The sequence below is a fragment of the Cucumis melo genome, chromosome 9 (assembly GCF_025177605.1).
Source record: "Cucumis melo cultivar AY chromosome 9, USDA_Cmelo_AY_1.0, whole genome shotgun sequence".
NCBI classification, from domain to species: Eukaryota; Viridiplantae; Streptophyta; class Magnoliopsida; order Cucurbitales; family Cucurbitaceae; genus Cucumis; species Cucumis melo.
Window position 1 is genome coordinate 12173365 of NC_066865.1, and position 61095 is coordinate 12234459.

General features: G+C 32.4%; 3 protein-coding genes and 1 long non-coding RNA gene across 4 annotated transcripts; all 4 read left to right on the forward strand.

Moving 5' to 3' along the window:
• Positions 1-13050: 13050 nt before the first annotated feature.
• LOC127150963 (uncharacterized) lies at positions 13051-14615 on the forward strand. Its single transcript, XR_007823616.1, has 2 exons — positions 13051-13396; positions 14424-14615. It is a non-coding gene; the product is annotated as an uncharacterized LOC127150963 (long non-coding RNA).
• An 8966-nt stretch (positions 14616-23581) lies between these two features.
• Positions 23582-24482, forward strand: LOC103499283 (FCS-Like Zinc finger 6-like). Its single transcript, XM_008462257.2, has 2 exons — positions 23582-23959; positions 24098-24482. The coding sequence occupies exons 1-2, from the start codon at positions 23838-23840 to the stop codon at positions 24267-24269; spliced, it is 294 nt and encodes a 97-aa protein (XP_008460479.2). The 5' UTR covers positions 23582-23837; the 3' UTR covers positions 24270-24482.
• Positions 24483-36315: 11833 nt separating this feature from the next.
• LOC127150852 (secreted RxLR effector protein 161-like) lies at positions 36316-36843 on the forward strand. The gene has a single exon (XM_051089543.1). It carries the CDS (start codon positions 36316-36318, stop codon positions 36841-36843), a length of 528 nt encoding a protein of 175 aa, XP_050945500.1.
• Positions 36844-38922: 2079 nt separating this feature from the next.
• Positions 38923-40257, forward strand: LOC103499284 (non-specific lipid transfer protein GPI-anchored 4-like). Its single transcript, XM_008462258.3, has 3 exons — positions 38923-39390; positions 39466-39735; positions 39864-40257. The coding sequence occupies exons 1-3, from the start codon at positions 39048-39050 to the stop codon at positions 40046-40048; spliced, it is 798 nt and encodes a 265-aa protein (XP_008460480.2). The 5' UTR covers positions 38923-39047; the 3' UTR covers positions 40049-40257.
• Positions 40258-61095: the final 20838 nt, after the last annotated feature.

The window sequence follows — 61095 nt, forward strand, 5'->3', positions numbered from 1 at the left end:
AGGCACCAATTAGAATTTCCTGATTAGTTTAGAACACTTGTAAGTGTTGTTTTCAGCTTCAGAGTATATTGTTTTACTATTGAGCTATTACTAGCTATTCTAATCTACATCAAATTATGTAGATGTATTCATTACGTGAAAGAGGTGAAGCATCTGATGATATTTACTCCATAGCGTTAGAGCCTATTGATCAAGTTCGCACTTACAGTGGTTGCTTTGTAAATGGATTACGTTTTCATTCAATAGAGTGTGACAATCATCAGACCACTCAGAATAGTAGAATCATGGCATATGAAGAAACAAAAGTCGACGAAACGAATCATTATGGTGTATTGCAAAAGGTCTTGGACTTAGAATATCCTAAGTGTTGACGTGTATGTCTTTTTAAATGTAATTTGTTTTACACGGATGTCAAGAAAAACAAATTTCGTTGTGATTTAGGGTTTAAGATAAACAATGCTTCCCGTTTTTAGTACACTTATGACTCATATATATTAGCTACTCAAGTTGTGCAAGTTTTCTACATTGACGACCCAAAACTTCATAGTAATTGAAAAATTATGCAAACTATCCAAAATAAACAAGTATGGGATGTCCCAAAAGTTGAAATATTAGAAGATGATAAAATTGAGTTGTTAGAAGCATCTAATTCAATTGGGGTCGATGAATCCATACACGATATCCCATTTTGTAAAGGCAATGTTGAGCCTACTTTTGTTGATCATCAAGAGATAGATAATCAAGATCAATCCCCAATCAATGACTACTTTATAAATGACGAACCTGAACAACTAGAATCTTCGGTTTCAGATGGTAATGAATAAAGGGTATATATTATATACTTATGACATAATTATTTTAAAATCTAACCACTGATAGTTGATTTTGCAGTGCAATGGTACGTCCAAATCAAGCACAATTGGCATTGACTAAAGTTCAACAAACAAACACTTCATTAGTCGATCCCACTACAAAAAATCAAAGGTCAGCAGATGTCGAAAAAGGTGTCAGAAAAAGCGACATCGTAAGAAGAACATTTTCGTGACACCGTGAAGAAGGCATCGTAGTATTGAGGTCTGGCAACATTACACAAACAACGTCAGTAGAGGGGGCGGCTTTCACGATGTAAAATGAGGAGACATCGCAAAAACGTTTAATTTAAATAATAATATAGACTTTTCACGACCCATGCATGTAAGCGTCATCATTGCCTAAATAACTTTCGATGTCGCATGTAAGGTATCATGAGAGGTCGACTTTTGTTCGACGTAGCTTTGATCGCATTGGCAAAGCTTGATTATTTAAAATATTCTGACAATCATATCACAACGCCAAATTGCATGGCGTCATGAGAGGTCGCACCTCTGCCGACATGGGGTAGGTAACGTCATGAGAAATGTGACGTTCTGACTATTTTGACAAGTTTTTCACGATGCCATAAGTGACTGCGTCGATAGTTCTTGAAGAACCGAGGACGCCATAAGTGATGGCATCGTGAGTGGGGTGTTCTCCCGATCTTTTCGAGTTGCGTTAGGAGATCCCCTCTCATTTTAGTTTTATTCACATAACATAGAGGCATGCGAAGCGAAGAGAAAATAGAAAACGGAAAGAAAAAAAGAGAGGAGAGGTATCGTCATCAGCCACCATTCGCCACTTTCGTGTCCATTTTCGTCGCCGACCGTCACCGACCATCCTCATGCCATCGTTTATTTAGTTCGACGTCTCTACCAGTAAAAATAGTGTATTTTGTTTTGTTTTTTTTTTTTTTTTTTGCGTTTCTAAAAAATATATATTAGATTGTATGCATAAATTGTATATTGTATGTATAAATTAAATTGTATGTATATATTGTATATTGTATATTGTATATTGTATAAATATTTTGTGTACATTAGGGAATAATATATATTATATAAATATTGTATGTATATGTTAGAGAATAATGTATATTATAGAATGTATAAAATTTAGTAGATTGAGAAAGTAAATATCTTTGTATTGAAATTGTTAAAGTTTTTTTAGTTATAATGTATATTTAATTGTTTAAGAACCAAATTCTATGTGTGAATGAAATTTTAACAATTGTAATATACTAGGGAATGATTATTATTGAAATTGTGATAATAATGATTGCAATTGTGATATTGATGAAAGTTTTAAATGTATAATATTGATGAAATTGAAGAATTTGAAACTTTTTATTGATATGTTGTGACTATCATGCAGTTATGGTAGCCGGTAGTTTATTATTTTTAAACACGAGTTGTTTGTTAGAAGTATGAGTGTGTTTATTTAGTTAGAATTATGGTTGCCCTTAGTGTAAGATAATTTCACGTATTTATGTTCTAAGTGTTCAACGATGGACAAGAGTTGGATGAACATTAAGAATAAGTTATCGATTGAGTATAGAAAGGGAGTTTCAAATTTTTAGACGTTGCGAAGTATCACGTCGATGAGTACAGACGGATAAGGTGTCCGTGCAAGAGATGTATAAACTCGAATTGGGACTCATTAGAGGGTGTGGGGAGACATTTATTAATTATTGGAATGTGCTCCTTCTACACAGAATGAGTGTATCATGGAGAGTAAGTGAACTTGTATAGAGGCATAGAAACATTTGATGAAGGAACTAGTAATGACCATTTCCATGAAGGAACTAGCAGTGACTCCTTCCATATTGAAAGAACCAGTATTAATCTGTTTTTTGAAGATATGAAATGTTGGGAATGATACATGATTTACAAGATCCAATCAAACACGACAAAGAAAGAGCGAAGAACGCAGGTTTGGAGAATGACATGTCGTTCAATAGTGGTGTCGAAGAGGAGACGACGAATATATTTCAGGAGTTATTAAACCAAGCTCGTTGTGAGCTATACCCTGGCTGTTCGGAATTTTCATCCCTCAACTTTTTGGTTAATTAATGCACATCAAGGTTTTTAACGGATGGAGTAACAAGTCGTTCAACATGTTATTACTGTTGTTAAAATGTGCATTTCCATTGTGTAGTACTAATATCCTTAGTTCTTTCTATGAAGTGAAACGAAAGATGCGCGACTTGAACTTAGGATACAATACTATTCATGTATGTAAGTATGATTGTGTGTTGTATTTGAAGGAGTTTGACGATTTGGCACATTGTCTAACTTGAGGTGAGTCTCGATATAAGGTTAGTCCTATCAGAAGGAGAAAAATCTTGTACAAGGTATTGCGACACTTTTCATTGATACTAAAATTACAGAGATTGTTTGTATTGTAAGAGAGCTCATCTGAAATGAGATGGCATCAAGATAAACGAGTCGAAACGGATGACGTGTTGTGACGTCCAGTTGATGCAGAGGGATGGAAGCATATTGATTCTGAATTTCCTAAGTTCACTTCAGATCCACGAAATATTCGTTTAGAATTAGCTTCTGATGGGTTCAATCATTTTGAGCATATGAGCACTGCCTACAGTATGTAGTACGTGGTGTTAATTCCTTACAATTTGCAACCTTGCTAATACCCGATCCAAGATCTCCCAGTAGAAAAATTGTTATTTACCTCTAACCATTAATTGAAAAACTAAAACAATTATAAAGTCTTGGTGTTCATACGTATGATTCTCTTATCGATCACTTTTTTTAGTTGTACGTTACATTATTATGGACTATTAAGGACTTTCCAATGTGATGACTTATTCGGATGGAGTATGAAAGAGTTTCAGGCATGTCCTATCTACATGGGAGATAAATCATCATTCAAGATAAGAGGCAAAGTAACTTTCGTGGACACTGTGTTATCTTCTTGATAATCATGTTTAGCATAGAAGTAAGTTACATGATGGAAGTATAGAGCGTAAGCCTTCTGTGGAGTCTTGGAACAAGTAGATTCTCTTGAGTTTCCAGTGATGAGTAAACATCCATCACTGAAAGATAAAAAGAGAGAGAAACTCTCAATTGGACGAAAAGAAGTATCTTCTTCGATCTACCTTACTGGCCAAGTTTACTAATACGTCATAAATTGGATATAATGCATATTGAAAAGAACATTTGTGACAACTTGGTAAGTACACTGTTGAACATTGAAGGGAAAACAAAGGATATTGTAGATACTCGGTTGGACCTTCAGGATTTGAAAATAAGAAAAGATTTACACCTGATAGAAGTCGATAACAGATTGTTGAAGTCCCATGCAAGTTACATGTTGACTAGCAGCAACGAGTTGCTCTTTGTAACTTCCTGAAATCAGTTAAGTTTTCCTGATAGATTTTTTTCTAATATTTCATGATCTATGAATGAGAGATGGACAAATATCAGGTCTTACGACTTACGAAAAATATGTACACCGCTGTTACTTAGCTTTGTACTTTTTTCCATGACCTGTGCATGAGGACGATAAGAGTAAGTGATTTGGACCGATTGCAAGCAGATATCATTATCATACTTTGCAAACTAGAAAGAATATTTCTACCTTCTTTTTTCAGCATAATGGTACATCTTGCTGTTTGCTTACCCTATGAAGCAAAGGTCACGAGTTCAGTTAATTACAGTTGGATGTATCCCATTAAAAGAAGCCTACGTACGTTGAAGCAATATGTCCGAAACAAAGCACGCCATGAAGGGTCCATTGTCGAAGCATATGTCATGAATGAATCAAGTACCTTCTATTCGAGATATTTAAGTGGGACTGAAACTCAGTTTTCTTGGATGAAAAAAAAATGATGACAATATTCCCTAGGACGAGATAGTTGATAAGTTTGAAGTGTTTATGCAGAAGGTATGACCATTAGGCAAGACAAGTTCAAGATCTCTATCACAAGAAGTGAAGCGTCAGATCCATTGGTACATCTTGAATAATATAGATGAAATTGCGAATACCACAAGTACGTACTTCCAACTCTAAATACTTCACTCGCGCTTTATATTTTCTTAAGTTATAATCGTCACAAACTCACAACAATGAACTTTAGGAAACACTTGAGGTTGATACGCTAGCAGGCAAGCAACGTTGTCGACTTATTCAAAAAACATCAACGAGCATTTCCTGGTTGGTTTAAAGATCAAGTATGTATGTGGAGTACATAAATCCATATAGAATTTCCCTAGGCTTATTTCACAGACGTATAGTTGTTAACAAAACAATTTCAGGTCATTGAAACATGTAAGAGGGGCAACCTTTCAGATGATTTCTTCTCACTTGCTATGAAACCTTTACTTGACGTTCGATTCTATCTGGATGCATCATGGGTAGGGTACGATTTTACACGATACATCGTGATTTTTGATGCACAACAGAAAATAGTGGAGTCATGGTAGTCAGTGAAAGTAGTACAAGTGGAAGCGATGACAATAATGTTTATAGTGTATTAGAAGAAGTTCTTTCCGTGGCATATCCAATGGGTCGCCGTGTTTGGCTATTAAAGTGTAGATGCTTTGACACGAACAAGAACAAAAATCATAGAGCACACGTGGAATTATGGTACAAATCTATCAACACATCCCATTTTTTATTTCCTGAAGAACCAGTCATTCTCACAATCCAGACATATCAAGTTTTTTACATTCAAAGGTGCCAATTGGAAGGTCAATCAGGTGGTCCAAAATAAACGTATATGAGACGTACCCGAACTGGATGATATTGAGGATCAAAAACTAAATATACCTAAAATTGTTGCCAGTCATCGTGTCACTAATCATGTTAAGGATGACACCCTATTCAAAGTCGATGTTGATCCTACAGTGGTGGAAAGACCGATTGTGCGTCATGTCGTTGATGACTTTATAAACGATGATGATGAACAATTATCCATTCAGAGTGAATCAAGCGATGACGAAGAACAATAACTGATGAATCACATATTCATAGTTTTTTCATTTCTTTTTACATATTTAGTTTCACGTACTCTCATATGTTTAATTAATTTTCGTTTATATGTCCACAGGTATTATGCCTCAATTTCCCGCCAATTTCGATAAGAGCGATGATCTATTTGATTTTAATGCCAAGGAGTTCAATACCATTCCAGGCACGTCAACGGTTAGCGACACATCTGGTTTGTCACCATTACATAAACAATTATTTATGCATAAGTATTTTTGTTATCTTTATGAAATTATTCTGTTTTCCTAGATGCCTTTCAACCTGCTGCTCCCACTCCTAGAAGATGATGACACTTTAGGAATCTGGAGTTGGATAGATATGTTGCACAAAAGGGTAAAATCCTCATATCTGTCGCTCCAGGTCAGGACAAGTTTATCTCGCCACACGTCGTTTGCTTTAGCAATACCATCAACGTGTTAACGTGAAACACTTTTCTAGTCTGCTTTCTTAAGAGGGCCAATTGACATTAGAGTACAATGAGGTCGTTAAAGACAGTTTACAAGTAAGTTTTTACATTACCCATACATATATGTTATCTATACGAATATACATAGACTTAATCATAATCCGTGTGTACTTTTCTTTTACAGCAATGGCTCGTACTAGATTTCATTGATCCAGCACTTACTCAATTTATTAAGCATCAAATGTCCACTGTGTGGAAGGAGTTCAGAATACATAACCACCGCCATTTCAAGAAGTTAGATGATCTTGACAGCTCGTGCCAACCCACCCCCTAGATTGAGCAATCGGGTGCAAGATTGGCACTTCCTCTGCGACCACTACCTCACTCGACAATTTCAGGTGATCTAGTACTTTTAATGTTCTCAAATGGTACTTCATTTGTTTTTTTATATAACGTTTTAATTATTTGCATGTAAGAGTAGTTGTCGAAGAACAAGGCTGCTAGAACAAAGCAGCTCTACAACCACAGCAACGGCGTCAAGTCGTTTCATCAACGACAACGCAAGCTCGATAAACAGCAAGGTCATTCGATCGACCATGTGGAGTTATTCAGGAAAACACATGCTCGGGGTGGCCATTTCATTTTGCAGGCGACTGCGGATGTGCATGTAAGTTTATAAGCTGTCATTTGTCTTGTTTCACACAAAAGTTGACTTACACATTTTACTTAATTAACAAATATTTTATTTGCAAAATCAAATGTTGGAACTCTAATCCCAGTCTATCCCAGAGGGTTCTTAACCACTCTATGGAGATGAGATATGCAAGATCGTTTTGGGTAGACAACCGAGCTACTTAAAAGGTCTTGGTTGGGGCCCCAAGCCAAAGTCCCAACACGCTGCTGGCAGTTCTTCATCTACATCTATCGAGCGAGATTTGGCCCACACCAGGGACGTTAATAAACTAAAAACTCATCTTGAGGTAGTAGAAAAAGAGAGTAACAGGAAACACGAAGAAAGTATTCGCTTGATAGAAGCATAAGCTCGGTAGATGGAAGAAATGAGGAAAATGATTGAAGACCTCTCTCGGGCTTCAAAAAGACAATGATTTCCTTGAGCTACGTAATTTTTAACTTTTATGTTCTTTAATTTCATATTATTGGTGACATATATTTAAACTTAATTTCGTATCATTGTAGGTTCGAAGGCATGGGGAACTTTCATGGGACACCAACACTTAGATTATGTGTTTAGTTTTCTATTTTTAGTTTAAGTTTATTGTTTTCATTATGTATGCAATTTTTGAACTACAAACGTGTATTTTTTTAATTATTTTTAATATAAATTTTATTTGGTATTTTATTATACTTTCGTTTATTGTATTTAGTATTCAAATGAACTTAAATCGAATTTGATTTCAATTTTTCAAAAAATTAAATTAAATAAAAGAAAATTTAAAAAATATATTATAATAAGGATTTTACAACCTGCATTATGCGTCGCAAATGGTCGTTCTGATGATGCGATGTCATCGAAGGTCTGTCGTCGCCACATTAGTGGTTCATGTACGTTAACATACTTGACAACGTCAGCAGTAACCTATTTATGATGTCGCTACCAGACATCGCGAGATTCTCAATGTCGACGTGTTAACCATATCAACAAACACTGCATCAATAGTAACCCTTTATCGATGTCGTCTCATTCGCACATTGGGAGTGCCTTCCACGACATTCTTGCCAACTTCGTTTTTGCGTTACCGTAACCTCTCCCAACACATTCCTTACTTCTGCCGACGTATCTCTGCGTCGGCAGACCCCCTTCTTCTTATAGTGTCCTTTCACTCCATCAGATATTAATATGATATGTAAGTTTATTTCTTATACGTTACTGAAATTATCTAAAATTTGTTTTACTTTTAGGATCTCAATCACGAACTAAAAAGTAAAAAAAGGGGGTGTGAGAGGGTATGATCGAAACAAAAAACTGGATAAGTTTGTAGAAAAACATGGAAATATCAAAATAAAGATTAACAAAGAGGAAGGAAAACCAGCAACTGCTTTTACCCCTAAGATTGCATTATGCATTGGTACTGTAGTTCGAAACACTATTCTATTGAGTTGTGAGAACTGGAAGGCGATACCTATGGGCGTAAAGGAGCTCATGATTGATCGATAGGAGGTATATTTATGTTTCTTTTATGCATTCTTATACTATTTTAAATGCAAAAGTGATCCATTTGTAGATATATTATTGAATATGCTGATACATTTTGAATTTGATCCCACTAACATTGTTGTAAGAAAATACTTGAAAGAAAATATGCATAATACTTTTAGAGAATTTAGAGCAACTTTGCACAAATATTACTATGAATTTGATGACCCTATTGAAGCTTGTGTCAATCCACTAGACAGGATAACTATCACACCCCCTCCCGAACTACCTGCTAGCTTGGCCCAAAAGATGGCGTGAAGCCGACTGACATCGCTTTCCTCTAACGATACCTGTCGACTCTACTAAACTCTTAAAACTGATAAACATGCTAATCTAGTATATAAACTATTATACATGCAACACAACACAACGAAACATAGACCAATCATAGACAAACATGAAGTGGAGCTCTGAAATAACTGATTTAACAAGTAAACTTAAGGGAGACACCTTAACCAAAAACATATAACAGCCACAATACCTAAGGCTTATACAAACTATAGAGGATCTATATCTTACAAAGACATATACAACATAACAAAACAGACTCTATGTACAACTCCAACCACATACTGGCAATCAATATAGGAGCTTCAAGAGACTAAGGGAATCTATCATGCCCTGGGAGCTCGATCTCTTCCTGGAAAGTGGGAAATTTATTTTGGAAGGGTAAGCTATATAGCTTAGTGAGTGACTCAGTTTAAAACTGTAAATCTAGAGATCAGAGTACGTGAAAACTATACACATATAAATTCGTTTAGTCAAGCCATAAATATAAACGTATAATAATAATAATAATAATAATAGCTTTCTCAAATACTCAGTATGTACGTCATTAAAATCTAGCAAGGCATATCAAGTACATCAAAACATTTTAACTAATATGACAAATCTACGTTGTATAAAACACACATAGTACAACCAATGTTTACTAGCTCCACAATGTAATGGGGCTCGCCCAACAAACATGATAGCATTGTTGTTGCAGAGTACACTCAACGTCAACAACGGAATCTCACTTGTGTACACATGATACCATATAGCCTCGAGCTCAATATCTCAATCATGTAGTTAACAAAAATCTCAAGATGTTATATGAAAACATTAAAACATGTCTGTTAACTTTATATTCACTTAAGATGACGCACAAAACATGACATTAAACAATTCCAAACTTAGACATAAAAGAGTATTTCTCCTATTTCTCTAGAATTTTTCAGATTTAACAACAGAACTTCAAATATTTATAACTTTCTTAATACTTCACCAAAACTAATATACTTTATATTAAACGCTTCATTTTTTAACTTCTCTACAACTTACTTGAAGGAAAGAAAATGAGATTCAGAACAGATTGCTACATAAATTGCTTGAAACATAGATGTCCAAAATCGAGTCTTGTTATCCTCTGAATTGATCCTGAAATTAAGCTTACTTTCAATCATTTTTAGCTCATGATTTCTTCATAAATATTGTAGGAAGTTTCATAAGCTTTTCACCATACCTAATAGAGCTTCTAACTCCCTTCGTATGATCTGTAAACCTTGCAAAACTAGAGCTTCGCGAATTCGCACCCAAACTTATGACCTGAATGCCAGCCTCTTCGAAAAACACCAATCTAAAATCAGAATTTGTTCATGCTTCCTTCACAAAACTTGTTAGAAATTGAATACATTTTTCAACAAAATAAATCTTACCTTTTAATTCCTCTTGAACAATGCAAACCAACTCAAAAACTAGAAGATGTCTATGTGAATTCAAAATTTCCAGAAAATGGATTAAGCTTGATGTTTCCTATCTTTTTCAACCTCCAAACTATAGAATCTTGCTTCCAATTTCCTCAAATCCTCCCTCAACACAGATATGAAGTTGAAGAATCAAAAAGTGATGAGAAATGGGAAAAAAGATGAAATTGGTAGTGGAGAAGATGAATGAGAGAAAAAAACAATCGAAGGACCATTTTTTAATTCTTCTCTTCCTTTCCACTTTATTTTCTTTAATTCCCTTCTTTTCTCTTTTTTTTTTTAAACAAAAAGTATATAAAAATAATATATATAATGTTTATTTTCATTTCTTTTTCCTTTCTTTTCTTTAAAAAATAAAATGGTTAACACGAAGCATTGCCATTTTATTCAACAACTTAAGTTCAAATTCCTATATTATATGACAATAGCAAACAATCCAAAGAGAATCTCGAGTTTCTATGGAACATTATCTGTGATAGATGGGAAATAGATGCATGGAAGGTATGTTTTCCTTAGTTCAAAAAATTGTTTTACATGAATATTGTATATTTGTTCTTATCACTACTTCAATTAAAAAAACGAGAGATAAACAAAAGAAGTCGTTCTGCTGTCAAGTTCAACCATGTCACTAGGGCTAAGTCATTCCCCCAAGTTTGGCATGAATTGGTATGATGCATTGTAATCATCTTTTGTACAGTATGAGTCTTTTTTAGTAATCTTAATTGCATTCTTTTTATAGAAAAAGAAAAAAGGTTGTGATGTTGTTGAGGTAGAGGTAGTCCATGAAACACATTTTTATGAAAAAGAAGGATGGATCAATGATAAGGCAAAAGATGCATACGTAAGTTTGTTTTATCATGACCAAGTAAATTCACGTGTTATTAAATATATTTAATTTAACTAGATCTTTCATATAGTTGAAAATGCAACGAATCATTGCAAAGTCAACTGAAGCTAATGCTCAAACAATCTCTAGTGCATGCGAAATTATATTAGGGAGTCGCTCAATGCAAACTGTCAACCCAAAAAGTGGTAAATCGTTAGGTAGTAATGTCATCTACACATGAGAAAGAGAAGAATGAAATGACATACCTTAAAGAAGCAAATGAAAAGTTAACCAATGAACTTGCAAAATGGGAACAAAGGTAGGTTGACATAAAAAAAAAAGTTGGATCTAGGAGAGGAAGAGGAAGAGGGTGCACCTTCGAACACTTAGGTATTTTTCTAAACTAAAAATTAAAAAATTATATTGTTAAAGCATTGCTCAATATTATGTGCGGCTATCCTGCAGTTACGATAGTCAATCATGCATACATTTTACATTTATTTTTGTAGTTGAGTTGAAATATTTTGTGACTATTACAGTTACGGTAGCCAATCATGCATATATTTCACATTTATTTTTGTAGTTGAGTTGAAATATTTTGTGACTATCTTACAGTTACGGTAGCCAATCATGCATATAGTGGCATTTCACAATTTTTAGATTTATTGTAGTTGGTTTTGTGTATCGTGATTACACTTGATTCATTTGAAACAAGTAGTTAGAGTTAAGACACTTTTTAGCACATTTTTTAGCTAGACTTTAGTTTCAAAGTCGCACTAGGACATGTAAGTGTTGTTTTAAGAGTTAAAATGTCACCTAAACACTTTTTTAGGTGTTTTTAGGTTGGTTTTGGGTTTGAAAGTCAGACTTAGACCATTTGCATCTTGTTTTAACATGTTTAGAACATTATTTTGGGTTTTTGGATGGTTTGAAACATATCAGGATTTTTTATCTTAAATACATATGTCATTTGTTTTTACTTGTTTTCATTGATTCATTTGAAACAGATAGTTAGAGTTAAGACACCTATTTAGCACATTTTTTAGTGAGACTTTTGTTTCAAAGTCGCACTTGAGCATGTAAGTGTTGCTTTAAGACTTAAAATGTCACCTAGACACTTTTTTAGAACTTTTTAGGTAGATTTTGGGTTTGAAAGTCATACATAGGTAATTTACATCTTGTTTTAACATTTTTAGGACACTCTTTTATGTTTTTGGATGGTTTGAAACATATAAAGATTTTTTTTTTGTCTTATATATGTCATTTGTTTTTTGATGTTTTTATACTTGATTCATTTAATACAAGTAGTTAAGATTTAACATGTTTTTATTCATTTTAATGTACATTTTTCAGGTTTATGTAGTTTGAAGGAGCGAGGAAGATACTATTTGTTTTTAAGACTTTCTGACTGAGTTAACCAATTTTTGTGTATTTAATATAATTTTTGTTCATTTTGAATTTAATATAGTTCAAGTTTATATATTTTGTTACTGCAACTAAAGAATTATGATTTGTCATATTTTGACTAAGTATTAATGGTTGGTAATATTTTCATTTTTAAACTTTTTATTGCAATGTTCAATATATTTTGTTATAGCTGAGAAATTTATTCTATATTTGAAAATTAATGTAGAAGCATACAATATTAACAATAAATGTGAAAAAATAAAATCATTTTTGTCACGGTTTTTGTGTGGCTAAAAATATGTTGGCAGTTAGAAAGCTTTGACGATGTTTTGTGCGTAGACAAAAAAGAAACAACTATTGTCTACAGATGCATCATTCGTAGCAACAATCAAATTTCTATTTAAAAAATGTATTTGACACATATCTGTTGAAAAATATAGCATTGGGAAAAAAATTTCTTTTTGTGGACAAATTTTTTCACTGACAAAAACAATTTTTGCCCACAAAACAAACATGGCCATAAAGTCTATTTTTGTCGACGGGATGATGATCGTGGGTAGAAAGACTTTTCTGCCGATATTTTCTTCATGGCTAGAAAATTTATTTTTGCCGACGTGATAATGATTGTGGGCAAAAGTACCTTTCAAACAATGTTTTTTTGTGGCCAGAAATGTTTTTTCTGCCCACGATTTTAATTGGCGTGAGTAGTTTTGCCGACGCAACGTCAAAAACATGGACAAAGGAAAAGACGACGGGGTTTCAGCCATGAAGCGTGCCCACACAAAAAATAATGTCGTCAAAAGCTCTACCCACATTTTACTGCGTCGGTGAAGATGAAAATTCTTGTAGTGATCTTCTAGCAAATCACCACGCATTATTGAATTGTTGTTAGAACGCCTCACAATGTGGATCGTCAACCAGCTTCTTGTCGCTAGGTCTTTGAACACGTTCTTCTACGATTCGCTTCATTTCTTCTTTTTGTCATTCTGCATTTAAAATCACTTAAAAACATAGTTAATCAAGTGTGGTGACTTATGTAAGTTGCATTCTCTTATCTTTATAAATTTGCAACAAAAGCTACGTGTTTGAGTCTTTTATCTCACATTTTAACTCCATTATTTTACCTAAAATGTCATAATAACTTGTATTTTTACAAGTTATCACAGTATTATTGAAAGTTCAAGAGATACCTCACTCTCTCTAACAAGGTTATTGTCTTGCTTCACTACTCATCAATTCCAATCATTAGATATTTATGCTTAAACTTGATCATCTATCTTAGCTTAGAACAAATTTCTTAAAACTTTTGTTTTCTTTTGTTTTGATCTTTTGTTTTCTTGTTAACTTTGTCAAAATAGATATTCGTGGAAAATTGTTGGAAATAACTTGTGGGCTTAGGCCCATAAGCAAAGGTTAAGACTCTTGTCATCCCACGTTGGAGAATTTTGCAATAGCTAAAGGGTATAAATATCGAGGCATGCTATTTGCAAGATTAAAGTATACACGTTGGTAGTGATAGTATAACCTTGTCATCACACCTACCATTGTCGTCGTCCTTTTAAGTGGTTCGGGTAACTTTGTAAAAAAGAAATAATTTTTTATTACTTATCCCACTAATTTTTTGTTACTTTTATTAAAAATTAATGGTTTTGATATTAATTAAATTAACCATTTTATACCCCTTGAAATTTTTAGTTGTTTTCTTTTTTCCTTCTTTTATTTTTGCCTCCTTTATCAGATCTCTGTACGAAAACATTCAAATCTGAAGTTCATCCCTCTACATAATTTCCTTCTTTCGATTCTATTCTTTATTTTGACATGTGCACGTTTAAATTTGGAAGTTGTGTTAATCTTGGGAGCAACCAACATCGGGTTTAGCACCTCGATTGGCTCGTAATTACTTTCAAGTCAGCAATGGTTCATCACAGTGCAATAATTCTTTTTTGACATCCATTCTGCCAGGAATTCATCAACTTCTCCACTACGTTGCTTTCTTCTTCAGGCTCAATACATTTCACATAAAGTTTGCATGCGATTGAAAATGGAAGAGAGAAGGATAAACACAGTATTATAGTGGTTTGGCTTATAGTCAACATCTAAACAGTTCAATTTAGTTCGTGTTTTGTATAGATCAACTGAAATTATGTTTCTCTTTTTTGTTTCTTTAACGACAGATTCAGTTTGTTGGGCTTGATTGTTGAGTTTCAGACGAATTGACTTTAATACCAGAACTAAATTTGAACGAATTTTAAAATACAAACAAACAAGCCAAAAGCTAATGGATGTGTTTTCTCTTTTCTTTTAACTGGCCTAGTCTTTTTTTTATCCTCCCAAAGGAAACGTCGTTGGACTACACATCTCATGCATGTGTTTTCAACTTCAAAAATCTCATGTAGGTTCCAAAGTTTAATTATTAAACCAATTTTTCAAACTTAAATATTAATGTTGTAAATCATATGTAATAATAATAATATTGAGAAGATCACAATGAATGGGAGCAAGAATTGGTGTTATTTATTTTAGACATTAAAAACTCAACGTTACAAATATAAATTACATTTAAATAATATCGGTTATAACCAATAGCTACAAAATCAGAGATGACAATGAAAGGAATAGACCAATTATAGCAATACTTATGGAAGAGTTATTGTCACTATAGACAAATGCAAGATCTAGCAATTCTCTTTTTGTAAGCTTCAATGCTTTCCATTCAAAAGCACCATAGGAATTTTAAGAAGACCATTTTGTGGTGTCAAATGATATTCCTCCCTTTGTGTTCCACGTCCTTTAAAGGTGAACTATGCTTGGCTTGCATTTGTGTAAACTCAAGTTCATGTGGTTATAAATCTTTATTGTAAACTCTGTTGTATTGTTCAAATTGATGAAAAGCATGGTTACACCAGACTATCAAAAAATTCTATATATAATCAATTTGAATCAGTTACACACGTATTTATTTAGATTTCATTTTGCAACCATATGGTTCTAGGGCTTTTGGTTTTTTAAGACTAACTTTATTTTCTCTAAGTTTGTACAATGGTTTGCGTCGCATTTAAATAAAAATATTAAATTCTTAACCAATATTAAATTCTTAACCAATATTAAATTCTTAACCAATATTTAAATAAGAATAGTTAATTCTTTAAACATAATAATTTTTTAGTTTTTAAAATTTGACTTGGTTTTTGAAAATGTCAGTAAAAAGTAGATAAGAAAACAGAAATTTAGAAGTAGGGAGTGATGTTATATTGCTCAAATTAAAACATGAAATTTATAAACTCCGTAAAATTGAAATTTTTGGACTTAATTTTCGAAAACTTAAAACCAAAAATCAAACAATTATCAAGCGAAAGCATCAAATTTTTAAATTTAAATTAAAAAAAAAAAAAGATTTCTTACTCTTCCTCTTGAGCAATGAACATAGGTGTAGAGATAAGTTGAGATGTTGTTATCAACTTGGAGAACACTTGAACCCATAAGTCGGTGGAAGAGAAGTGCATTGAACAAGTAATGAAACTATGTCAAGTGAAAAAAGATATTCATTATTAATTGTTCAGGTGAACTCATGAGACAGCCCATTGACTATACAACGTTTAAATATCTTGGGTAGGAATAAAAAAACAATCTTACCCATAGTAGTCAGGTGTAGGAATAAAAGTTTTAGCTTTGAGGACACTGTAGTATCCACAAATCAAAGTTTGCCTACAATATACTTTGATATTGTACAAAGACGCCATCTAAAATATTAGATACCTACGTAATTCTGTTCATATTTAAATAAAATGGAGCTAAGAAAATTAAAGAGACGATGAAAAATGAAAGCAGAAGCACAAGGGGCATGCTTTTGAATTAAGCTCTTTAGTTGTCTAAATGTGTTTGATACTTGACTTAGGTATGTTGGATTAGCAAATCTATAAATCAATAATTGGGGTCATCACCTATATATATATATATATATATATATATATATATATATATATATATATATATATATATATACACAGCTAAGTAAAAAATTATTATCGAATATATAAGCTAATTTTACTTGCAACCATGTTATATATATTGTGAATGAGAGCACTAACAACATTTGATACAATTTTTGTAACAAGTTCATCATACCATTTGTCAACAAAGAATGCACCAGATGCAACAATCAAAGGATTTTGTTGGAAATTCCTGTACAGACGATCTATGATTTCTCGAAGCTTCGGTAGGTCTTTTGCATTGTTGTGAAGTACTAACGCTAGCTAGCACCAATACTGTTTGGTCCAGCCAATTCATTGCCTATATATTCCAAGAATCATATTTGCTTCTTCAATTGCAACATTATATATATATATATATATATATATATACAAAAAAATTTATATAGATATAGTCCACTTATTCCGTTGTATAAGATCACAATTCACATGGGAAAAGAAAGAGAGAACGGGGAGAATTTTCTCCCTCTATTTCAAACAATATGTTCTGTAACAGAATACATGTATGTAAACTTTGTAATAAAAAATATCATTCTAAATAAATTATTTAAAAGAAAAAACGAAGAAGGATTATTCAAAAATTAATAAAATCTCAATCGTACCCGTGCAAGATTAAATGGTAAATTTTGAGACAGAGATTTAAATGGAGGGTGTGAACAAGGATATCATTCCTCAACCGCACCACGTGATCAATTACATTCATAGTTACTCAACTCAACTAAGGAAATTGAGATTTTGAATTGTTCAACTTACCAAACTCCCATGAATTTATATTATATAGTTCTTCTCCACTGTATATTTAATTAATAAGAGCTTCAGCATTATGTAGTTCCAATTGCCTTCCCATTGTATTCCTTTTTTGTTCTACTTACCCAGTACAGAATTTAAGCCAAAAGTTACGATCGCCTTGTTGTATATATTTTTATTTAAAAAATGTGATGATAATAATATATGTGTGTGTATATATTTAAACATATTAAGGTTTTAGCTGCGCTGTGAAAAGAAAGATAAGCGTATCGTACGTGTTGTTGAAAAAGTTGTTCAAATCATCCCATCTTCCTATGTACAAACATCCTTCTGTAAATTAAAGTCGAATAGTAAATCTTTGTCTGCTTCAAATGGGTGACAGTTTTCCTTGAAATCGTCACTAATATTGTAAAAAGCCTATCCCGTAAGGTACCTCCTACTCTAATTCTTATTCTCTTGAAAGCTAATATCATACAAACTATGCACAACATTATGTTAGAATTTTAATCTAAAGATTAAATTACTAATTTATTTATATATATTTCAAAGATCCAAAATTACCTTGAACAACTTTAAAGAATCGGAAGAGACAAATCCTAGAAAAAAAATCAATTAATAAAAATATACTATGAATTACTTTCTTTTCTTTTCATGTCCAATATCAGTAATTCTTACCGTATTGACCATTGATGCATGATCATCCCAAGCACAAAGGTTGGGTTGGTTACACTCATCACGAGGCCAAATGTCCAAAGTGAAACAAATGAAATTCTCATTCATTTCTGCTATTTTGTATTTCCATCACACCATTTTTTCCTACCATAATATTATACCCCAAAATGCTTCTTAGGATTAAACTAAAAACCAAAATCAACAAGAATATTTGGTATTGCATTGCTAATTCCAAAATTCCTGGCATGCCAATGTAGCCACCTAATTTTGTCGGACATTATTTAAAATCAATTTAATTGCTAGATTAGTTTTTGCCATAATTTGGCTTATTTTTAATTTTGTGATTAACTATCTTTTTCTATTAAAAAAAGTGTTATTTAACTACTTTCTAAGTTTCGTAGGTTGTTTGGTTAAAGTAACTAAACCATTTAGTTAGGGTAACTAAGGTAGGTGAAGAAATACCAAATATGGTAACTTTTTTTAATTTAATTTTGGTTATTAAAGACTTCATGTCATTTTGATATGAATATTAAAGTTGGTATTATTTTCAAATTCAAAAAAAAAAGGAAACTTTCCTAAATATAATAAAGGCGCATGTAACAAAACCCATCAATTTAGTCCTTTTTTAAATATTCCAAATTTGTCCTTCCATCTTTTTCTCCTCTCTCTGATTTTTTATCGTGTTCTTCCTTTGTACTCATATTTCTTTTTATTCCTGTTTCTAAAAGATTGTGTACAAATAATATTGAAAAAAATCGTCTTTCTTCTTTTCTTTTTTACGCAGATGGTGTATAAAGAATCTTGAAAAAATTGGTTAGGAATTTAAATTAGAGTAACCAAAATTAAAAGATCGTGTATAAAGAATATTGAAAAAATCGTTTATACCAAATTTTGAAAAAAAAACCCAAATCTAAACGATCGTGTAGCCAAATCTAAACGATCGTGTAGCTAATTTTGAAAAAAAAAATAGATTTGGAACCCCAAATCTAAACGATCATGTAGCTATCTAAACGATTAGCCATCTAAACGATCGTGTAGCCAAATCTAAACGACCATACCAAAATTTGAAAAAAATGGTTTAGATTTGGGGTAGTCAAATCTAAACGATTGTGTACCGAATTAATTAAACGATCGTGTACCAAATCGCGTTACCAAATATATTACGCACATTATTGACGGGGCATTTTTTGTATTTTACACGATGGGCTCTGGACTTTTTCCATTTTCGGAATTGTTCTATACAATATAAATACTCTGCCGTTTTTTTATATTTTTGAAAAGACCCCTTCAAAAAAACTAGCCATTTTGAATTTTAAGCCATTTGAAGAAGCATTTTTTTGCTATAAATAATCCTTTATTCTTCATTCATGGGGGACACAACCCAACATAAAGAAAAGGTCACACAAAAAACCCTAAAAAATTTTACAACTTTCATATCCTCTCTTCTTCATCTAAATCTCTAACTTCCATACCCCTACTTCTTTTAACCTTCATACCTTCTTAAAAAGGTAAATATATATATATATATATATATATATATATATATATATATATATCTGTGTGTGTGTACAACATCCATTTTATCTTCTCTTTTAGCAACTCCTAAATCTTCATCTTTCTCCCTATAATGTCAAGAATCCAAAAAAACTTTAGCTTAGTTGGAAGTGTATGTTAGGGTTTTGGTCCCAATGATCCACACCTCAACAACAGATGAGTTTAGTGTGTCTAGATTTCAACTTTTCTTTATTCTCTTTTGTCTCCTCTTCTTCTTAATTTTGTTTATTTTCCTTCAAAGTTCTTTATTTTTCATTATTCTTACTATTTTAATTATTTTATTTATCTTTCTCCAATTTTCCATAAAAAAATGCAAAAAAAGAAAAAAGGAAAGGAAAGAAGCTTATTATTATTGTTCTTATTTATCTATTTTTATTTCTCTTATAATTATTTATTTATTATCTTGTGAGCTTCTCCTTTATAGTTTTTTTTTTTATTTCTTACGTATTTTTCATACCTTCTTGTTATCTATTTTTTATTTATTATTATGTTTTTCCTTTATTAATTTATTCTTAAACTTTATTTTCTATATATTGTTTCTTTACATATTTTATATATAATTAGCATTTTTATTTATTTATTTCTTTTTTTCTTTTTATAGCATTTATTACTGTTTCATTCGTATTTTCTCATCTTGATTATTGCTTCTTTAATATTTTTCTCATCTTGATTATTTCTTCTTTAATATGTTCTTGTCTTTTATATATTATTTAATATTTTGTTTTTTCCCCTCTTTTATGGTCAATTAAATATGTTATTGCTAATAATTTTTAAGTTTGTTAACATTCTAAATTTTTTAAAAAAAATCCGACAATGGAATATATGAAATTTGGGAGTCCAATTTCTTAGATTCTTGAGGTGAGGAAATTGATTCTTTGAAAGTCCGAGATCGATCTGCAATATGTTTTTATTAAAATCTCAATATATGTTATTTTATGTTTGCATAATTTATTATGATGCTTCTTTACTCTTGTTTATTTCTATTTTAGAAACCTCGTTTTGTTTCCTATTTAAATTTTCAATTCTTTGTAATTAAAATTCTCAATGTTTTAAAATCTTTTTAATTTAAAATTATCCAAGTTTTAGAACATTTCACAAAACTATTTTTTTTAGTCATTTAGAATTTTTTTTCTTTTAAAGTTACAATTTTTTTATGTTTTTCAAACGTTCAAAATTTAATCTATGATTTCATAAGGTTTCTTAATCAATTTTTTTCTAATAACTTATATCGTTTTTCCTAAACGAAATCCTATGACGGAATTTAGGAAATTTGAGAGTCCGATTTTCTAGAATTCTTGAGGTGAGGAATCACATCTTTGGGATTCCAAGGTTTGATCCCAATAAAAAATGACTTTAATTAATGTTTTAAAAGAAATCTCTTTATTAGAAGTCTATTCCTACAACAAATTTTGAGAAATTGTGCTAATTCCTCACTTTCTTGAAGTGAGAAGATTTTATGATCAGATCATTGCTTCGGAGTAATGAGGGGTAAAATAAGACATTAATTTTTAAAGAAATTAAAGAATATTAGTTGTGGGGTACTAACATCTTACTCACACACAAATGACTCCTGAACTCAACTTTAGTTTTCGCAGACCATTTTTTTATGATTTTATTTAAAAGGTTTTTATTATATTTCAATGTCCAATCACACCGTAAAAAAAAATTGGTAGCAACTTCTATTTTATTTTAAAAACAACCCATTTTGAGGACGCCGGCCGCTCGCGTCAGACACTTGTCGACACCCAACATTTGTAATAGTTAGAATATTGATGTAATATTAAATTTATCATAATCCATGTGTTACGATATTAGCAGGACAAAATGAGTTCAAAACTTACTTTAGGTGAGAAATGGTATACTATACTATATAATAGTACCTTTGTATTTAATGTACAATGCTTGTCTAGCTAGGAGTGTCTTTAAACTTGTTGAATTAATCGAAGAAAAAAAAAAGATCTCCAAAGCTTCAAAATTATGAAGATTATACAAAGAGAAAAGGAAAGTGTGGATGAAAAAAAATTGGAGAAAGAGAGTTTATTTATGGTTGAGATGGCAGTTTTAATTTTTGCATTTATATTTTTCTCTCTTAAGGCGCAACAATTAAAATTATTGAATGAACTCCTATCATTAATGAGTGTCAATTTTATTTTTCAAGGGAAAAAACTGCAAAATAAAATACTTCAAACCGTAAATTTATGAAGTGTCAAGTGTGCATCAAATAAAACACACAAGCCTTGAGTGTGTATTAGAGATGTAACGTTACTGCAAACCAATAAAATTAACTTCATTTTTATCCTTAACTAAAATTTTCATCGTATGTAAACATTTTTTATTCATATTAATAGTTAAATTGAAGTTCAATTGATGATTTTTTAAAATTAAAAATATTCAAATCAAATTGAACAACTTGACATTCAGGTTTTTCAGTTTAATTATCAGCCCAATTGCCTTGCATCCCTCTCTCTGGAAGGTAAAGGAAAATCCCTGCCGTCTCTATAAGAAGAAGGTTCCCCTCCCAAGATAGAGGAGTATCAAAGAGAAGATACATAAACACAAGAATAATGGAAGTGGATCCCCGTGATCTAGTGTTTTACTTGTGAATTTGAGTCTCTTGATTATTTTATTTTCAAACTTTGATATGTGAGATATTCACACAAAAAGTGACAAATGGACCAAATCCGACTCCATTCAGCGCGATATTGTACATACAAAATTGACTTGGGACAAGCCAAATCATTTTAGAAGGAAAAATCGGTCCACCCAACACCATACATCTCAAGTATTTATATAAGATATAAAAAATAAATATGACTAATCCCTTATGGAATGTTCCAAATTTACAATTATATTTCTAATATTGTAATTTAGTTAAAAGGTTAACAATGTTAAAGTGGTAGAATATTAGAATTCAACCTAACAAAGTATGTGTACAAGACGTGGAATCAAAATAAAAAAAGAAAGAACATGTGGCTTAAAAAAATTGATTAAACCCTACACGTAAATTTAAGGGGAAAGAGTAAAAGGAAACATTAATTGAAATATGGGGTCATTAATGCTATATATTTGTAGTTTAAACTTTAAAGAAGGCGTACTGTTTACCTTTGAGAAAAAGCAATCAATAATGATTATGATATTTTTTTATTATAATTATTTTAAGAAAAATAGCCCTGGTTTTGTCTATTGTTGTGTGTGTTGACATGTACAAGACATTCCACGTGGCCCAATCAGATTCAATAAAAGTGACCGCTGGCGTTGGAGACCGGAAAGTGCACACAAGCATCCAATCGTTCTCCCTCCATACTTTTGGACGGATGACCAAATCAAATACAAGTGGGCCCCAATATGAATACATATAATAAACACATTTTTAGTCTTTTTTGCCACTTGCAATATTTTCGTATTTCTTTATTTTGGTCTCATCTTTATTCTATAATTTAATTTACTTTTTTGTTTTTTTCTTTAAATATATACATATTAGTCCTTATTGTTACAATTTTATTCATTATAAAAATAGCTATATGAATCATGTATGACTTCGAATAGTTGTTGCAACTATCTGTTCATCATTAACATCAACAAAATACATTCACATTAACAATTTTATGTATGATTTTATAAATATGCCTAAATATTTAGGACCTCAACTATATATATATATATATATATATATATATATATTTTTTTTTTTTTTTTTTTTTTTTAATTATAGGATGTTATTATGGTTATATAAAATTCATAGCTCAAAATCATGTAAACATTTATAATTTGTTATTTTGTTTAGTTGTATTAATTTTAATGTTTTCTAAAATTTACTTAATTTTGGTTTTCAAAATTTAGAGTATAGAGTTTAGGTTTCATATTAATCAAACAGATCAAAAGAATTCATGTTAAAACATTACAATAAGCAAAAACTAAGCACATTGTTGGAAGAAGAAAAAAGTAAAAAAAATAAAAAAATAGAAAACTCAAGTGTTGCAACATTATAGGTATTTTATAGGTATTTTAATATGAAAAATATAAAAGATAGATAGAGTGCTGCAACATTTTTTTTTTTTTTTTTTTTTTATAGAAAATGGGAAAGGAAGAAAATAATGAAGGGAGTTGACGTGTATTCCCAAAATATTTAGAAATAAGAACTGGTCGTCACCATCAGCCACAGCGTACGGTCTAGATTCACTCCTCACTCTCTGCTTCTCTTTTTTATCCACTTTCTCCTCCCTTCCTTCTTTCCCCCACTTTTCAATTCCCTCTCTCACCCATTTTCTCTCCCCCACCATGCCCCCCCCCCAACTGGCTTCCCATCAAGAGAACCACTAGCCAGAAGGAGATCCTCTTCGACGTCGGAGGCGCCGCCGTCTCTGAACTCGATAACCCTACCGCCTCCTCCCTCTTCGATCACCGTCTTCTCTCCATGCTCTCCCCCAGAAACAATCGAAGGCATTCCGATGAGTTTCCCTGGTCTTCTCACCACCTCCGTGCTTGCTGCCTCTGCCAACGCCGCCTCCTCGCCGGCCGAGATATTTACATGTACAAGTAAGTAAAAATCACTTTAAGAACCGATTAATGTTCCTGTTCTAGGGTACAGTATAATCTTGAAACGAATTTGATGGAAACTGGGCTGTAATCTTTTGGGTGATTGATCCGATTTTTGGTGTTTTGATGTGGAATCAGGGGAGAAAGCGCTTTTTGTAGTGCAGAGTGCCGGCAACAGCAGATGAATCAAGACGAGGCTAAGGAGAAATGTTTGACGGCGTCGAAGAAAGGATCGACGGCAATCGCATCGGCTCCGACCACCGTGACAAAAGTCTCTGCTATTAATGGTGAGACTGTAGCCGCCGTGTAGCCGCCGTATATCACTTCAGATTTGAAAGTAGCCGCAACCGCTCCAGCTTTTCTATCAACGCATATAAATATAAAAGTATATTTAGATATAATATGTTGGAGTATTAGATATAATTTTGGAGGTGATGTATGTGAATATTTCCTGTAATTGAAATATATGGTTTTTGTATAACGTTACATATAATGTTAAAATTTGAGAATCACTTAAAGCTTAGATCATATCAAAATAAATATAAGGTCGATAAGTAGCTATATTATGCAAGTTTGAGTGGACAAACTCACAACAATACATTGCCAACTTTGTGAATAATTCTTACTCAAACAAGTGAATCAATCTGGTTATAACAATATAAATAATAAACACTACCCTAATCTAATAAACATTTATTATTTATTTATTAGTTTAATGTATTTTTTTAAAAAAAAAATTTCTTATAAAAATTTGGTTGAAAAATCTCTATCTGTATCCATTTTTTATTCAGAATTTTATAAAATTAAGATGTCTACATTTCCTTCCTATGACATTTTAAACATTTAACTCCAATTGATTTTTTTATAGTCAAAATATTACTAACTGTCTTTTCATTTTCAAAAGTTTTTGCAATAATTGAAGTGCTTGTCCAAAACAAGGGTCGATTTAAACCGATCAAAATCAAATCAATCGATTTTTTCTTTAATTTAAAAAATATTTGTTTGATTGAATTGATGGACGGTAATTGATTTTGTTGTCCTTATTCTTTTTTTAAGTTGAGCACTTTTGCTCCAAATACGGAAATTTTATATTTTGTGTGGGATTGATTACATCAATGCAAGTAATTAATTAAAATATAAAGTATCAAGAGTTGTTTGGTGTGCTGTTATTTATTTTGTCTTGGGTGAGCGTAGTATGTGTCTCCATAATGCATCTTTGTGTCCATCCCAAGTTATTAGTTTGGATTTTTGACCAACATGTTTATCTATTATTCTAAGAGGCTCGAGCTTCTCTTGGGGGTCTTAAGTGATCTCCTTTCATTGGAACCATTTTCCTTTAGTCATGTATGCTATATTCCTTTCTATTGGGTTGTTTTATATCATTGTTTCATTATCTTGTTTGTTTGTGTCTTGTTTTTTTAACTTTTTTTTTTTTTAATCAAGCATATTTCTTTCTAAGGGAATGACTTACAACTTTTCTTAACTATAATAGTTGAATTTAAAAAATAAAAATAACCTTTTGAATGATACTTTTTTAAGTTCTCAAAATTTAGCTAGGTTTTTAAAACCATTGATGAATAGTAGATACCAAAAGAATAAATTTGGATTAAAACCAATGTCTATAGGTTTAACTTTTAAAAAACAAAAACAATAAAAAAATCGTTACCAAACGATGTTAGATTTATTCTTAAATATAATATTATCATTAATGTGGCCCAATTGCATTATTTATTCTTTATTCTTTTTGGGCTTCATATTTTATTAGGCCCATTAGGTTAAAAGATAATGTCCTAATTTAAATGTTGGTGTCTATAAATATAACCTTAGGGATTGGTCCTCTCACTGCCCCATTAACTAGTTTATTCTTCCCATCAAGAAACTTAAATTAAGTCTAAAAGGAAGGCAAGTGAGAGAAACACAATCAAGGTATGTTGTCTAACTAATATTAATTTGTAAAGTTATCTAGTTCAAATATCTTGGCATTTATCGTTATATACAATTTTAAGGTTTATTGTATAATCATGAAACTAAAGTTTACATGTGGTATCAGAGCCTTGATTGAGAACTTATAATTTTACATAGATGATTAATGATTTGTTTTAATGTTTCCGCTGCATGTTTTATTTTTTAAATTTAAATTAAAGATTGTTTGATTAAAGATTATGAATTTAAAAATTTGTTTTTATGGAAAGTTAGAAGAAAAGAAAATTATAAAAGTTTTAAATTCACTGTTTTTCTTCAAGAAGTTGATTTTCCGGCAACCTTAATAAAATTCATTGGACACATTATTAATGATTGAAGTTTCAGTTAATTTTCACAGATTTGAAGATTTGATAATCTCAATTAAGATATTGAAAGGCCACCCCTGCGATCTTTATGAAGATTTGATTTTTTTTAAAGAATTAAGATATTGTTTTTGATATAAATTTTAATTATCTATTTGAAAGGTCACGAATTAAATTAATTTTTTAATCCTTGATAAAAGGAATTAAAATCTAATAAATATTACGATATTGTCGAAAATCTAATTCATCATAAATCTAATTAAATTTTAGATTTTAATGATTTTCGAAATATTGCATATATTTAGTTTATGATGAAATTGAGGATCACGTGTTAATTATATTTTATGTGTTATGTTTAAAGTATCCATTTATATCTAAAATTTAAATTATACAATTAAATTTTTGGAGGATAATGTATGAATGTATGAATTTTTTGATGAAATCCTTGTATCTAACTGTAAATTATAAGGCAAATCACTTGCAATTATGTTGTTTGATATCTATATATTAGGAATAATTTGTTAGTCACCAAAGTGACCAAATTAGTAAGTTTTATAGATATCGAATTAAGGTTAAACTCAATTACTCCTATTTATGTGATGATGGTGAATTATTTTATATTATGAAAAATAAAGATGTTATTATGAGTATATTGATTTTCATTATTATAAAACTTTTAAATTGCCCAAAGGTAATTAGTAGTTTTATAATTTTGAATCTTATTATGGTTTATTGGAATTGTTTTATCATGATGCCTATGTTATGGACAATTTGTTAGTCACCAAAGTGGCCAAATTGGTAGATCTTTAGATATCAAATTAAGATTGATTCAATTACTCGTGTCTATTTGATGCTAATGAATGAGATAATATTATGAAACATTAATGATTTGTCATGAGTATATTGATTTTCAATATTATAGAACATTTAATTTGCCCAAAGGTAATTAGCAGTTTTATAATTTTGAATCTTATTGTGGTTAATTGAGGTGTTTGGTTAGATATTGTTAGTATATTCAAAGATAACTAATGTATCTAATTTGAGCAATTAAATTACCAATTATATGAAACTAAATCTAGCATCAGTTAAGTGTAAATGTTGTACATTGTTGTGCCTTCCAAAGAAGAACTTCAATGTATAAATTAATGGTTATTTAATATTATCTGAACATATGTCAATATCTTTAAGTTTATTTCTCAAAGCAATGATGTATAAGCATATTTATTTTGTAATTGCAGCATCCGCCCCTGTTTCTCTTTATTCGCATGCTACATCTATAATAAAGTTTAACGGACTCAATTTCTCTGATTGGTGCGAACAAATTCGATTCCATCTTAGAGTTTTGGATCTTGATTTAGCACTTTAAGTGAGAAACCTGCTGCAATTACTCTTGCTAGCAGTGATGAGGATAGATCTTTCTATAAAGCTTGGGAAAGATCAAATAGATTGAGCTTAATATTTATGCGAATGACTGTAGCAAACAATATTAAGTCTACAATTAAGAACACTGAAGATGCTAAGGAATTTATGAAATCTGTGGAAAAATGTTCTCAGTCAGAGTTGGCTGACAAGTCACTTGCTGGAACACTTATGAGTACTTTAACCAACATCAAGTTTGATGGTTCTCGTACTATACATGAGCATATCCTTGAAATGATGAACTTGGCAGCAAGGTTAAAGACCATAGGAATGGAAGTTAATGAGAATTTTTTGGTAACATTTATCCCTAATTCCTTACCTTCAGAGTATGGTCCATTTCACATGAACTATAACACTCTGAAAGATAAATGGAATGTGCATGAACTAAAAAGTATGCTCATTCAAGAGGAAGCGAGACTTAAGAAACCAATAATTCACTCTGTCAATCTCATGGGTCATAAAGGAGCTGGAAAGAAACCTGAAAAAAAGAATGGCAAGGGCAATCATAGACAATTAAAGGTAAAACAGTCATCTGCCCCAATCCACAAAAAGGGACAAATTAAGGATAAGTCACTAGAACAAATCTGGCCTTTAATGTCGGTTGGAAAAAATGAAAAATAAACTTTAATGTCGTTTTTGAAAAGGCGGATGTTTAATGTCAGTTTAAAACCGATATTAAAAAAGGAGCTTTAATGTCGGTTTAAAACTGACATTAAACATCCTTGTTTTGAAAAGCGACATTAAAGCTCCTTTTTAATTTTAATTTTAATTTTTAATTTTGTAAAAAAATGACTTTCTCTCTCTTACTTTACTCTTTCTCAATCACCCACACGATTTCTTCCTTCCAATTTCTTCTTCACTCCTCATTCTCATCTAACAATCTTCCCTTTCTTCTCTGAACAGTCGCTGCCACCATCACCACCTCGTCCCTCGTGCCCAGCCCGTGCCCGCCACCACCATCGTCCTTTGTGCCCAGCTCGTGCCCGCCACCACCGTCGTCACTCCTCCCTTTCTTCAAACACTGTTATGCTTGCCACCACCGTCGGGAGTCTTTTTCTTCAACCATGTTCATGTCTAGCCCTCGCCACCACCGTCGCACGTCTGCGTCTATATCACAAGCTCCGATCTGGTTGGCTTGTGGCCAGATCTGTTGCAGAAGCGTCAATTAGCTGTTGTTCGGCGATTCTTTTAAGATATAGTTCTTTCCTAACATGGGAATTCTTTTGATGGGTGGCAAAAACAGCCAGGCTTGAATACTGTTTAGGGGTAAGCTTATAGCTGTTCAAAAATTCCTCACCCATATTTTTTTTTTTTTACGTTTTGGTTAGTGGATTTAATAATGTGGAAGGAAGTATCGAGATCTGCCTTCATTTTTTGGATTGCAACTTTTGTTATAGTATCATCTTCATACACTAACGACATCAACATCAGGGGAGAAACACACAAAAAATTCCATCTGATCAAAACACAAAAAAATTCAACTTTTGATATATGATGTTTTTTGCACTTTACTACATCGGCGAGCCAGATCTACAATATACTTAAGAAAATTGAATATCCCTCCTACTAAACTTGCTTCATATGCTGCAGATTATGCTGGGAAAAGTTTGGGTGGGAGAACTCGAAGGCAGATGAATTGCTTTTGCCAGTCCTGAAAGAGTAAAGCAAACATGAGGTTAGTTACTTTCACTTATAGCTATTATGTTTGCAAAGGCTTATGTTGAACGATTAACAAAAGGAAAGTGGAGGGAGAGTGTGTTTCTTACGTGGAAACCATCTTTAGTAACAAATAAGAAGGGATGTTTTATTTTGCATTCTTTTATCCCCACTCCGATTTTTGTCCTAGTCCATAAAATTATCAAAGAAAACGTTATGTTTCATTTATTTAAACGTTATGTTTCAAAGGACGGCCCCCGATCTTTCTCCACTGCATGTTCTAAAAAACCCAATTTCTGTTTTTACCAAAATTTAAAAAATCTGTGTGCGATTTTGTGGAATATTATGTATCCTCTTCGTCAATAACATTTTCTTTATTTTTGGGTTTTAATCACTCACTCGTTGTGGCTAATGGGTCCAATCAGAGGTTTGAGAAAGAAGAAGAAATTAGAGAGGAAGCTCAATTCCAACGGTACTGCTTCTGATTCATCTAAAAAGGATGACGCTATAGATTGGTGGGATGATTTCTCCAAACGAACCAATGGTATTTCTATCGTTTTTTCTTTTTAAAATCTTGATTTTCTCTTTACTTCTAATCGAAGTTCTTCGATTGTAAGATCGATTCTGTTTGACTATTGACTGTTTGGAACAAATGATTTGAACTTAGTTGACTTCTTATCTGGTGTGTAGAAAGAATTGACGGTACGACATGCATTGGGAGGTTTGATAATTATGTTAGCTTCGAGTCATTGTATAGAAAGGTAAGACATTTTGTTGAGTTTCTATGGAGAAATATTATGTTATGTGATTCTGTTTGTAAGAGTTTGAATAAGTCAATGTCGTGGTCTTGTTTCTAAGATTTTGATCTGTTTTCTGTGCTTGTAATGTATACAGCTTGATAGGGGATCTCGTTTTGGGTTTGATGCGTTAGTGTTTAATTTGTGAAGGGATAGATTATGTTGTTTGACTGATCTAGCTTATTACGTTACACCTTCATAAGCTGTATTTAGTATTCTTTTGTTCTTCATAAGTTGTATCTAGTATTCTTTGGTTGTCAAGAGCTTCTCGAACTTGTAACTAGTTGACCCTGATTCGACATTAGTAGTTTATAGATGATAGTGACGATCTAGACCCAGAGCTATGGAACTTGAGTGTGATTCTCTTGTTGAAATGGAATGGCCTTATCTTTATTTTCATCTCTCCACAAATTTGAGTACTAGTTCTTTGAATTACAAGGATGCTTCTATATACTAGGGTGGGATGAAAGTTCATAGAAACCATCCACTTGATGGGATTTCTTGGTTCGTTTCATTCATGGGATGAAAGTTCATTCATGGGATGATAGTTGTTCAGCTCTTTCCAAAGAGTTTCAAAATGTTTGCTTTAGTTTACTTTTTGAAGAAGAAACTTATCGTTAACTATAATGGAAGAAAGAAATTGAAATCAAAGAGAAAATATTTTCGTTTGGACATTTATTCTAAGATCAGGGTTTATAAGATTGGTTACCATCGAATTTTCTCTAATAGTATCTATTTTTAACGTAAATTTTCTTGGGTTCTACCACCTAGAAATAATATGACCTAACACCCATTAGTATTTGCGGCCAAACATAATTCATCCATAATGGAAACCATGGAACGGGAAATGTTTAAATTCTATTAGTATTTGTAGAAATATTTTCTATCAATCAATGATCTTAAAAAACTGGATAGCTGCTTTGAAGCGTCTATATATATATTTTAATGCACCTGGGTTTGTGGTGTTTTGAGCTATTGTTGTGATCGTTGGTTAATTATTTGCTATGTATTTTTACTACACTTGATGTGATCCAAAATCAAAATTATTAGTAGCAAACAGTATTTTAATTTGATTTTCTTCCTATCTATTTTAATTTGTTTTGACTGGTGCAACTATTATATGAGTGCTTTTTGAATGGCTTAATTACCACTTCTTGACTCTTGTTTGCTTCACTTTGGCTCTTGGCATGTTGGCTCAGTTTATATGGACAAATGCGTCAGGATTTCTGAACAGGTGATTGAAAAATAGATGTTTATGCCTTTAGTTTTCATTTACTTTGATGTGCTTTCTGGTTTAGTGTGCCTGTGCATTCTGTAATAGAATTTTAAGCACTTGCAGATCATCGTTCAACGTTCCTCACCTTGTTCTTCCCAAGGAACTATTTTTCAATATTGTCGTTACGTTGGTGCTGAGGTTAATCGAGCTCTCCATTATCTCCAAGATATTGCATGTGAAGGAAATTTGAAACACTTCCTTGTGGTATGCTAACATATTTCATGTACTTGCTTTGCAATTCTGTTGTATTTCTAAACGTCCTTAGAATGTTTCGCTCTGGACATTCATATTTGAGTATTTAGGTACAAGATGTTGAAATTTGATAAAAACAAGCATTGATTTTCTATTATTGACTTTAAGCCATAGTTTGCCTTGCCTCTCGACTTAGGCGTTTTTTTATTATAGCTCCTGGAACACCAAAACATGAGATATTTGAGAAATATGCTGCCTCAGTTTTGCAAGGTTCTGCTATATTGAATAGAGTTTCTTTGATTATGGCTCCTAGGAAACCTGTTAGGTTGTTGTTTTTGCTTTTTGACTTTTTCGTGGATACTTTAATGTAAATGTATTTCCAGGCCGTAGTAAACTTGTGGGTTGGTGCTGTGATTAGTAGCTGGTGCAATTTCATAACTGTCTTGTATGTTGGTAAGTGTTTACAGATTCTGCTTCTCAAAACATTTACATCTTTAATTTATTTGATGATATCATTTACCTATAACCACTAAAGAGATTTAGAGTGTTTTTGGTTGATTTAGATATTTGATTCAAATTGTGATGGCTACTATAACTTAATGTTGTAGGATCTTATTATTGAGCGAGATTATTTTAGAGGAGTGTAACCTGTTTCGAACACCTACAGTTTACTGGTTCAAGTGTTTGAATTATTTTGCTTCTTTGGGGGAAGGGACTTTAGCTATTTCATTTCATTACCTAATATAGGATGAGCTTTTTCCAATTCTATGCCACATGGAAAGCATGGTACTCCACAATCATTGACTTCGATGAGATTGTTGCGCTATGAAATTAGTTGAGAAGAATGTAAACTCTCTAAAAAAGAGTAAAAAAATATAACCGAAATTATCTTGCTTCTTAGTCAGCTGCAACGAATCAAAGGTTGGATAGAAACTTTTTGGTCATGGGAGACCCTACGTTCCTTAGATAATCTAAAACCATCAATCTTCACAACTAGTTTTTGTCTTTTTGTACAATAGTGTTCTTTGAGCGTTCCGATATTATATATGATGTGTCTACCCTCACAAGAAAATCTAGTAGAATTGTATATGAAGAATGTAGTTTTCTTCTTTACTTCTTACTCAAATGTCTTTTTTCTTTTTTCATATGGGTATTGAAGTGACTGCTCCCTTCGATGGTGCATTTGATTTTATGGAACTTTGTTATGACATTGGATTTTATTTTGAAAGAAACATGCTTTTATGCTTGATAAGTTAATAGCTTCGACATGAAAGTTAATGACCAAATGTTGGCTGATGGAAAGAACCAAATAAAGCATGCCTTTGGGAATTAATGCGATTTTCATAAATAAAAAAAATAAAAAAAAAACAATGACGAATTGGAGTTTTTGATTGAGAATTGAAAATGATGAGGTAGTATTCTGTTGATTTTTATAGCATATGCTCTATTATAAATATATGTGAAACTTTTTCAGTAGGCTACTTAATTTAGTATTTCGATGTAGCTTATTTTGATGACTAACGTACAAATAGTACAAAGGAAGCTTTTGAGAAAGTCGTTTTCATCAAAACTCAGAAGACTAATGCTCGAAGAGAGGGTAGTTACCTTTTCATATATTGGGTTTTAACTGTTTTTTTTTTTTTTTTAAGATGTGCATTCTTAATAGTGTTAACTTCTCTTATTTGAGTCAATTTCAATGTTTTTTAATTGCTGTAAAGAAATTTTTGAATTTTTCAGTAGTCAAATTAAATGGTTTATTTTGATATTGCTTGTAGAATGATTGAAGATATATCGGGTTGAAAGTGAAGCGATTGTGTAGATAGCCAGACTATTGTTGAAGGTTGAAGACTGAGAAGACGTTTAGAATTTCTTGTTAAAGTCTTGTATTAGGATCTTGTTTCATGTACTTTGTAGAATGTATATATAAATATAATATTAAGATTCCATTTTGTGTATACAAATGTAAAAGACAAATATTATAGTTTTAAAAATAATTTAATTTTATTGATTTGTTGGAATGAGGAAAATATTTATCTACATGAACTCAATGTCGGTTTATAAAAAATGGACATTAATGAAACAATTTAATAAAAATAAAATTGAAAAAATGGGCTCAGAACAAGGCAAAAATGTCGTTTTTAAACTGACATTAAAGGTCAACTGACATTAAAGGTCAACCGACATTAAAGGTCTTCAATAACATCATCAAAGATGTCGGTTATAACCGACATTGAAGGCCTTTAATAACACTCGCAAAGATGTCGGTTGCCAACCGACATTAAAGGTCAAATTTCTTGTAGTGAGTGTCGTTTTTGCAACAAACCTGGACACTATCAGAAAGATTGTCTAAAACGTAAGGCATGGTTCGAGAATAAAGGTAAGCATAATGCTTTAGTATGTTTCGAATCAAACTTAACTGAAGTTCCTTATAATACATGGTGGATTGATTCTGGTTGTACCATTCATGTTTCCAATACGATGCAGGGATTCCTTACGACTCGAACCACAAACCCAAATGAGAGATTCATTTTTATGGGAAACATAGTCAAAGTTCTAGTTGAAGCTGTGGGAACCTATCGTTTAACTTTAGATACTGGACATCATTTAGACCTTTTTGATACCTTTTATGTTCCTTTTATTTCTCGTAATTTGATTTCCTTGTCAAAATTTGATACTTCAGGTTATTACTTTAAATTTGGGAATGAGTGTTTTAGTTTATTCAAACATAACATTTTTATTGGTTCTATTATTCTTTGTGATGGCTTATATAAATTAAAGCTTGATAATGTTTTTGCTGAGAGTTTGTTAACCTTGCATCATAATGTTGGTACTAAACGTGGTCAAACTAATGAATCGTCAGCTTACTTGTGGCATAAACGTTTAGGTCACATATCCAAAGAAAGAATTAAAAGATTGATAAAGAATGAAATTCTTCCAGATTTGGATTTTACTGACCTTGGAATTTGTGTTGATTGTATTAAAGGAAAAAAAAATAAAACACACAGTTAATAAAGAAGCTACAAGAAGCTCACAGCTCCTTGAAATTATACACACTGATATTTGTGGGCCTTTTGATGTTCCATCTTTTGGTGGAGAAAAGTATTTTATCACCTTTATTGATGATTTCTCACGTTATGGTTATATCTATTTATTGCATGAGAAATCTCAAGCAATAGATGTCTTAAAAGTATTTATAAATGAAGTTGAAAGGCAATTAGATAGAAAGGTGAAAATCTTAAGATCTGATGGAGGTGGTGAGTATTATGAAAAATATGACGAGAATGGACAATGCCCCGGTCCATTTGCTAAATTCCTAGAAAGCCATGGCATATGTGCTCAATACACAATGCCAGGAACACCACAACAAAATGGTGTTGCAGAAAGGCGAAATCGTACATTAATGAATATGGTTAGAAGCATGTTAATTAATTCATCTTTACCTGTGCCTTTGTGGATGTATGCATTAAGAACCGCTCAATATTTATTAAACAGGGTTCCTAGTAAGTCAGTTCCAAAGGCACCTTTTGAACTGTGGACAGGAAGGAAACCTAGTTTAAGACACCTACATGTTTGAGGTTGTCAAGCGGAAGTAAGAATTTATAATCCACATGAGAAGAAACTGGATTCAAGAACAACTGGTGGTTTCTTCATTGGTTATCCAGAAAAATCAAAAGGGTATTATAGATTTTATTGTCCTATCCACAATACGAGAATAGTTGAAACTGGAAATGTAAGATTTATTGAGAATGACATAATTAGTGGGAGTTTGGAACCGCGAAAAGTGGAAATTCAAGAAGTTAGGGTGGAAATTCCTTCATCTATAACTTCTTCTCAAGTTGTTGTTCCTGTAGTTGTTGACTCTGTTAACAATCCACAAGAACAACAAATTAATGATCAAACACCACATAATGATATTGTAACAAATGAACCTGTAACTGAGGGACCACAAGAAATAGAATTAAGAAGATCTGTAAGATCAAGAAGATCAGCTATTTCTGATGACTATTTGGTTTATTTGCATGAGTCAGAATTTGACTTAAGCATTGATAATGATCCAGTTTCGTTTTCACAAGCCATTAAAAGAGATAATTCTACCAAATTGTTAGATGTCATGAAAGAAAAGTTAAAATCTATGAATGATAATGAAGTCTGGGATCTTGTAGAATTGCCTAAAGAAAGTAAAAAAGTTGGGTGTAAATGGGTCTTTAAGACCAAACGTGACTCAAATGGCAATATTGAACGATACAAGGCTAGACTTGTTGCCAAAGGTTATACTTAGAAACATGGCATTGACTACAAAGAGACTTTTTCTCCTATCTCGAAAAAGGACTCATTAAGAATTATTATGGCTTTGGTAGCTCATTATGATTTAGAGCTTCATCAAATGGATATGAAAACCGCTTTTCTAAATGGAAATTTAGATGAAGAAGTGTTCATGGATCAACCAGAAGGTTTTATGGTTGAAGGAAAGGAACATATAGTGTGTAAATTAAAGAGGTCAATATATGGACTTAAACAAGCTTCCAGATAGTGGTATCTTAAGTTTAATGATACCATCACATCTTTTGGTTTTAAAGAAAACATCGTTGATCGATGTATATACCTAAAGATCAATGGGAGTAAGTTTATAATTCTTGTTCTATATGTTGATGACATCTTGCTTACTACAAATGACTTTGATTCATTATGTCAAACCAAAGAATTTCTTTCTAAAAATTTTAAATGAAAGATATGGGTGAGGCATCCTATGTGATTGGAATTGAAATATTCTGTGACCGAACACATAGATTGTTAGGATTGTCTCAAAAGGCCCATATTAATAAAGTTTTAGAGAAATTTAAGATGGACAAATGCTCTTCCAGTGTAATTCCAATTCAGAAGGGAGATAAATTTAGTCTCATGCAATGTCCAAAAAATGAATTGGAACGAAATCAAATGGAAACTATTCCTTATGCATCTATTGTTGGAAGCTTATTGTATGCACAAAGTTGCACTAGATCAGACATCAGTTTTGCTGTGGGTATGCTAGGCAGGTATCAAAGTAATCCAGGAATGGATCATTGGAAAGCTGCAAAGAAAGTTTTAAGGTATCTGCAAGGAACAAAAGATTATATGCTTACTTACAAGAGATCTGATCATCTTGAGGTGATTGGATATTCATATTCAGATTTTGTCGGATGTGTGGATACAAGAAAATCCACTTTTGGCTATTTGTTCCTGTTAGCTGAAGGAGCAATTTCATGGAAAAGTGCAAAATAGTCTATTATCGCTGCATCCACTATGGAAGCTGAATTTGTAGCATGCTTTGAGGCTAAAGTTCATGGTTTATGGCTGCGGAACTTTATCTCAGAACTTGAAATTGTAGACAGTATTGCCAAGCCACTGAGAATTTATTGTGATAATTCTGCAGCAGTTTTCTTCTCAAAAAACGACAAGTATTCTAAAGGTGTTAAACATATGGAATTAAAATACTTTACCGTTAAAGAAGAAGTTCAGAAATAGAGGTGTCAATTGAACACATTAGCACTAAATTTATGATTGCGGATCTACTGACTAAAGGATTGCCACCAAAGACGTTCAATGGTCACGTTGAATGTATGGGCATCAGTAGATATCATCATTGAGATCAAGATTACGTTATTTGACACTTTGAGCTCATTTATTTATTGTTTCTGATTTTATCTTATGGTTCTGTTCTTATGATTAGTATATACATAAAAGAATTATGTAAACCAAACAGGACATCGTCTTTGATAAAGACACTTATTGTTGGACCATTATTGATTATCTTTATTATAGATCATGTTAATAGAAGAACTATTTCAGTGATACATGAAAGGGAGTATGTTAATACAATGATGTATGACCGCCATGATCCTTTAGTAGTTTCTTTGACTTGACACGATATGTTATGAAGTTTAATTTTGCGCATTATGTCTATAAATGTATATGATAAATAATGTCAATGGGCCAAGTGGGAGAATGTTAGATTTATTCTTAAATATAATATTATCATTAATGTGGCTTAATTGCATTATTTATTATTTATTCTTTTTGGGCTTATTATTTTATTAGGCCCATTAGGTTAAAAGATAATGTCCTAATTTAACACCACGATGGATGGTGTCTATAAATAGAACCTTAGGCATTGGTCCTCTCAATTAACTAGTTTATTATTTCCATCACGAAACTTAATTTGCAAGTGAGAGAAACACAATTCCTCAAGAAGATTATTCATGGATCAAGGTATGTTGTTATTTAACTAATTTTAATTTGTAAAGGTATGTTGTTATTTAACTAATTTTAATTTGTAAAGGTATGTTGTTATTTAACTAATTTTAATTTGTAAAGTTATCTAGTTCAAAGATCTTGACATTTATCGTTATATACAATGTTAAGGTTTATTGTATAATCATGAAACTAAAGCTTACAAACGAGACATATGTTTTTTGAATTTGGAATTTGATTAAGAATTAAACTTTTCTACTTAAGAAATATGAAAGTCATAGTAAGAAATTGAGAGAAAATTACAAGTATATTTTAAAAATTAAAAAAAAAATGAAAGAATGAAATTATTAACAAACGAACATACTTTGTTTTAGTGTTCAAAACTTGGCTTGTTTTAAAACACTGGTGGAAGAAAGTAGAGAAAAAAAGCAAAACCTTTGATCGGGGAAGGTCTTAATTTCATATACTAAAATAAAAAAAAAATGAAATAATTACCACGTAACATCCAATTTTGTTTTTTATATTTTTCCTGCATATTCAATAATTTAAAATTTTAAAAAAATTTATTAGATATAAAATTGATTTATTTTAATCTTTCAGATTTTTTTAATCTTTCAGATTTTTTTAATCTTACAAATTCAACCAACTTAATAATGATGTGATTGATTCATTTTCATACAAATGAAAATTCTAGAATATATTTCGCAACGGAACAAAGAGATTGATGGAAAGTTGGAAAGTACAAAAGTTTATTAAATAATTTTTGTGTTGCCAAATCCGACCACTTAATAGTTAATACATTAGTAATCACTATTTTCTTTATGCAAAATTAGTGTTAAGAATTATAGCGACAAAGAAAATCAAAATTTTAATCCTAAAAAGTGTAAATATAAAATGGTCAAGATGTTTACCCGATGTAACGGCAATAATCTTGGATCCATCTCCCAAAATTATCATTCAATTCAACATCTGCAAAAAAAGAAGAAAAAAAAAATCAATTACAAGAAAGGTTGATCTTAACAAACAAACAAACAAATCTCCTAATTTCACTGCATAAACAGTATAAATCTCATCAGAAATCAACAACCGATTTCATATTCAATTAAAACAAATTCAAAAAAAGGAAAAAAAGAAAAAGAAAAAGAAAAAGAAATCGCCATTCGAATCCCAATCCTAATTCCATCGCTGACGGACTGACAAACCAAGCAGTAATTTCCACCGCCAAAGAAGAATCAATGACAATGGGGATGATTTCAAATTTGAGTTTGTTCTTGACATGCATTGTAGCGATTGCGAGTGCGAATCCACCATCGCCATCGCCAGGGCCGGGTGCGGGGGATTGCTCGGTATTGGTGTTCCACATACTACCGTGCGTGGATTACCTCACGATTGGGAGCACGAAGGCGAATGCCTCACAGGTTTGCTGCGAGGTGTTGAAAAATACCATGGAACCGAGCGCCGAATGTATGTGCGATCAGTTGAAGCAGAGCGACAAAATGGGAATTCATTTGAATATTACCAGAGTCATTGGCCTTCCTGCCGCCTGTGGAATTCCTATTTCTCTACCCGAATGCGACAGTGTGTTTTGCTCTTATTTAGTTTTGATTCTGGTTTTCTATGGGTTTTGTTTCTCTAATCTTCTCTTTTTGGCAGTTGCTCTTCCACCAGCGCCAGTTCCGAGTACGAAAGCGCCTACGCCGGCTCCAGTTACCAAGACGCCAACGCCGGCTCCAATTACAAACTCCCCAACACCGGCTCCAAATAAGCAGGCGCCATCACTGGCTCCAAATAAGCAGGCGCCATCACCGATTCCAAATAAGCAGGCGCCATCACCGACTCCAAATAAGCAGGCGCCATCACCGACTTCAAATAAGCAGGCGCCATCACCGGCTCCAACTACCGTAGTCCCAGCGCCGACTCCAGGTACACTTTTGTATATTACTCCATAAAAAATATATTATTTCTTTTTAAATTTATTATTTAAGATTTTGTATCAAATATTATTGAACCAATTCTTGGTTTCACATTAAAAGCGAGTGTTTTTGTTGCAGTTAACCATCCAATAGTATCACCACCGGCACCAGAAGTCCCACCAAGTAGCGACTTGACACCGTCAAACGGACCATCTGGTGAGGACTCGCCGACGCCGGCACCGTCGGGTTCTCCATGTTTCACCAGTTCCAGTAATTTAATTGTGCTGCTTCTGGCCCTTCTCGCTTCATTCCAAGTTTTGTAATGCTCTTTTTTGGAAGCCATCTCTTCCAGTTTTGACCAATTTTCATCCTTTTTCTTTCCATTTCACCTTTTAAAGTTAGGAAAATATGAAAAAAAAAAAAAAAAAGAAACAGAAAAGAGATTGATGTATTTCTTTCCTTTTAAAATAATATGTAGTTTTACTATTTGGCTGGAGATCAATGGAATCAATATATAGAGTTTATTTATTTATTTATTTTCTCTTTTTTAAGTGTAAAAAATATCATATAATTATTATAAATTATATAATTTAGGTGTAATGTAGATTTAGGATTAGTGTCTTAAAAATCTATGTGGCGATCTTCTATCACCCTATGTCACGTTGTTCACGTGTGTCTTATGAATCATTCAACCTATAACCTATAAATAGTGTCATCACTTGACTTTTAAAAAACAATACATTTAATTTGAAATTTAGGAAATTTGAGTTGGAATGGAAATTTTCCTGAATTCCATAAATTCATATTTTTGTTATTTTAATTATTTAATTGTAGTTTTTGGTATTTGTGTTCGACACGAGCTTCTATCGTCTCTCTGAGTGAAACTAGGTTTTTTTTCTCTCTTTTTATTATATTTAATAAATTTAATGTTATAAATTTAATGTTTTGCATCTTAGGGATAAAATGAATATGATGGGTCTGGCCTAGTGGTAAAAAGTGGGTTGGGTTCTTGGATTGGAGGGTTGAAAAATTTGGGTCAACCCAACCCAAATTAATATAATCTAAAATATAATATATATATATATATATATTATATATATATGATAGAAATCGAGACATGTGTAGCAGAAAATGATCGAAAATCTACTCTAATTGCATCTAAACTATTTTAATGGAAATCATTCCTTAGTTTTCCAATCATTCCTTAGTTTTCCAAAATCTCGAAATCTCCTATTGAACTCGAATCAAGACCAACACTAGCATTCGACCACCAGTACTAGCATTGACCAGGTTGTGGAGGAATTAGAGAGAGATATGAAAATTTGGAGAAAATTAGGTTGAGATTTGGGAGAGGAGAAAATAGTTTGGTTATTTTTGTAAAAATAAAATTACCAAAATTTCAAAAGTTTTTCAAAATTTGAAAAAATGGCTTTAAATAACCTAATTACATGCAAAAACGAATGTAATTAGTTGGTCAAATCTTAATACTTTTAACATTCCTGATTAGTAGAACTTAGATGTAGACAAGTATCCTACTAGGATTATCCAACAAAATGTGGATTTTCCCACTAACTAATATTCCAAGGATGATATAGTCATTTGGTCATTTAAGTCAATATCAAACTTTGAATTTTTCAAGTCAAAAGTCAACATTTTGACTTTTACCATTTTGTCCGTCTTGATTAATTTCGACCTTTTGAGCATGAATCCGCATTCCTTTTCCTGAAATTCAAATCACATTTGAATAGAAAGCTGGGACTTTTTTAAGTCAAAAGCCAACATTTTGACCTTTTACAACTTTGATCATTTCCATCAATTCTGAGGTTTCGAATATGAATCTGTATCATATTTTTAATAAATCACATTTAAATATAAAGCTCTTTCTCAAAGCTATAACCCACAACTATATCACATATACTTGTTGGTTTCTCTCTCTTTACCTAATTCAAACAATTCGAACTATTCCAACATATTGTTCTAAATTAAATCTGTATGAGCTAGCAAAGGAACCTAATGGACTTATAGATCATAGACTCCAATGATCTCAGATTAACTGGCTAAATCCTTTTAGATCGAGCTAATCAACATTCGTTAACTAACGGGTCATTCTACTAAAGTCTCGTAGTTGTACTCCCCTCACTATAGATATATTTTTGTCCATCTGATATAACCATGATCAATAAGTTAATCCTTCATAGGTTGTTCGTAACCTCGATTGGTCAAAATACCGTTTTACACCCGAGACTACATCTTGTTCCTTAAGTCCCACGAATCAAGTTCAAGTATGTAGCCTAAATGGTTTATAGTATATGAATAAGGCTGGATACCTTATTTTAAGGACACTATGGATGGTGACCCACTTTGTAGTTAATACAAACAAGTGATCCTAAATCGCTCATGTGAAGACATGCAAGTGGAGGCATCCTATGTAAAGAGTTTACATAAGACTAGAACCATGAAATAGTCACTTTTACGTTTTAACATCGTTTATTGTTTGAAACTGACTATTTCTTTCTATTAATGACTTAGGTAACTTAATCTTAATCTAGAGCTAATTATTAGGTGATGACAGTTTAATAACGGTGGCTCAATAAGCCTCCCATTTCAAAGGTAAGACTTGGTGGATAGCTGGAGACATAGGGCGCAAGATGAAATTCACTCCTAACCATTTTAAAGTCAGTAGATGGGTTGTTCCCCTTATGCACTAAATCCAAATCTTGAACAAGGGGTCCCACCCTCTCATTGACCCGAGAGGAATTTGGTTTATAAGTTGAGCCTTAAACCAATTGTTCATTAGAGGATCGACAGGATTTAAGGAACAAGATGTAACCTCAGGGGTAAAACAATATTTTGACACAGCCGAGATTATGAACGACTTGTAAAGGATTAACTTACTAATCGTGGTTATATCAGATGGACACAAATATATCTTTAGTAAGGGGAGTGCAACTATGAGACTTTAGTGGAATGATTTGTTAGTTAATGGATATATATTAGCTTGGTCTAAAAAAGTTTTGTCATTTAATCTCGGATTGTTGGGGCCTATGATCTATATGTCCATTAGGTTTTCCTACTAGCTCATATGAAATAAACTTAGAATATTATTAAACTTATTTGTTTGCTTTGTAGATGTATCATGCAAAACTCTAATTATGCGACTAATGGTGAGCGTCTAGGTTAGAGTTATGTGATAAAAGAGGTGCATACCCCATCTATGCGTTGCTTCATGCATAATGATTATTGTTTAGTATAAAATTTTTTCACGCTTGCCCAAGTGTAAGCAAACGAGAGGTTTCTTGGATAAGCCAAGGATGAACACAAGAAATTTCTATTAAAACTTAGTTATAATGCTTACTTCTCAACCAGCCTGTATAAATTCAATACAGTATAAGTATAAAACTATACTAATCTACTTATTTACACAAAGGGTCAGTAGAGGGGAGTGGAATTGGATGATTGCATAATGTGAACTAACTTACATTGAGAAATGTGAAGGAAAGCTTCTATATTTCAGGTGATCTAAGCCATGCGGTATGTCTTTAATACAATATAGATCACTTGACCATCATACATTTAAGGCGAGCAACCTCTAAGAGCCTAAACACCATACTTATTTTCCTTTCATGACATAAATGGTAAAGATAGACCAAGCAATATATATCTAGGGTTCCTTATTTATAAGCATCATATTGACTCTGTGTTTAAGGCCAGCAACCTCTTGGTGCCTAAAAGTATAGCTAGGCCAAAAAATATCGTTTTGCCCCTGTAGTTATATCTAACTCCTTAAGTATCATTGATTCCTCTAATGAACAGTAATTATAGTCCCACTATACAAACTCCTCTCGGGCCAAGAGAGGGTGTGACATCACATTGTTCAAGCCTTATAATCAGCCCTAAAGAGAGCAATTTTTCTACTTACTCTATCTATAGAGTAGTAAATTCCTTCTTGTGTAGCTGTGTTCCCAGCTTCCCAATCAGACGAATCTCTAAAATGATAAGCATATTGAGTCGGCGACATAGGCCACTCTCATCCATGCAAATCAAAGGACTGCTTCATAGGCAGGAGTTCACAACTCACTCAGGATTCAGGTCAAGTCACCTATGGCCCTCTTGGTGAAATGTAGTCTCAACTAGTAACAATGTTAATAAGAGATACTATTCATTTCATGGTTCGGTCTTTTGTACAAACTCTTTGTATAGAATACCCCCGCTCTAATGTCTCGACATGAATGATTAGGATCAGATCATTTGTAGTACTTTAGAACAATTGTAACAACTACAAAGTAGGTTGTATCCATAGTGTCATCAGGATAAGGTATCCAACCTTATCTATCTACTATAGATACCATTTAGGTTATCACTTAAACATGTAAACATGACTCACTTGTATGTCTCCATGTACATGTTTAAGTTACAGAAGATAACCTTGGATGTTAGTTTATTGGCTTTGTGGGTTAATGCAACAAAATGTCAAAAAAATAAAACGCTTTATTTTATTAGATAAATAAAATGTTTGTATAATATATACAATTACAAACTACAAGCCCACGAGATTTAGGGCATCAACCCCAACATAATCTTTCTCCAATAGCATTCAATTTACTTTCTTGCATGTTACCACAAAATCCCAGTTTATACTTCTATAATTCCTTTTCTTATATTTTTTAAATTTACTAATCATTTCTTTTGTTGAACCTATATTCAATTTCTTCTCACTAGTTCTCTTTTGTTCGATTCCAAGTACTTACTCTTATTACGATAATTCTATTATTAAAGTTGGATTTACATATAACTTGAAAGGTTCGTTTTGGTAGGTCTAACACTTCCCTTTTCTCAATTGCAATCATCCTAATTTTTCGCACATATAGTTGTGTCAATTTCAATTCTTGCAGACCACTTGCATTGTTTTACCTCATTAATCCTACCCAACAAAACTCGTCTTTCACTTAGATGGTTGGTATTCATTGGGCATTCTTAGGTTGTCAATCCTTTTTGTATATGGCTTGGAATACAAAAGGGAAATCTAAGTATGTCTACCATATTGAGTCTTGATGGAATTTGTGATCATCTCTTACAACTGCTAAACAGACAATGAAGCAATTAATGTCAAATTTTGTGTCTGACTTTCTTGCAAAAAAAAAAAAAAAAAAAAAAAACTTCCCTTTGTCATTATTCTTAATTGCATGTATATGACTTCATTTAGCAATGTCGCGGCTCTTAATGTGATTCTTGAGAGATGCAATCTCGTAACCTCTTTCTTTGATTGTCTTCATCATCATATTAACTATCTTTTCAAGTTCGATCATTCTCTCTTCACTTGTCCCATGTCAAACATCATGATTGGCATTATATGTGAGTGAGATGTCTCCTCATTTGATCGTTCAAAAGACAAAATATGTTCATCAAGTACAAGATTTTTCTTGATTATGATTTCCACCTTTTGGTGGCTTTGACCATTGTTCCCATACATTCTTTAATTCGTGACTTTAAAGGGTAGCATCTCTTCATAAAATTGAATTTTTTTTAGCGGCTACGAGTATTTGGTTTCTTGCTAATGTCGCTTGGAGCTTTAGAAAATTTTCCTTTAGATGTCATAACTTTTTTAGATATTTCTTGCAAAAGAGAAAGAGATGAAAGGTAGAGATGGTCCCATCGAGCATGCTAATCTCTTCAAAGTGCTTTCAAAAGAAATTTAATTCCTTAAATTTGAACTTTGTATTTGAATTGATTTATAATAGATGTAGGTACAATATATAAAGTATGTTCCTTTAATTCTTTCTCTACAAGAAGTTTAGGTCTTCTAAATCTTCGGTCTTCCAATGATAGCTTGAAAAAGCTTCGATCATTGGAGCTTGAGTGATAACTTTTATCTTCGATTCTTCCTAACTTCAACTTTTAGAGTTTTCTCCGTTGAGAAAATTTTCATCCTTTTTTCTTGTTTGTAAATGAAAGCAAGGCTCATATTTATAATTACTTCCGTAGGCCTTGAATGGGTTTGGGCCTACTTTTGGGCCAAACTAATTGAGGTTTAGGCCTTAGTAGCCCTTGGCCTAAGTGGCTTTTGGGTCAAATTAATTCTACTATTCGGTTCAATTATTCGGTTCAATTGACTCTCGACCAAAATATTAATATTTAATTAGATAAAATTAATTAGTGAGATAATCGTAGGAATAACAAATTTGGAAATAGCATACGGGAATATAGCAAAAAACGGCATGAATAAGATTTTTAGTAAATGAGGGAAGCACACATTTATGGAATTCTGTTAATCTCGACTATGCCTCTGATTCTAAGATAGTTTGTAGATTCAAAGTACAATGTATTTTAATGGATCCATATGAGGCATGTTCGCGCGGATTTGAAAAATAGAGTGTATTTTACAAACCATGTTTCAACATTATTAAATCATAACTAAATCTAGGATTTTGTTGCTAGATGAGATTGCACCAACTTCCCCCTATCATAATGGAACATATATCTTTCGGATGCCCAGTTAGCTATATCATTATACCATAAATCATTACCAAGAATTTTGATAGTATATATTTAAATAATACATAATATATATTTTTAATAAGAGTTTGAAATTATATAATTAAGTAATACATAATATCTATTTTTAATTAGATTTCAAATACAGGCAAATGTAATATGCAAAAGATATGTAGTTCTAATAAGGGTCGAAAATATGTTTATTTATATTTTTTCTCTTTATTATCTTAAATTGTATCTTTACATGTTTATTTTCCATATGTCCACAATCTATATTTAATATATTTCATTAATATAGGGCAAAGTTGAAACATTCTTATATGTTTAGATTCCGAAAATACATGACACTTTTTGAATTTCTGAAATATGTGGTTCTAATAATTTTTGAAATACAACGATTCTTTATATTTTTCCCTTTTATTATTTTAAACTGTATATTTATATTTTTAGTTTCTGTACTATGTTCCTTACGATCCTCTATTTCATCTTCTCCTTCTTGTTGTTGGTCTTCTTTTTCTCATTTATCATCTTCACTTTTAATACTCTTTTGTTCACTAAGACTGATTGGTTAATGTTTCTATTATTAATGTACAAAATACAATATACTTTATTAATTGAAGTACAACAACGTAGACACTATATATTCTCAGCTTTTTGTGGTTCTTCCTCTTGTTCTTCATTCATTGGTTTTACAACTCTCCTTTTGCTGGCCTACCATGTTCGTTTTGGATTTCAATTACAATGTATTGCTTAAAAAATAAGTTCAAAAAAGACGAATTACCAAGCTTTGCATCCTTGGTTTTTTCTGCACAACATTCTCTTCTTTTGGAGGTTCATTCCTTTCCCTCTTTTTTGAAGTTTTAGGACTGTCCCTGATTTTTGGATAGTTCATAGATTCAAAATACAGTGTATTCTAATGGATCCAACATGGGGCAAACTTGCGTGGATTAGGGAAATAGAGTGGATTTTACAAACTATGTTTCAATATATTATTAAATCTTAACTAAATCTGGGATTTTGTTGCTGGACAAGATTGCAACAACTTCCTCCTATAATAATAGAATATATAACTTTCAAATGCTTAGTTAGTTATATTATTATATCATAAATCATTTACTAACAATTTCAATAGTATATAGTTACATAGTACATAATATATAGTTTTTAATAAAAATTTGAAATTATATAATTAAGTAATACTTAATATCTATTTTTAATTAGATTTCAAGTACAAGACAAATGTAATATGCAGAAGATATGTAGTTCTAATAAGTGTTAAAAATATGTTTATTTATATTTTTCCTTTTTATTATTTTAAACTATATCTTGATATGTTTATTTCCTAAATGTCCATAATCTATATTTAACATATTTCATTAATATATTGTAGTCATCGTTGATACTTGTTGAACGTTTTTTTTTTGAAGGAAAGAAGAAGATGATTGTTAATAATCTTTCGTCGAATGTTTATTTGAAAGAAGAAGAAGATGCTCTTTCGTTGATGCTTTTCGAACGTTTGTTTGCAGTCATCATTGATGCTCACTGAACGTTGAAGGGTTTTGGATGTTTGAAAGGTTTGAAGAAGGTTTGAACGATTTGAAGCACGCTATACATTCACATTACTGATGTAAAAAGCTAAAGAAGAAAATTGTTTCGCCTTACGTTTGAAGAATGCTTGCCGATGTTGTTGATTCCTTGAAGGGTTTAAACCTTTCGTTAATGCTTGTCATCCGTTTAAAAGTTTGTGATGCTATTTGGGTTTTGAAGCACATGTAAAAGACAGCTGGCTGGCCCAGTTTATGTTTTAAAATTGAGTTTTGATGGAGATGAAATTGTGCTTTTAGGGGGAAAATTGAGGTTTTTATGGGTTTTAATTGATATTATTGTTTTGGTAGGGAAAAATTAGGAGATTGTTGTATTCATTATTTTTTGGGAGATTGAGTCAATTATGAGGTATTTGGGGTTTTGGAATAAATGTATTTGAGATTTTAGTTTTTTTACTAGAATAAGGGCATTTAAGACATTTTTGCAGCAATGTTTTTTTTTCTTTTCAATTTTTACAATTTTGCTATTTCATTAATTTAAACTAAATTTTGCTATTTATTCAAGATAAACTTTCAATTTTGCTATTTTTCTGGTAAGCTCTTAATTATTTCAATCAAACAATCAAGATGTCAACCATTTTTTCAATTCACCCAAAAAGAATTGATGGTATGTAATTTCGTCGTTAAGTTTGAGAAATGATGGTGTCAGTTCGAGAATAAAATATAGATTTTCATTCAACAAGGAGTTGCAACGAACTTCTCTAATTAGATGTAACTATAATTGTCTTAATTAGAATTCATTGTAGGACATGTCAAACTGGATACAACTCAATAACTTTTCGATATACATTAATAAACTAGAATGATCGACTTTTAAGTCTCGTAATATTGACATTTGAGAACTTACATCTTCCCATGCCTTCTCAAGTTAAGCTTGGGCTCGTTGTAACTTTAGGTCTGACAACCCCCAACAACTAACAACACACGTTAAAATCGTACTTAAAAGAATATAATTGAAATGGAGTTGGGAGTGGAGGTCTTATATTATATTTTTTTAATAATCCAAGTCTTATTCTTTCTCAATCTTTATTGAGAAAAGACATAAATATTTTTGTTACATATATATTTGTTTTAATTTTGGTGGACCATAATGATTACTGTGCTTTACTCATCCCCTCTCCCTCAAATCTCCATTAATGATATATAATAATGGTCCACCAAATTTGGTGAATCAAATGATCCACGAGTCTCCACGTAGATACATGCTAACACCCTCTATGCTCCAAATTAATCACTCTCTATCCACTTTCAACCTACAACTTCTGTTTCATTATTATATTTTTAGCTTATAATTGATTTGATGGATAATGTAACATTGCATAAATAAAAACAAGGGTTCATAATTGATTTACGGTTCTTTTGAATCCTTGTAATTGGAAAGATTTTAGGTGCAACTGAATTTCTAAAGCTGGGTTTTTGATGATTTAAGAAAACAAAAGATGCGGAATAGCGTAGTTTAAATGTGAGCATAACTGAAAATATACACGTCTCTATATTGGGTCCCAAAATTTTTTAATTTTTAATTTTTAATTTTAAAATAATATAAAAAGTGTTTAAAACAATTACCTACCATATTTAAGTGCATCAACCTATTTAAATGAGGAAAATCAATAAAATCATCAAAATTTCATAAAGTGAGTACAATATTCTCTTCCTTCTTCTTCTTTGCCATTTATTTATTTTCTCTTCCATATTTTTTATCTCCTCTTCTAGATTTTCTTTCTTCTATTTTTTAACGATTCATTCTTCTGTTTAAATCTCCTATTTCATATTCACTATTTTCGACAAGATTCTTTGAAGTTACTTTATCTTTCTCATATTTGAGAATATCAATGTTGTCTAAACATCATTTTGACATGATCTAAATGATTGTTTACCATTGTCAACACAAGCGTGTACCTTTGTCAAGACGATCGTGTTACGATTGTTTACCATGATCAACACAATCATTTAGATCTGAAGTCTTTTTCCCATAGTTTAAAATGATCTAAATGACCATGTTGACATAACATGATCTAAAAGATCGCTTACCATAGTTAATACGATCGTTTAGTATGGTCAACACGATCGTTTAAATTTGAAGTCTTTTTCCCATCGTTTAAAATAATCTAAACGATGATGTTAACATGATCTAAACGATCACTTACCATGGTTAATACGGTCATTTTTCATGGTCAAAACGATCGTTTAGCATGGTCAGCTCGATCATTAAATTTGAAATTTTTAACTATCATTTACATTGGATTACACGATCACTTACCATAATCAACACGGTCGTTTTTCATGATTAACACAATCATTTGCCATGCTCAACCCAATCGTTTAGCATGGTCAACACGATTGTTTAAATTTGAAGCCTTTTTCCCCATCATTAAAAAAGAATTACACGATCATGTATCATGAGCTAAACGATAATAGATTATTCGTTTAAACTGTAGTACATGATCATTTAGAAGAAGATCACTCGCGCATGTATGTGGTCGATTAATCGCGTGTTGATTGGGGTATTTTTGGTATTTTATATTGTGGGCATGTGAGTTTTTTTATTTTTAGAATTATTTTATATAGTGTAAATATTTTACCGATTTATTATATTTTTTTAAAAAAACTAATGGTTATATGTTTATAATAAAGAATCAAATTAAAAATGATACCAATAAATAGTTACTTGATATTATGAAAAAAAAATAAAGTAATTTATTATTATTATTATTAAAAAATGAATTCACATCTAGAATCTTCGCATTTACACACTTCAAACAAGGACAAGTCATTACGTTCAACGTATTTAAATGTTTTAATCCACTCTTAATAAACATCTCAACGTTAAAAGCATAATTAGTTGAAATTCTATTATTTTTCATCCATGACTTGTCCATGTTACACAACATGCAACTTAATCTACAAAACATAAATAAATAAAATCAAATAACAAGAAATAATTAAGTAACCTTAAACTTGTGAACTTAACTGTAATCAATAATAATACCTAAAAAGTTTAAGACTAAAATATAATCAATAAAAAGTTCTACACTACAAGAAAATGGAGCATTCCCGACGCCTAAAAAGACGCCGTCATAAAGAATGTCGGGAAAAAGGGTATTCCCGACGCTACCGACACTGCGTCGGGAGAGGAGTCAGGAAAAACCTTTTTCCCGACGCATCAAACAGGCGTCGGTCACGCGGCGTCGGGAAAAGGCCAAATTAATTTTAAAAAACACATTATTCCCGACGTCGCACACAGTGCGTCCGGAATAGGGAGTTTTCCCGACGCACGGTGCGGCGTCGAGAAAACCGTTTAATGAGTGTCCGAAATTCTCTTTTTCCCGATGCATTTTGGAGTATTTCCCGACGCCGCGATACTGCGTCGGGAAAGCCCATTTTTAATCGTTTCAGTTCTGTATTTACAGAACTGAAACCGAGAGTAAAAAAGAGAGGAAGAGAGGGAAAAAGAGAGGAAGAGATCGTCGAAGCCGAGAGGAGATGGAACCGTTCCGCTGCTGTTTCGCCACCGTCCCTCGCCGCCGTTCCACTGCCGTCTGCCACTTTAGGTAAGTGGAAAATTAAAATTTGATTAGTTTAAAGTTATGTTTTAAGGTTTTTTTGTAGGAAAATTGTTTTAGGATTTTCTTTTGGAATAGATTTTTGTTTGTTAAATGTATTTTTGTATAGAATGTGTGTAATTTGTTGTTGAATTTAAATTTGAAGAGTTTAGGGTTTATGATTTATAGTTAATTTCAAAATTGAATTGGGAGGGTTAATATAGTTAAATTGAAATTTGAATGGTTTAGAGTTTAGGGTTATTTATAGTTAAATCCTGCAATTATGGTAGTCTGTTTGTGTTGAATATTTTTATTGTTGATTTGAGATGACTATTTTGCAGTTATGGTAGCTTTTTTGTTTTGAATTTGTTTATGTTTGGGATGGCTATCCTGCAGATATGATAGTCTTTTTTGTTTTGAATTTGCTGGTTTCAAGGGGTGGTAGCTTGAAGTATTTTGTTGTTAATAATTAGGTTGTGTTGGCTATCCTGCAGTTATGGTAGCCTCTGTAGTTTGGAGAGGTGCGTAGGATGCGAAGATTTTGAAGTATTTTGTTGTTAATAATTAGGTTATGTTGGTTATCCTGCAGTTATAGTAGCCTCTATAGTTTGAAGTTAGTTATTGAAAAATAGTGAAAATTCAGGGGATAAGTTATGGATGTGAGAGAGTGAAAGAGATATGTTTCTAATCAAACCTATTTATGTTTGAGGGACTTAAACGATGGATAAGGGTTGGATGAAACTTAGAAATAAGTTCTCCCTTGAGTATAGACATGGAGTGACCCAATTTTTAGAATTTGCCAAGTTTCACGTTGATGTTTACGGACGATTAAGGTGTCCATGCAAAAGATGTTTGAATTTAAATTTGAGCTCATTAGAAGGTGTTGAACGACATCTACTGACTATTGGAATATCCCCCTACTACACAGAATGGGTGTATCATGGAGAGTTATTAAGCTCTAGAGGTACAGAAAACTTTGAGGAAGGAACTAGTAGTAATCCTTTTAATGAAGGAACTAGTAGTAGGCAATTTAATGAAGAAGGTGATATCTTTGGTATGCTAAATGATTTACAAGCCTCTATTGAACATGAAGGGGAAATGCCGATGAATGTTGGGGTAGATATAGATGAAGATAGAACAAATAATATATTTCAGAACTTATTGAATCAAGCACGTAATGAGTTGTCCCCCGGTTGTTCTGAATTTTCGTCGTTGAATTTTTTGGTCAAGTTGATGCATGTGAAAGTTCTAAATGGTTGGAGTAACAAGTCGTTCGACATGTTGTTAGAACTCTTAAGAGCAGCATTTCCAATGTGTAGTAGTACTATTTCTAGTTCATTTTATGAAGCAAAACGAAAACTTCATGACTTGGGCCTAGGATACGAGACTATTCACGCGTGCAAGTATGACTGTGTATTGTATTAGAAAGAGTTTGCTGATTTGCAATATTGTCCTACATGTGGCGAGGCTAAGTACAAGGTTAATCATAATAGAGGGAAAAACTTCCACATAAGGTATTGCGTCACTTTCCTTTGGTACCTAGATTACAGCGCTTGTTTGTATTGCAGGAAGGGTTTGCTGACATGAGATGACATAGGGATAAACGTGTTGAAACAGATGATGTCTTGAGACATCCAGCTGATGCAGAGGGGTGGATGCACTTTGATTCTGAATTTTTTTATTTTTCTTATGATCCACGGAACGTGCGTTTGGGCTTGGCTTCAGATGAGTTTAACCCATTTGGTCAAATGAGTACCTCGTACAGTATGTGGCCTGTTGTGTTACTTCTTCACAATTTACCACCATGGAAATACATGAAAGAGACAAATTTCTTTATGTCACTACTCATACCCGGTCCTAAATCTCCTGATAGGGAAATTGATGTGTATCTCCAACCATTGATTGAGGAATTGAAAGAGTTATGGACTTTTGGGGTGCGTACGTATGACTCTCTTACAGGTCAGTTCTTTCAGCTATACGCAGCTTTGTTGTGGACGATTAATGACTTTCCAGCGATGGTGACCTATCAGGGTGGAGTACGAAGGGGTATCAGGCATGTCTTATATGCATGGGTGATAGATCGTCCTTCAGGATACGAGGTAGAATATCTTTCATGGGACATAGATGCTATCTTCCACAGAATCACGTGTGGCGTAGAAGTCGGCTACACGATGGAAAGGTAAAGCGTAAGGCTCCTCTAGTGATGATGAATGGGCATGAAATATTAGAACAACTAGATCAGTTGGAGTTTCCAGTTATGAATAAACATCCTTCAATACAGGATAAGAAAAGAAAGAGAGCTCTTAATTGGACGAAGAAAAGTATTTTTTCGATCTTCCTTACTGGTCGAGACTACTGTTACGTCACAAACTTGATGTAATGCACATTGAGAAGAATGTTCGTGACAATTTGGTTGGTACGTTATTGAACATCGAAGAGAAAATGAAGGATACCACGAATGCTCGGTTGGACCTACAAGATCTGAAGATAAGAAAGGATTTACATCTTCTAGAAGTGGATAACCGATTGGTGAAGCCACATGCGAGCTACACGTTAAATAGTAGTGAACGAGTAGAGTTTTGCAAGTTTCTGAAATCAATTAAATTTCTCGATGGATGAACACTTGTCACATGCAAGCGATGACGAATTATAGTGACAAATTAAACCACGTACCCACATATTTATATCCAGTTTATATATTTTGATTCTAGTTATGTATTTGTATTTGCTTATTAAATGTTTGTTTTTTATGTCCATAGCCATTATGTTATATCGACGATCAAATTTTATGGAGATGGACGATATGTTCCTCCAGTTTGAGGATGATTTAAATAACATCGCGGGAGGGTCATCATCTGTGGGCGACAATACGGGTGAGTCTAAGAATTTTCTTCATTTTAACTTACAATTATTTCATGTTCTTTTTTCTAACTTTATATGTTATTATCGATTTATTGAGCAGGGTCTTCTTCTCAACAAGCGACTCCGACTCCTAGGAGACGTGCACAGTCTTGACTCTTGGAGTTAGAGCGCCACGTTGCAATAAATGGGCACATTCAGATGACGATCGCCCTTGGAGCGGAGAAGCCTATTTCCTCACATGTCGTTCGCTTTAGCCAGGCGATAGGCGTGTGCGTGCGAAAGACATTTTTCGTCCGCTGTCTTTAGTGGGCGGACGTTGGAAGAAAATACATTGAGGTCGTCAAAGGCAACCTCCAGGTAATTAAATGCACTACACATTTATATATGATTTCATTTGAAACATATCTAACTTTAACCAATCTAATGTGTTATGTTTGTAATGTGTAGCGATTGTTTGTGCTTGATTTCAATGATCAAGCAATGAACAGGTTTGTTGAGCATCAGATGCTCACGACCTTTAAAGAGTTACGGGCCGACTGTCACAGACATTTCAAAAAGTACAGCGACCCGGAGGAGGCTCGTGCTAACCCACCAAACGCATTGGTTGGACGTGATGAGGATTGACACTTCCTACCACTATATCAGCTGTGCATTCCAGGTATTTGTCATGATTAATTATGATAACAAGTTTTAATATGTATAAGAAATAAACAATATAAATAAATAATATAATTGTTTTAATACAGGAGCAATCACGGACGAACAAGGCTGCTAGGTAGAAGCAGCCTTACAATCATAGTAGCGGGTCCAAGTCGTTTCTACAACGACAGTATGAGCTCGCTAAGAGAAAAGAGGAGTCGGTCGATCGTGTGGAATTGTTTCGAGAAACACACATTCGAGCTGGGACATTCATGTCGCAGGCCGCCGAGGATGCGTATGTAAGTTATGCCCTTATTAATTATCCACTTTCATTATATTTTTGCGCGTTACCTAACATAGTTTTTAAATTTGCTGCAGAATCAAATGTTGGAACTCCAATCCCAGCCTACCCCAAAGGGTAGTTAGCCACTCTCTGAGGATGAGATATGCGATCAGGTGTTGGGTAGACAACCAGACTACTCAAAAGGCCTTGGTTGGGGACCCAAGCCGAAGGCCCACAGAACGGCGAGTGCAAGCAGTTCGTCGACATCTTGTTCGCAGTCTATAGAAAAAGAGATTGAATTACAAGCTAAACTTCATGAAGCTTTGGAACGGATTGAAGTACAAGATAGAAATCACCAAGCATTAGCTTCACAAGTGGAAAGCATGAAAAAGATGATAGAAGAATTAACTCGTGCACAACAGGGACCACCACATGATCCCTAGCTCTGCGGTACGTATATGTCTCTATTATTCTAAAGTTTTTGCAATATATGATTATGCATTAAACTTAGTTATTTTTATATCATTTTTAGGACCGAAGGTGTAGAATGACGCGCATACGCACCTCGTTGGGAGACTTTTTCTTATGTTTATGTTTTTTCTATTTTGAGAACTATATTTTTTTTGTAGTGAACTTATTCGTATAATTAATATTAATTCTATTTTTTTAATTTATGTTTGTATATTCTTAATTTATTTTAGTTTATATTCAATTTGTTTTAATTTAATCCAAAACATCGGGAAAAATATTTGAGCAATCCGAACATCGTTGTGAATGTTTAAGCAAAATATTTTAAGGAAAAAAATAGAAATAAAATATTAAAATATATATATAAAGGAATTCCCGACGTAATGAAATGTCGAGAAAAAAACGTCGAAAAAGAGGAATTTCTGACGCTGCAAGGTGCGTCGGGAATGAGGTATTCCCGACGCCACCTTTGCCGACGCGTATATTGGCGTCGGAAGAGGTTTTCCCGACGTCGTACCAACAAGGCGTCGGGAACATGGTGTCGGGAAAGCCTCTCCCGACGTTCTTCCCGACGTCGTGTTGTACGTCGGGATATCCTTTCCCGACGTACTTTTCATTTTCGCTGACATTTTTTGGCGTCGGGAGTACCCCCGTCTCTTGTAGTGCTATATACATCCAAACTACCAAACAATTAGAACAGAGCAAGATTATCAAACAAGTCCATATTGTTGAACTAATCTTCTTTTCAACACTTCCAAAACTTTTGAACTATATTCAACAACAAGAAGTAAATTAATTAGACTATATCAACAATTGAGACAAATGCAAAAGAATAACAAAAGAAACTATGTTTTAGACTAAAGTGTAATCCAAGAAAATGTTCTATGAGGACATTAATCACCCAATGAAAAAGTGATAGTAAGGCTATCAAATAAGTCCATATTCTTTAACTAATTACCCATTTCAACACAAAAAGATCTATGAACCATAAACGATAGTACCTATATTTGTTTATATAAAAATTTTTGGACAAACTTATACAAGGTTCAAAACTAAAATATAATCTTTAAAAAAGTTCTACATATATACGAACCGCCACACAAATAAAACAAAATAAGACCGGCAAACAAATCCATGTTCTAGAAATCATTTTAATTGCAACATTTCAAACTCTTAGAAACCTTAACTATTAAAATAGAATAAAAAAAAGAAATTACTTTAAGTTACTAAGTTAAATGTAAATATGAAAAAAAAAATCACATTTGAAGCAGGCAAACAACTCAAATAATCCATACTAGGATCAATCCACACAAGAATCGTGAATGGAGCTTGGATGAATCTTACTCAAATATCCAACGATGATGGTCTAACCTGGATCTGAGCTAGACAACGATAGGAACTCAAATTTGAGTGACAGAACACAAAAAAAACTGAAAGACAGATAGTAGAGGTACAAATTAAACGAGTTGTGAGCTATGACATTGGTGACAATGGATCTATAGTGGTGGAGGCGGTACAAATCTATGGATGAAGGGTGGAGGCAATACAGATCTATGACGGTGAAACATATCTTGCGATGGTGGTGGTTTAGGTGTGGAACAGAGGTGGAATGCATAAAGGAACGAGAGCTGAATGGTACAAAACAGTAGAAGAATTGTGGTGGCGTGATGAGCTACGAGATGGAACGACGAATGAAATGAGTGGTTGCCCAATAATGACATGATGGTATCACGATGAGCTACAATAGTGCTAGCAAGACGATCAAAATGTGTTTGTTTAAGGAGAGTACGATGATGTATAAGTAAGTGAATAAGAAAAGAGGGTTTGGGAAAAGTAAGTTGAGAGAGAAGAAATTTTGGAGAATAAAGGGAAAAATTAATTTTACTAAAATAAAAAATAACAGGTAGTTTTACACATTCATCATTGATGTTGGCTTAAAACTGATATTAGAGATCCGCTTTTTTAAAAACCAACATTAAACATCTGTGTTCAGGTTTCTCAACCAACATCATAGACCAAATTTCTTGTAGTGAGATATAGAGAAATTTTGAGAACTTTTGGTTTTATATTTGAAAAGTGGAACACTTTTGGAAAACTTGTAATTTTGTTTTTCTCGGACAATCTTGGTTGAGCTCCACACCGAGTTTTTTACAATTTTTAAAAAGCTCATTCAACATAATTTCTCAATCCCTCTCAGTCGAGTTCAACTGCGAGATTGTTTGTTCTTTTAAAACATTTTTAGCTTTGATAGACTTGCATATGAAAATGTCGAAACGTCACTTCTTAGATCAACGACAAAAAAATGAAAGCAATAAGCTAAACTAAGTACAAAACATAAAGATAAGGTGGTTTGAAGATGTTCGGGCATGCGGTCATGGGCAAACAACACGTGTTGTTTCTGGGGATAAGATATGTGAGACCGTTTTAGGTAGACGATTCGGCTACTCAAAAGGTCTTGGTTGGGGATCCAAACCCAAGTCCCACAAGACCAGTGCTAGTAGTTTTTCAACATCATTTTCGTAAGTGAAGGAGTATGAATTACAATAAGTCATGACTAAGCAGCAATGAGTCGAGTTTGAAAAAGCTAAATGCATGATTGAAGAATAGAGATAGACGTCGAAGCTGCTAACTTCACAAACTGAAAAAATGAAGAAGATGGTCGAATAAATGCATCATACACAGGAGGGATCATGATTCCTTGTGGTACGTATATATCTTTCAATTATTAAGTTTTTTACTTTGCATTATTCAGTGATACGTATATCTAATGAACTTACTTTTATGTCATTGTAGGCCTAGAGTTGTTGTAATATGGCGTACGCGGTTGTTAGGAGAAGACAGTATTTTTTTGATTTCTATGTACTTTTTCAAACATTAATAAACATAGTAACATTTATTTATAATATGCTCATTTTGGATTTGGTATTTTATATAATTATTTACTAATTGATTGCTTATTTTCTATAAGGTAAACTATTGTAAATGTAACAAAACACCAAGCCCTTGTAACAAAGCCCATCAAGTTAGCCATTTTTTAAATATTTCAGATTTGCCCTTCCATCTTTATTTCTTCCTCGCGATTCATCTTTCTCCTCTATTTCGTCTTTCTTCTTTCCTCTTTTTTTTTTTTTTTTTTTTTTTTCTGTGATTTCTTTCATCATCTTTCTTATTTTTCAATTCTTTATTTACGTCATTTAATCTTTCCATCGTTTTTCTTCTTTTTCTCTTCTTTTTTTTTCGCTTCGATTTATTTCCATCGTCCTTTTACTTTTCCTATTCTTTTTTTTCGCCGCGATTTCTTTCAACCGTCTTTCTTCTTTTCTTTTTTTACGCGTTTGCATTTGGGTAACCAAATCTAAACGATTTTGTATAAGACTGTGTACAAAAAAAAAATAGCAAAATCTAATGTGTATAAGACTGTGTACAAAAAAATAGCAAAATCTAAAGATCGTGTGTAAAGAATCTTGAAAAAAAATCATTTAGATTTGAGTAGCCAAATGTAAATGATCATTTAAAAAAAAGTAAACGATCGTGTGTATAAAAAATCTTGAAAAAAAATTCATTTGAATTGGAGTAGCCAAATGTAAATGATCATGTAAAAAAAAGTAAATGATTCTGTAAAAAAAAGTAAACGATCGTGTAAAGAAATCTAAACGATCGTGTAGCAAAATAATTAAAAAATCGTGCACCAATTTTTTGAAAAAAAATCATTTAGATTTGGGTCCCCAAATCTAAACGATCGTGTAACAAAATTAAACGATAAAATTGAAAAGATAAATTATAGCCATATCTAAACGATCGGGTATAAATTGTAGTCATATCTAAACGATCGTGTTGTAGCCATATCTAAATAATCGCGTATATATTGAATCATATCTAAACAATCGCCTTGTAGTCATATCTAAACGATCGCGTATATATTGAATCATATCTAAACAATCGCCTTGTAGCCATATCTAAACGATCGCGTATATATTGAACCATATCTAAACAACGCGTATAAATCGCAAATATATTACGCGCGCGTTATTGACAGTGTGGTTAACTGGGCATTTTTGGTATTTTACACAGTTGGCCTTCGGACTTTTTTCGTTTTTAGAATTGTTCTATAGAGTGTAAATATTTTGCCGCTTTTTTATATTTTTGAAAAGATCCCTTTCTATAATTTGATTTAATTTAAATCGAATTAGAACAAAAAAGAATAATACAATTGAATAAAGAACAATTAAAATTAATAAAATATTTTAAAAATCTTTTCCGATGGAGTAAATTTGTCCGCAATTGAAAAACTTTCCCAACAATACATTGATTGCGTCGGGGTAAGCATTTTCAACATTGCGTCGAGACGGCATCGGGGAATGTGGTTTTCCGACGCTGCATTACTCTCGACCATAGTGACGTTGGGAGACGTTCACTCCCGACCCCGTGATGGTAGTGTGTCAGAAATGGTTATCCCAACGTATTTCTCTCGACACTCTTCTTGATGTTGCTTTGTGCATCGGGGAATCCGTTTCCAACGTACTTCTAGCCTACTCCGATGCTTTTATGCATCGGGAATCCCCCGACTTGTTGTAGTGTCTGAAGAATCTGCTCCACTTTTAGCTTGATGAAACTTGATCTCTTACACGAAACTTGAGAGGACTTCACTTCTTATCAACCCATTTTTTTGTACACTTCGAGGTTTTCTCTAAGTAAGCTCGAGCGATATCTATAGTATGTTTTCCTTCTTTTATAAAGTTATGAGCTTATTGATTTTTCTCTGCATGAGGACGGTCAACAATAATATAAGACAGCAAGAGTTGTCTTCCACTTACGATTTCAAAAGAGCTTTTCTCCATTGACGAGTTGGTATCGATAAATAACTCTAATTAAAGTATGTTTTCAATTCTTAGATATTGTTGTATTAAAGTAGGTTTTCAAGTATTAGATATGTTTAATACTTCATTGTCACGTAGTATATAGTCTTGTGGATTAAATTAATGCTTAAGGAATTCATGAATGTACAAATAAAAAAAAAAAAAAAAAAAAAGGGAAGAAGCGCAATATTTAAATTTGCACAAAAGTAGAAAAGTTTGATTTGATTTCTAATATAAAATTAAAATATTGTATAAGATAAATGATGAAGAGCCATCTGCAGATCATCGGATAGTCAAAGACCAACTTCTGAAAATGTTAGGAACTATCCCTAAGACAACTATCAATCAATGATAGTTTCTCTTATTTCAATATTGGATAATATATTAGTCCCTCATCATCCCATTTATTCCACATTTTTAATATTTATAAATTAAACTCATAAATACTTCTCTTGTATTAATATTTTATAAAATGTAAAGATCAGATGATACAAGCTTCCTTAGGTTACCATTTCATTTTTCTTATTAAGTCTACTTACTCTCTATTTTGACAATGAATTGCATCTTTCTTGAATAGAGAGATAGAATTCAAAAACAAAATTTATAAAATTACATATCTTTTAA

What these genes read in the sequence shown, in the direction of transcription:
- LOC127150852 (XM_051089543.1), top strand. Translation starts at nt 36,316, where the DNA reads ATGGGTGAGGCATCCTATGTGATTGGAATTGAAATATTCTGTGACCGA.
- LOC103499284 (XM_008462258.3), top strand. Translation starts at nt 39,048, where the DNA reads ATGACAATGGGGATGATTTCAAATTTGAGTTTGTTCTTGACATGCATT. An exon ending in TTCTCTACCCGAATGCGACA is followed by an intron (nt 39,391 to 39,465) that starts GTGTGTTTTGCT and finishes TCTTTTTGGCAG; the next exon opens with TTGCTCTTCCACCAGCGCCA. An exon ending in AGTCCCAGCGCCGACTCCAG is followed by an intron (nt 39,736 to 39,863) that starts GTACACTTTTGT and finishes TTTTTGTTGCAG; the next exon opens with TTAACCATCCAATAGTATCA.
- LOC103499283 (XM_008462257.2), top strand. Translation starts at nt 23,838, where the DNA reads ATGCTCTCCCCCAGAAACAATCGAAGGCATTCCGATGAGTTTCCCTGG. An exon ending in CGAGATATTTACATGTACAA is followed by an intron (nt 23,960 to 24,097) that starts GTAAGTAAAAAT and finishes ATGTGGAATCAG; the next exon opens with GGGAGAAAGCGCTTTTTGTA.